This window comes from Mytilus galloprovincialis, chromosome 5 (genome assembly GCF_965363235.1).
Source record: "Mytilus galloprovincialis chromosome 5, xbMytGall1.hap1.1, whole genome shotgun sequence".
Lineage (NCBI taxonomy): Eukaryota > Metazoa > Mollusca > Bivalvia > Mytilida > Mytilidae > Mytilus > Mytilus galloprovincialis.
Genome location: NC_134842.1, coordinates 33,820,233 through 33,876,563, shown reverse-complemented (window position 1 = coordinate 33,876,563; position 56,331 = coordinate 33,820,233). Strand labels below are relative to the sequence as shown.

At 32.7% G+C, this 56,331-nt stretch overlaps 1 protein-coding gene across 5 annotated transcripts; it reads right to left on the bottom strand.

The window, feature by feature from the left end:
- Positions 1 to 1,033: 1,033 nt before the first annotated feature.
- On the bottom strand, positions 1,034 to 55,832 carry LOC143075662 (uncharacterized). Of its 5 annotated transcripts, none has more exons than XM_076251177.1 (22): positions 55,759 to 55,832; positions 52,921 to 53,014; positions 51,882 to 52,187; positions 50,514 to 50,798; positions 47,412 to 47,720; positions 43,341 to 43,631; positions 34,464 to 34,754; positions 30,978 to 31,268; positions 30,198 to 30,488; positions 29,279 to 29,569; positions 28,353 to 28,643; positions 23,543 to 23,833; positions 20,466 to 20,771; positions 19,626 to 20,186; positions 18,429 to 18,491; positions 11,532 to 11,756; positions 9,755 to 9,934; positions 7,037 to 7,210; positions 6,136 to 6,524; positions 5,061 to 5,166; positions 3,066 to 3,160; positions 1,034 to 2,202 (listed from the first exon to the last, which is right to left on the bottom strand). In XM_076251177.1, the coding sequence occupies exons 2-22, from the start codon at positions 52,982 to 52,984 to the stop codon at positions 2,146 to 2,148; spliced, it is 5,157 nt and encodes a 1,718-aa protein (XP_076107292.1). In that variant the 5' UTR covers positions 52,985 to 53,014; positions 55,759 to 55,832; the 3' UTR covers positions 1,034 to 2,145. The 5 variants fall into 5 exon arrangements, with proteins under 5 accessions (XP_076107292.1, XP_076107291.1, XP_076107293.1 ...); XM_076251176.1 differs by having other exon boundaries at positions 52,921 to 53,003; XM_076251178.1 differs by lacking the exon at positions 55,759 to 55,832 and adding an exon at positions 54,297 to 54,369 and having other exon boundaries at positions 52,921 to 53,003.
- Between the last annotated feature and the right edge of the window lie 499 nt (positions 55,833 to 56,331).

The following is a 56,331-nucleotide window of genomic DNA, read 5'->3' as shown; positions in this document are numbered from 1 at the left end:
GAATGTTGGTCATTGAGGGACAGAACATCATACATATACTTGAAAGTGAAATAAGACTTTGTAAATGTCTTTTTTTCGAGAAGGTTGAAAACCTGATTTTTATTTTTTTTTCTATCGATTTATGAGTTTTGAACATCGGTATACTACTGTTGCATTTATTTATGTATGAAAAACGCTTCATTATAGTATAAAACAAGAATGTGTCCATAGTACTCGGATTCCCCAATCGCACTATCATTTTCTGTGTTCAGTGGACCGTGAAATTAGGGTTCCAAATTTAATATTGACAAAAGTAGACAATTCATATTATAAGGAACATGTATACTAAGTTTCAAGTTGATTGGACTTCAACTTCATCAAAAACTACCTCGACCAAAATCTTTATCCTGAAGCAGGACAGACGAACGAACGAACGAACAGACGAACAGACACACAGACCAGAAAACATAATGCCCATTAATGGGACATAAAAATCGGCTTGGTTAACAATAATACAGTTTACAAGATCATACATACTGTTGACCAAAACTTGAAAACGGAATAAAACAAGTTACCTTAATTTAACATAGTAATCATCATTGTTTTAAGCGGTGCTATAGAGAATATTGCAAATTTAAATCCATTGTTTTGTAAAATGTTGTGTCAAGACATACTAATGTAGAAACTATGTTTTTAAATCGATTTATAATATATCGCCATTATTTCTATCTTTCTGTATTACGATTATGCAACTCATTTGAAATTGTGGTTGCTTGTCGTTTTTTCCAGCCTGTTATATTTCTCGTATTTCTAAAATCTTTATATTGATTAAGGGGTCTAACAGCTTATTTATGTTGTTTTGTTTTGCATGATTCAGTTTTTCTGTACAACAAAAATGCTTTTCCAACGTTCATTGTATGTGCATTAATATCAACCCTCTATCAAACACACTCTCATTTTCTAATGGCAGTCTAAATTTTCATCCCTGCAGCCTATATTTGATAAAAAAAGTTGGAGATCTGATCATATAAATCATAAATAAAACAAAAAAACGTTCTAGAATCAGAGTTTGCTTTTATTTCGAAATAAAACCAAGTACAATTAATAAATATGTGTGCAATGTAGAGACATAATTTAGCAATCGTGTAAAATGAAAAGACTGAACAGATATTTCAAATGCCAAGTGGAGGTTATCAAATAATGATAAACCACCCCCTACCTTGAACCTAATAAAAAACCTGTTGTATTATCAGATTGCATATTTTGTATAATTTGAATATTAGACATACATTTTTAAAAAGAACTAAAAGCACTATTGCAAATAAAATCGTTTGAAAGCAATTAATACAAATGTCATTATATTGCATATAAAAGTTATTTTCAAAAAGACATTAAAACATAATCACAGAGTTGAAAAAACCCAACAGCAATATAACAAATCTTAACATGGTGATTAAGATAAAACATCAAGTCATAGAGTTTCCCCTGTAATTGTAGCACTTATAGTAAAAAAATTCAAAATTCAAAAGGAAAGTACACAGAAAGGGACATTGTTAATAATAAACAAGCAGTTTGATGTTAGGACTTTTTAAACACAAAACTACATTAACGTTGACATTATTACAAAATGAGTTGAAAATTGATCAATAACTGCATATATACATATTTAGTTTGGTCACACTAAATAGAACCAAGTTTTGTCTTTTTTGGCTTTTACAACTGAACAGACCTTTTCAGCGATTTTTATATTGATATTATAACCAACAGATCATTTTGACAATTTAACTTATATTTGTGTTTCTTGAGTGGATAACATTAATCAGATATAGGAACTGTCTTCATCGTTGCTTACTTACCTGTACATACATATTTCGTAGTCTATTGAAGTTTTATACAAATTCATTTTCATAATGTTAAAACTATTTCAGCATTATGTGCTGATATTTCTATAATAATATTTACATTCAGACATGTTGGGTTTATTTACAGGAAGTTTTGTTTTCATATTACAATAGACATCAAATAGTATTACACAATGCATTAAAAAGACTAATGCATCAATTTGCCTTGTACATACAAATGTTAGAAGATTGAGGTAATCACATGATATACAATATCGTAGTTTTCTTTAAAACATTCCAACTTGTTTGATTTGAATTGCCTCCGTTACATTGCATTCAGCTTGTCCTTGATCTCCTGAGCTATACAATCGTATATCTTTAGCTGCAAAAGAAACAAACATCGTGTTATTTTTCGTATTTTTACAGAATACAGTAATTAACTACTACTACTTCAATATGTCTTCAACAAATATGAATATCAAGTTTCCATTACACTGTTTGCCTTGACAATACTAAGATAATGAATTAAAATGCGAGGAACAACGAACACTTGAAAAGGGTTACGATAAAGAGTGGCAAGTAATAATATATACTAATAAATCAAATGAACATAACTTACAATCTATATGGTTAAGCCTAATATTTGAAGTTCATGCTTATTTTGAAGGGCCGACTAAAAACGGACGTTTTAGAAAACAAATATAAATTTAAACTTCCAAACACATATTTAAAGCCTTAAATATATCACCGAATAATACGTGCAAATAATTGTCAAAAAGTGTGTATGATTACATTTTTACATTTTGTATGTAATAAACACACATGTTCGGTATTGAATTTAATACTATGTAGAACTATTGTAAGAATAAAAGCTGAAAATGAGATAATATCGACAGGATTACATTAACATCACACAATGGATTACAAAGAATTGTTAGCTTTATGTTGTGCAACGTATTTGACATTCAATATCGAACCGATATTACTTCGTCTTCTTTGTATTAATGTATTTTCAGAGTATCGATAAAAAAAAATACGATCAGTGTAATGATTTCTTGTTTGGGTAGAAATATGATTTTTTTGCAGTCTAAATATATATGAATATATGCCAAAAATATGATTTTATTTTATGTAAGCATGCCTTTGGAATGATTTTTAGTAGGTATGCTCGTGTTTGTTTTATAGTTATCTATAAAAAAGACACAAGCCCTCACGCTTGTTTCATACTTAACACTGTATTCTTACATTTTTTATACTACCATCTAGGTATTGAATGCCATTAACTGTAGGTTGAGTGAGTGGTCTGCCAAGCGCAAAAGTGGGACCTTTTAATATCGATCCTGCAAATAAAAATAAAACCCTATATTGTATATAAAATATGAGGCTTAAGGTAGCACAATACAAATATTTTTCATCCCCAATCAGACATCTTTAAACTGATGTAATTCCACTCATCTTTCTTTAAGTTTTATTAATGAGGTACCAAAAGAAAGAAGAAGGATTAATCTTTCAAATTGTGATAATTTCATTATGACATAATTATTACATAATTAATTGTTATGTAATTAGTTGCCATATTTTGATGTCCATACTTGAATGAATTTTACTTCTTTGTTATTCATAGCATCCCAAAATATTTTATAGATTCTTGCACAACACAGTTTGACCTCCAAAACCGTGTCTCAGATTTTTCCTATTGTATTTCATTCTCTCATAAATCTTCAATGAAGTTTGCAACATCAATTCATAAGAGACCACTAAATTCAATTGGGTATAAAATTTGTTCTATTTTTATGTTTTCGGAAATCTGAGACACGGTTTTGGAGGTCAAGCTGTGTTGTACAAGAATCTATAAAATAATTTGGGATGCTATGAAGAACAAAGATGCTAAATTCATTCAAGTGTGGACATCACAATATAGCAACTAATTACGTAATAATTAATTATGTAATAATTATGTCATAATGAAATTTTCACAATTTGAAAGATTAATCTTTCTTCTTTCTTTTGGTACTTCATTTATAAAATAAAAAGAAGGATGGAATGAATTACATCAGTTTAAAGTTGTCTGATTGGGAATGAAAAAATCTTTGTATTGTGCTACCTTAGTTTAGTGCAGGTACACAAGGATACGCTGTCAATGAAATCTTATATGCCATTTAATAATTTGCTATTTGAAAACAAATACGTCGATATATCATTTCCGTAATACGGTATCAGGTGTAGAATATGTTTATATTTTATTGATGATCAACAGTTCGACAGACCATATTAATTCTTATATCATAGCAAACATCACACATAAGACCCGAGCGTAAGACATTCGCTCTGAAAATTTCTGGTTTGATTGATAAAAATGCATATTAATGAATTTATAATTTGATATCAATGTCATATGTTGTAGTGTGAATGTAACATTTTTTGTTGTTGTCATCACTGCAATACAGCATACATGTATGTGTGCCAACGAAGGGATAAACTACAACCAACCATATGTCAATCTTCAATACGTTAAGGTGTATAAGACAAACATGTTAATAATATCTTGTGAATCAATCGTATACTTTTCAATTAACATGTTTGGAATCGTGTAACATTTTTACGAAAACAAATTAAACAGAAAATTTCGAAACAATAATACATTTAATTTTCACGTCAGCTTTGACCGATAGGTTTGCCTTGCAATATGGGTGAACCATTTTGATAAATATACGCCAAGCCTTAAACGCGACTCTTAAGGATTGAATACAGAACAGGTATTCAGAGAAGAACAAAAAAGATCTTAAAGAACATAAGCAAGATGCGATATAACATTTCACAGGTAAATCAATCTTGAATTTACAACATGGCAAACTTGTAAGCATTTAGAATAATTGAAAATATAGTAAAGAGTCAACATCGCTTGCATAAAACACATATGTGGCAATACCATCAAATCCAAAAGCTTTTAAAAGTATTTTGAAGAATTATCAATTAAAAAGGTGTTTTCTTTATTGAAAGTCTGTACTATTGTAACAGTTGCTGTTTTAAAATCTATGGTGAAACTTTTCTGTAGTAGTTCTTAATTGATAGTATCATATTTATAAATGTCTGTACCAAGTTAGGAATATGACAGTTGTTATTCATTCGTTTGTTGTGTTTGAGCTTTTGATTTTGCTATTTGATTAGGCACATTCCGTTAATTTTCCTCGAATTTCAGTATATTTGTGATTGATCTTTTTATTAACGATAAATACTGACCTGTCAAAGGAATGGAACTTTCTTGACCATCAACATTTAAAACAAAGACGTTGCCATCATAAGCCATTGTTACGTCAACATTAGTGGAAGTTGAGCCTGTTATCGACTACAAAAATTTAAAGAATCATATAATTAGGAGATAACTGTATTGTATTTTAAGCTCCGACGGCATCAATTGGGGATTTGATGGTCGCAAATTAAGTTTACTGACGAAGCGTTAGAGAGTGAAGTTATCCAATCAAAATGACCGTTACAAACGTTGTTGCATTAGAATTACTATTCTATCCAATGTGTTTTATTCTTTTGATATAGGGTGAAGCATATGTGATATAGATTCAAATTATACATAGTTGTTATAAACATTTCTCTGAAGCTCGTTATGTAAGTATGCCTTTAGTTTGTTTCTTAGTTTCGAAGATTTCCTTTTACCAATATTTGTTTACTGTTCCAAATAAGACTGTTGTTTTTAATTTTAATGATATACACTGTTGAATAATGCCAGTTGAGCGAATACTTGCTATTCTTCTCAAACTTGCTGTATATTGCTGTCAAAAGCAGTAATAGAATATCGACATATAAGTTAATTCAGATGTCATCTGTGATTTTATCGTAAAAATGAAAAATTCCAATACATTTTATTATTACATGTAACGGAAACTGTTAACTCTTGTGTAGCTATTTCTTTCATTTCGATAAAGTAAGGAAGATGAATCTCTCGACATTCAGTTATCGGTATAATGTTTTATGAACAGTAGTATGACTGTTACCGCAAATGCTTTTCAGTTTTAATCACGTGTTTTCACGGTTGTCTTGTAAAAGTCGTACACAAAGTATTGTGTTTCTAAATGTTTAATTTTTGTAGCTAATTTTTCGTGGAGTTGTTTTTTCTATATTCTTTAAATGTTTTTCCGATTATTCTCTTTTCTTTATATTTAAGTACCCCATTTATTATCCACTTTTCTTTCCTTTTGAGTAATTTTTTGTCTGTTTTTTTTATATTTTCACTCATTAATTTCTAATTTGTAAACCCCAATCTTGACCCTCACTGATGTTAGAGAGCCAAATTCAAACTTACAACGTTTATGATTTGCATTGCGTCTTCTGTCTGCAACTGACTAAAAAACGTATAGTCGCCAGTTGGTGATTTGCCCACTTGTATAGAAATTGATGGCGTATCAATCAAGGAGGTTGCAGTTTCAGGATATATACAGTTTATAAGAATTTGTTGCAAGCCACTTGGGCTGCTTGCTGACAGCTGCAATTTGAAGGACACTGCAAAGGCCTGTTGAAAATCATAATTAGCCAACCGATACATTATGATATGTCCGTTAGGTGTAAGTTTCATTGCATCTGGATCCGTTTGAAAATCAACAAGAGCATTTGAATTGATGCCGTATATCAATTCACTTGTCTGTTTAAAGGTGAAAACGCCATTTTGACCTTGTTCCACTAATGCCTGACAACCTGGAACAGAAACCATACGTCAGATCGTGATACTTGTATTAAATACAAGTAAATGATTAACAACTAAAATGTGTCCATAGTACACGGATGCTCCACTCGCACTATCATTTTCGGAGCCGGGCTTAAAACTGAATTCTCTGCGTTAAAAAATAAGAAACACGCTTTTCATCGATTGGTGGTATTTCAGATTGTTTGTTTGGTTTAATGACACTGTGTTATGATACAAAAGCCTCCTTTGTCGCAGTGTTTTCATCTATTAAAATTTTGTTACAACTAATGTCTTTTTATTCTGTAAATACAACTGTTTCTCTTTTACACTCAACATCTTTTATTTCTATCAAACAAACAACTACATTACAAACACGACGGCTGGGCAAACCCGAACCAAACCAAATAAAACAGGATATTTCAGGTGCTCCGAATGTAATCAGTATCGATATAATATGTGTCTGCTAAGACATATGTCGGAAAATTGTTTATTAACCTAATTTTGTGAAAAGATAGTAACTTACCTGTAGGTAAAATAACAATGTTTGTGTCATGTGTTGAACATGAACATTTTGATTGGTCGTAAAGGGTTCCTGGTGCGCAAGTCTGGTGAATCATAATAACTGAACCATCTTGAGCTTGTTGCTTCACGAAATATTTAGACGCGTCGGCTGGGTCCTCCTCAAAATTACAAGTTTCTAAAATATAAAACAAATATAAAAACAATATCTTTATGATATGTATTATTACTCGAACTCGTGTACAATATCAACTAGTGTTACATTGAAACATGAACAGAGAACGTTATGATAATGTTGCTAATAGAACTTAACATTTGATAATTCTGCACCGCATTTACAACATTTTATGATGAACAAACTATAGTAAATGATAACATTAATGAATTAAAATAACAAAACAAGTTTTTCATTAAGTACATGAGTTTTAAATTATGAAATATGAAGTTCGAATTTAAACCATTAAGGACGTAAGCATGTTTAAAAAAGACAATAAGGCGATAAGTTTATAGCCATAGATACCGGGATTGAAATTTTGTTTATGCACCAGACGCGCGTTTAGTCTACAAATAACTCATCAGTGACGCTCGAATCAAAAAGTAAAAAAAAAAAAGGCAAATACAGTAAGAAATTGAAGAGCATTGAGGACAAAAAATTCCTTAACAATTTCATTGATGAGTACAAGAAAAAAAATCATAGATGATACAACCCCTCCTTCTCTCCCCCCACCCCCCATTTTGTGGTGACAGAATAGACATAAATCATTCTGGCATATGAAATATCACAAGTGGTAGTTTTGCTTTTAAATACTTTGCAAAAGATTTGCCAGAGAAAAAAAACGCGAAAACTTACATTCGGTTTGAAATTTTGACCCCTTAGTCAACAATTAGACTGTTAATTATGTAATTCATATTAAAATCTTGTTTGAAAAAAAAGATTGCTTAATGTTTTTGAAACCATCACAAAATGACAAAAGTTAAGATATCAAAAGCAAACAACTGACTTGATAGCGTTGTGATAAAAAGTTACCTTCTTAGTGATGTATATCCTAATAAGTTGTAATTCATAACGACGATGATCTTACTTAACAGAAGTAACTACTTATTACAACCATAAAAAATTACATAAAGATTGAGTTACTCATTTTGTGAGTGAAGCTAAGAAACAAAACAATAAGCCAAAAATAAACATATGATAAATATGAAAACAACATGAAACATACTTTTTTGGGCAATTTCTTTTAAAAAGTCGTGTCAAAAAGAAACTAGAGGCTTTCAAGAGCCTGTGTCGCTCACCTGGGATTTTGAAGTAATATTAAAAAATGTAAAAAATTGTAACAGATACTTATAATGATGTTTTAGGCAAAAATTGGTTTAATATTGTTATGTTTGGTTTGATTTCATTCAGTAGTTCTCTTAAAGAAGACATTTGTATGTATTTCCCGTAGGGTTCCATGTTAAAAGTCCCCGGATGGCAGCCATCTTGGATATTGGATCGACTACAAAGTAACAACACTTGGTCAGCACCTCATAAGGAACATTCATGATACATTTGGTTTCATTCGATTCAGTGGTTCTTCAAAAGAAGACATTTGTATGTATTTCCCTTAGGATCCTATGTTAAACTAAATCCCTCGCTGGTGGCCATCTTGGATAATGGAAGGCATAAAAAGTAACAACACTTTGTCAGCACCTCATAAGGAATATTCATGCCATGTTTGATTTCATTCCATTCAGTGCTTCTCTAAAAGAAGACATTTGTATGTATTTTCCATAGGTCTTATGTTAAACTAAGTTCCCCCACTGGCGGCCATCTTGGATGATTGATCGGCTACAAAGTAACAACACTTGGTCAGCACCTCATAGGGAACATTCATGCCATGTTTGAATGCATTCCATTCAGTGCTTCTCTAAAAGAAGACATTTGTATGTATTTCCAATAGGGTCCTATGTTAAACTAAGTCCCCGCTGGCGGCCATCTTAGATAATGCATCGGCTACAAAGTAACAACACTTGGTCAGCAACTTATAAGGAACATTCATGCCATGTTTGGTTTCATTCCATTCAGTGGTTCTCTTAAAGAAGACATTTGTATGTATTTCCCATAGATTCCTATGTTAAACTACGTCCTCGGCTGGCGGCCATCTTGGATGATGGATAAGCTACAAAGTAACAACACTTGGTCAGCATCTCATAATGAACATTCATACCATGTTTGGTTTCATTCCATTCAGTGGTTCTCTAAAAGAAGAAATTTGTATGTATTTCCCATAGGGTCCTATGTTAAACTAAGCCCCCCCCCCCCCCCCCCCCCATGGCGGCCATCTTTGATGATGGATCGGCTACAAAGTAACAACACTTGGTCAGCACCTCATAAAGAACATTCATACCATGTTTGGTTTCATTCCATTCAGTGGTTCTCTAGGAGAAGGTCAAAATGTAAAAAGTTTACGCCGACGTCGGACGATGACGACGGACGCCAAGTGATGGGAAAAGCTCACGTGGCCCTTCGGACCAGGTGAGATAAAAAAGATAAAAGAAAAATATTACCCACATGTTTATGTGTCCTTACAAAAACAAACATTTAATTTAAGAAATGAAAAGTAATCAATAATAAAAGAATCTTAAAATTTATGGCTATGCAAAAATTTGAGAATCAGGTTATATACTTCCCGAATATATCTAATATTTGATGTGTTCCCCATGTTATGACCCCAATACTTACGGAGAGTGGGACCAAAACAATTAGTTGTTCCTGGATCTGTTATGCATTGAAGGGTGTTTGGATCAAATATCCTATTATTTGAGCAAGCCATTGGCAGTGGTATTTCACCTTGGCACATCCAGTATGTTTCGCAACCTAGATACGGCATAAGGGTCCCGTCACCTTGACCAAAACATTTATCTAAATAACAAAATATTAATCAATTGAATAACTAAAGATAAATTTTACTACACATATTATGTTATGAACTAGTCTGCATATATATTTTTTCCATCAAGCTTTTATTTACGAATTTTCTGTCTTTAAATCGTTTTTCATTTTTTGTCATGTGTTTTGAGTTTGTTTATGACTTAAAATCTCCGGAACAATGAGCTTTTTCTAATTATCTATGTTAAATAAATCATCTTTGGTATGTAATTATAAAGGCGTTTTACGGTATATTTTTTACAAGATTTCGAAAATAACAGTGTGCTCTGAAAGCCACATAAAAATACTTTGTGTAAAAAAGAAATAGATACCCCTATACTAGTATATCGATCTTTTTTTTCTAGTGACACGCAAAGCAAGTATTTGATTTCAATCACACTAAGTGGCGTTTTAAATAATAAAATTGGATAGTGTAAAGTGAAACAAACATATGAACAAACAAACGTTTGAATAGTTTTACACTAGTTTTTTTGGGGCCCTTTATACATGTAGTTTGCCGTTTGGTGTGAGCTAAAGCTCCGTGTTGAAGGCCGTACCTTGACCTATAATGGTTTACTTTAATAAATTGTTACTTGGATGGAGTGTTGTCTCATTGACACTCATACCACACCTTCCTATATATGGATTATTTTAACAATTGTGGGAAAAAGACAATAACAAACTGGCGAAACAAATGAACATAATTTGTTAAGATTACATTCAGAAGACAAACAAAGACAACACAAAACAAAAACACACTTCATACCAAATAGATAAGACAAGAGCAATTGCGAACTCATTAAATAGTTAAAAAGGGTGACCAATTCCGTCTCTGCCTGTTACACATGTACTGTCTCCGATGATAAAGTCTAAAGACAGTTTCATCAAAAGAAAACTGTACTTTCTTTATTTTCAACATATTTTGTACAATGTTTAAGCAATACATGAATTCAATCCGTGGCATTTTTTGTATGTTAAATGTTTGCTTTTAAGCTAATTGAATACTAGAAATGGATGTAGAACAACATGATTGCTATGCATTAGTGTATAAAGCAAAGCTTACATGTTAATCAATTGAACCTGGTTGATACGTTTATCTCATGCATGTACATTCTATACGAAAGTATTATCAAATATAATCTCCTTACGCAAAGATTTCCAAAAAGGAGTAATTATGAAAACTGACTATAATCAACACTTCATACGTTTTACGGTAACCATCAGAAATTGGATGACCAATTTCACATATCTGAGTGTTAAATCATTCGCCTCATTTTTTTCGCAGTTTTGTTTATGTACCAGATTAGTCTGTAATCTCTTTATATACCAGATTAGTCTGTAATCTTACCGAACTGAAGACAGATCACATAGAATTTATAAGAACTCAGTAATAAAAACACATATATACCATGGCATATAGTGCAGACATTTAAAACATAACCATCTATCTTTTTAGAACCTTCAGCAATATTAGGTTTTGTAATATCTTTAATTTTTGGTTTGATATTTTTCAAATATAACTGCTTCTTATTCAGAACACAGACATCATAATATACATATTGCAAATTTAACATTTGCATAATGTACTTACTCAGTGGGTTTGGGCAAACCATATTTTCCCATGTAACACAGGTCTTGTGTTCCTGGGACCAAAATGTTTTAGCGGCACAATTTTCCTCCTTTGCCACCATAATTTCATCACCATTGGTGTCATGTGTTAAATAGCAGTGGTAGAACTTAGAACAGTCACTATCGTGTGCGACATAGGCATGTCCATCAACAATTACACAACCTTCACATAATGGATCAGTTACAACTACAAATCAAATATGTACACTTAAAATATTATAAGATAAATAATTCAAATGGAAAGTCCAGATTTGACTTAATTTAAGGACCTATATGATTTGACCCGGTCCTCAACATAAAACATTCAATTATCAAATAGTGTGGCCGCGAGATTCACTAAAAGGACATTAATTATCGAAATGCGCATCTGCTGCATTCAAAATTTGTAGAGTTTTGTTTTCTTACAACAATATAATTTGATAGTTAATTGGTGTAACTAATGACTGGGACACGTATCAACTTAAGACTATAAGTTAAAGTGAATGAATGACGAATAAACTAAAAAAAACTTATTTGTTTCGCATATAATCTTCAGAAACATTTTCTTGGTCGGCGGTATATAACATATATATTACAATTTTTCAAATTACGCATCCTTTTCAAAATTCCTGAATCAACCCCTTAGAATGTACTTATAAATTGTCAATCTAGTTGTAAGTTGGTGTGAACAAGTATTATCTCTGTTCAAATCATGGTGTTTGATATGGAACGCCATGTCCGTCTTCTGATGTTGATTTTTAATATGTTCGGTGCTTCATGCAATATGTTCAGTAGTATTTATATTATGTTCAGTAGTTTTCATATTATGTTTGGTGCTTTGGTTATTATGTTCAGTAGTTTCATTATTATATGCAGTGGTAGTTAAATTATGTTCGGTACTTCTGACGTTATATTCAGTGCATTTTTCATTATGTTCAGTGCTTTCGACATTATGTTCAGTAGATTCAATATTATTTGCAGGACATTATGTATTATCTTCAGTGGGACCCGGTTTCTTTATATTCGGTGGATTATACATTATGTTCAGTAGTTTTGACATTATGTTCAGTAGTTTTGACATTATGCTCGGTGCTTTGGTTATTATGTTCAGTAGTTTCATTATTATATGCAGTGGTAGTTAAATTATGTTCGGTACTTCTGACGTTATATTCAGTGCATTTTTCATTATGTTCAGTACTTTCGACATTATGTTCAGTAGATTCAATATTATTTGCAGTACATCATGTATTATCTTCAGTGGGACCCGGTTTCTTTATATTCGGTGGATTATTCATTATGTTCAGTAAAAGCTACAGTATTATTCTCTGTTCAATGTCCTATATGTTCAGTGGTTGTATTATTATGATGATGCAGTTAAAGTCGTAAAATCAATAACGGAAATTGTCGAAGAAAAAAAAGAGCGCAGATATTTTCGACAGACTTTTTCTTTATGGAAACCTTTACTGGATGGAATAAAAATAGAAGAAATGGAAGCAGTATTAAATCGGTTTGGTTTACGTTCACATGTTGTCAATTTTCACAAGGAAAACAATACTCCTGACTTAATTTGTAAGATGTCATGATTGATTGATTGTTGTTTTCTGAACTACAGTGGCAAATATTTCACGCATAGTTATGACGAAGAGAAGAATTTCTAAACAAGAAATAAGAGGTTGCGTGCGTTGTCGTTGATACACCATGACCATAGTCGACAACATGACAAACAGCAAAAACAAATAATAAAAAATATATTCTATAGCTTTTGTATTCCTAGTAGGTAACCCTTTTGTTGGTTTGTTGTGGCATATTAATCTCAGGCACCGACTTTTAACAGACCAGCAACATCCTCCTTGTAGATATTCTTAAAGTATTATGCATCCCACCCCGCTACAAGGCGCTTAATATCAGATATCTATTTGAAATAACCAAGATATACGAGGTTGTGGATGAGGTTTACAGAATAGAGAAAGTTGATTCATAAATATGACCATATCAATGATAATTTATTTTAACACGTATTAGACAGCCTTGAACCTGTATTTGGATACTGTCTATCTATTCCTCTTCATTCGGCTGTAAGCTATCTTTGGTGGATCTATAGAGACTTAATCCAGAAATACTTTGTATTTTGATATGCATTACCTGCATGTCTAATAGACAGTCTATTGTAATCATATTTACACTTATACCTAGTTAGTTTTTGTGTATATAGTTTGAATTTGGAAGATTAAAAATCTTCATAAATGATTATAAAATGGCAAACATACTGATACTCAAATGTTCATTGTTTGTAGCACTTTGTACAATATTTCATTCTATACCCTTGCATACCAGCATAACTTTTTTCTGTTAATCTTTGACTGTATGAAATTTATGACTATATAAAAAAGAAGATGTGGTATGATTGCCAATGAGACAACTATCCACAAAAGACCAAAATGACACAGACATTAACAACTATAGGTCACCGTACGGCCTTCAACAATGAGCAAAGCCCATACCGCATAGTCAGCTATAAAAGGCCCCGATAAGACAATGTAAAACAATTCAAACGAGAAAACTAACGGCCTCATTTATGTAAAACAAAATGAACGAAAATCAAATATGTAACCCATAAACAAACGACAACCACTGAATTACAGGCTCCTGACTTGGGACAGGCACATACATAAATAATGTGGCGGGGTTAAACATGTTAGCGGGATCCCAACCCTCCCCTAACCTGGGACAGTGGTATAACAGTACAACATAAGAACGAACTATAAAAATCAGTTGAAAAAGGCTTAACTCATCAGATGGACAAAAATACAAGTGGACGTGGGCCGGTACTTATACATCCTGACACAAAAAATCAGATCTGAGAGTACTCGCAGTTATCTGACAGCTAGTTCAAAGCCATTAACAACTAATAAAAAAATCATGCATCTAAGAGTAAACTATCAATCCGTACACATCCAACATCCAATGGATTTAGTGTAAAGACGTCATAAACAGCCAGAGAAAAACATGACCTTGTGCAATGCCAAGTTACAGGCATCGACAGATTGTAGATCCATGAATATGTATATGCATATAACATACTAGTAATATTTAGTTAGCTTTTAATTTACTGATAACAAAATCAATATTTATACCAATAAAAACAATATTCAATGATCTTATTACAGTGTTGAATAGGTAACCTTTTAGAATAAGTTTATTTAAAGGAGCGACAAGTTTACATGGATCATTTTTAAATTTCCGGGCACGGTTAACAACATTTCCGTAAAAATGAGGATGTGCTATCCCGTTTGAAATAAGTTTTCTACAGGTACAACCAAACTTCAAAACCAAATCTTTATATCTATGGACAAATTTAGTAAAGGTTTTAAGAAATTTATGGTAACGATATCCCTGGTTTAATAATTTACCAGTAATACATAGGTTGCGTTCGTTAAAATCAAAAACGTCACAACAGACACGGGCATAGCGAACAAGTTGTGAAATATAAACACCGTAAGATGGTGCCAAAGGAACATCACCATCTAAAAATGGAAAATTAACAATAGGGAACGAAAAATCGTCTCTTTTGTCGTAAATTTTAGTGTGGAGTTTCCCGTTTAAAACTGAAATATCTAAATCCAGGAAAGGACAGTTATTACCGAATAAATTTGATTTATTTAAAGTAAGTTCCTTGGGGTAAATTTCAGCAGTATATTGAGAAAATTCTTGATTATTTAACGAAAAAATATCATCAAGATAACGGTAAGTGTTGTTGAATTTATCAATTTAATGCAATTTCGACGGGTCTTTACTGAGTTTAGTCATGAACTGTGATTCGTAACAGTACAAAAACAAGTTTGCTATTAAAGGGGCACAATTAGTGCCCATGGGGATACATACAACCTGTCGATAAACTTTGTTGCCGAAACGTACATAAATATTATCAAGGAGAAAAATAACAGATTCAATCATCTCATCACACCTCCAGTAAGTATATCTAGCATATTTACCTTTCTCATTAGAGAAGAAGGCTTTAAATGAGTTGCAGCAAATATATCTACATTCAGCTTTACCAAACGACCATTTAATTAAATAGGAAAACTTTTGTTTAATAAGATAGTGTGGAAGTGTAGTGTAAAGAGTAGAAAAATCAAAACTATTAACAGAATCAAAAGGACCATCAAAAGCACGTAATTTATCTAAAACATCCAAAGAATTTTTTACACTCCAAAAATGGTTTATACCACTATGTTCATATATTTTATTACAATAGTTTATGATAAGCTCTTTAATAGTAGTTAATGAACTAGTGAAGAGCACTGAAAGATTAGTTGTAGAACACTTACTAGAGGCCGCGATGAAACGATATTTAAATGTTTTTTTGTGTAGTTTAGGTAGCCAATACATAGTAGGGACCTTCAAATGTTCAGAAGAAGCCTTAAGCTTTGATGTGGTTGTGATATGCTTGTTTACTATATGACTCTCTGAGGAGCGGATGGACTTGAATGTAGATGAATTTAAAATTTCATTCTTAAGAACGTCCGTGTAGTATTTACGACATACCACCACCACATTGTTGGATGCTAGTTGTTTTCTGGTTTTTCTGTTATTGCAGAGCTTTTTGTTGTTAGTGGTCATTTTTGGCGGTCTGAACTCTATTACAAACTGTTTTATCATTGTTGTAATAATTTCTGACACAATGCAGGAGAAGAATGTAAGGCTAACTTTGTCTACAATAGTTGTCGAAATGGTATGTCAAGATTTGTTAACTCGTGCAGTAAACTCATCCTATATATATACCATGATATAAAAAAAAATATTTACGCCAGACGAGCATTCCGTCTACAAAAGACTCATCAGTAACGCTCGAATAAAAAATAAATAAAAAGGCAGAATAAAGTACGAAGTTCAAGAGCCTTGAGATTCCTAAAAATTTTGCCAAATACAACAAAGGTATTCTTTTCTGAGGTAGAAAATCTTTTTTTCAAAAATTCAAAGTTTGTAAAAAGTTAACTTATAAAAATGGCCACATCAATGATAAAGCATGTCAACACAGAAGTGCGGACTGCTGGGCTGGTGATACCCTCGGGAATAAAACCAGCAGTGGCATCGACCCATTGGTTGATTTTCGAGGAAAATATCTAATGTACATAATCTGCATGGTAACATCAATGAACAAATTCTGATAATGACCAGTTCAACATTTCATTCCATATCAATAATTAAGCAACCCTTTATTCTCTATTCTACATTTTTTTGTCCACCTTCTTTTTTGGGGGCGGGCATTATTTTCTATTCTGTAAACTTCATCCACAACCTCATATTTGTTGAGTTATTTCAAATAAATATCTGATATTAAGCACCTATTAGAGAGGTAGGATGCATAATACTATAAGAATATCTACAAGGAGATTGTTGGTGGTCTGTTTAAAGTCGGTACCTAAGATTAATATGCTACAACAAACCAACAAAAAGGGTTACCTACAAGAAAATCAAAAGCTATAAAATATGTTTTTATATTCTGTTTGTCTTTTTGTCGTCTCTCTAATGTCATGGTGTATCAACGACAACGCATGCAACTTCTTATTTCTTGTTTAGAAATTCTTCTCTCCGTCTTAAATATGCGTGAAATATTTGCCACTGTACATTCAGAAAATATCAATCAGTCAATCAGGACATCTTACAAATTAAGTCAGGAGTATTTTTGTTCCTTGTGAAAATTGTCAACGTGTGAAAGGTAACCAAACCGATTTAATACTGCTTCCATTTCTTCTACTTTCATTCCATCCCGTAAAGGTTTCCATAAAAAAAACGTCCGTCGAAAATATCTGCGTTCGTTTTTTTTTTCTTCGACAATCGATTGATTTCCCGAATTTAACTGCATTATCATAATAATACAACCACTGAACATATAGTTCATTGAACAGAGAATAATACTGAATCTTTTACTGAACATAATGAATAATCCACCGAATATAAATAAACCGGGTCCCACTGAAGGCAATACATAATGTACTACAAATAATATTGAATCTACTGAACATAATGTCGAAAGTACTGAACATAATGAAAAATGCACTGAATATAACGTCAGAAGTACCGAACATAATTTAACTATCACTGCATATAATAATGAAACTACTGAACATAATAACCAAAGCACCGAACATAATGTCAAAACTACTGAACATAATGTCAAAACTACTGAACATAATATGAAAACTACTGAACATAATATAAATACTACTGAATATAATGCATAAAGCACCGAACATATTAAAAATCAACATCAAAAGACAGTCATGGCGTTCCATAGTTTGATGTGTTACAATTCAGTATGTCTATATTTATAGTTAACACAACAAAAAGATACTCTATCCTGAAGATTACTATCTGTTTGGATTACATTTACATGTAGTTGAATTGTGTTTCTTAACGTATACTGCAATTCAATATATTTGATATCACAAAAGACGTCGAAAAAACTCAATAACTGGATTTATACTTTGCATAGGTGAAATACATTTACCGTATATTCACTTGTGATATACAGTTACTGATGGTATATGATCATATTTATGTTATTAGAAATGAATGTCAGAGTTTTAGTTTAGACCATCAATTTGAAGTTCAGGTTAGCAGATATTTGATGTAGTCCGCTCTGCATTCGACATTAACTTTTTTTCTTGAAACAGTTGTAATATATAATATAATGACGTATAAATAGAAAAACACTAAATTGTCTAGAACGATTATTACAAAAAAAACTAACAGTACACGGCGAGAAACAACCACCTCTTATTGTACCTGTTTCTTAGCTAAAATATTTGAACAAATAAATGATATATTTCCGAGACAAAATATAGTTATTTATAAATACTTGGATAATAAAACATACTTGGGTCGGTTTTTAGCGTTGTCGTAAGCGGTGCAGGTGTTGTTGTAGTAGATGGTGTAATAACTGAAACGAAAAGAAAAACATGCTATAGGTGAAACTATGTCAATGACGAAAATAATTTAAAAAATGTATCACTAAGGTAATTGAGAACTATTGAAAAGACTGATAAAAATAACAATGGTTTAATATTTGTTATTTCATTAGACATCACGAATCCTCATTCCATGATGACATAAATAGAAGTGGTCTGTTTTATATCTTTCGATTTATATTTGGTTAAAGGTCTTCGTCTTAAAGTGTCATAATCAAAACTATACTTATAAGTGATATTTGATTGATAAGTTGATTTAGAAGTATTGCTAGTTAGTTAGTCCGACGATCAATATTTTATTTGTTTAAAAAAGCTAACAGATAACACATATCAATTCTCAAATCGTAAAAATTGGGTAGCCATATAAACATTTATGAAGAGTATCTTTCCCCTAATTGAGGATTTTTTTTATTACTTTAATAGAAACTTGATGTTGTCTTATTATTCTTAATATAAAAATATGAAGAAAATGTATACCAAAATGAACATATTTGAGTATTAGCTACATTTATAACTGTCACTTAGTGCTCAAATATTGTCTAAGAATAAGAAGATGTGTTATGATTGCCATTAAGACAATTCTGTTCCACAGAACAATGCCACAAAAGGTAAGTTACAATAGGTTACTGTACGACCTTCAACAATGAACAAAACATATACCAGATACCATTATATAAAAGGTCATGAAACTGTAAATCAATTGAAGAGAGAAAACGAACCGCCTTATTTATGTACAAAACCTTAAACAGAAAAATCTTGATATACAGCGACAGACTGGAACCTCTGAATAACAAGCTCCTAATTTTGGTCAGGCACATGAATACTAGTAGTCGAGCCGGATTAACATGTTTGTAGGAGCACACAACCTCCCCGAAACAAGGGCATGGTGTAAAAGCATAATGTGAGAAAAAACGTTTAAATATGTTGCAATTTGCTCAACCTTTTGGATCAAAATAAAGCACTAAAAAAGAAAAGGAAAAAAAAACACAAAAAAGACACAAAGTACAGTTGAGATAGTTTTCACAGTTACTAAAAGCTAGCTCAATGCCAATTACAAGTAATAAAATATCATCTATCTAAGACTGTGTTACATTTATTACACATACCTTGACATAGTATATCTTTTATCATTGTAATATTGGTTATAAGTGAATTGAAGCTATCAAACAAAAACACAAGGTCAGGTGAGCTGGCGATTGTGTTCAGTTCATTATATCCACCAGTACCAGGTTTCATATCAATCCCAAATGCAGCAATTAGTACTCCTTGCTGTTTTGCTAAATTGGCTTGTATTTCTGTTTGGACTTTGTCATATGACTCGCCATCCGTAATAAAGATAGCTACCCGTGAACGAGTGCTTGGCAGATTGACCATTTGTAAACGAATGGTTTCCAGAGCTTTGTGTGTCTGAGTGCCATCTCTTGGTTGTATAAGTTTGCTTTGAATTTCCTGAATTAGGTTTGCCTTGTTACCCATTGGATTGATAGCCGTGACATCACTTCCATAAACCAAAGCCCCTACCATAATATAGTTCTGACCAAGGTTGAATGAATTGATATTGTTTATTGTAAAGTCAATCATGGTCTGGTAATTGTCATTAGATATACTATCTGATCCGTCCAAGGCAAACGTAACAGTAGCTGGTCCTTGACAAAGTGAGTCTGTACCTATGATGATGTATGTTCAATTAAAATATGTTTTATCAAAATGATACTTTCTTTGACAACGTGAGGTTTGTAAATTTGCAATTATGATCTAAAAAAAATTCGCGAAATATTTTTATCAATTTTGTTTCAGTAATTGATATGATAAAATGCTTAATTTGGAACACAAATTCATAACGAAATTTGTGTTACAAAGTCTATGGAATTTGATTTTTTTTTAGTAAAATACGTTTTACCAAGAATCTGCTTTGTTATTATTCTAAATAAAAGAGAAATATGTACCTTGTACAGCAATTGTCCGACAAGTTGACTGGGTCGTTGTTAATGCAGGATGATATACCTCACAGCATATGCTTTGTCCATTATTTAAGGCTGTTGGGGTCATAGTGACAGTTTGACTTACAGTCCATGTCATCAGGCCTGTATCCTGTGTTTCATAAGGATAAGTACCGCTTGTTATGGTTACACCATTCAGTTTTATTATCATGGTAGGCTTTGGATAACCACCTGATGATGTGCATGTCCATTGTGATTGCTGGCCAGTAATAACTGTTGGAGGACCCACCATTATTGGAGGTTGTGGTGCAACTGAAATTTTAAAACAGGACTAATTCAGCAATATATAACTTGTGTACATTTAGGACATGTTATAGGTTGCATTTCTGTAAATATTGACAATGCAATTTCCCATAGGAACTCCTTTTACGGCTAAAACTGTACCACTTTTACTATGAAGTTTTGAAAAAAATCTTATCCTAGAATTGAAAGTTCATTTGCACCACAATTTTTTTCAAAGGTCAAAATATAGGGCTGTGCGGCATATTTTCAACGTTTATATGCCCCGAACTTCTCAGAGTTGAAACTTACACTTATTTTCTTAACTACCCCTACCTCGAATGAAAGGTTACCACAGATTTCAATGTAAACAATATGCACGTGTTTATTTACTGGTAACATTCCCCAGTTCTGTCTCTGCGATATGGAACACAGAGAGCATAACTGGGAACCAGTATGTAAACAAAATTAATTTTCTATGAATATTCTATTTCTCCCCAAAAGAGGCGTGTTGTCAGAAATAGCTGTATTTACAAAGTGCAACCTATACAGACATTTATTCAAATAGAAAACTCTCTAAAATCAGTTTTTCTCACATTATGACTCATTTATCAGAATTATAGTCTTAAAGAAATCACTGTGTATACTCTAAGTTTTTCTTTACTATACATTTTATACCCCCTCTCCTGTTGCAATTTTTTAAAGAATTTGAAAACAAGACTTTAATTATTGCCAGCTTACCCTATTTACATATTTTCTGATAAAAAAATGCCTAGAACCTGTTAAAAACTGTTTTGATAACATATTGAAAGCATATCAGAATATTATAAATGTAATGTTTAGCAGTCAATCATCACAACATTCAAGATTATATAAAGTATCCAATCCAGCCTCTGTCTCCAGTCCACATCTTACTGTATGCCTATTTGTCAATTAAAGAACACATTTTCTGCTTCAAATGGTCAATTTAGAATTCTTGTCACAACAGTATCATCTGTAACCATATATCTGACACAATTTAGCTACTATATATATTAGAAGTGTTCAAACAAAGCCATATTTGCAATAGTTGTATGTATGCAGATACCAGTCTGAGATATAAATTCACTTAAAATGTTGTAGAGATGACTGCTAACATCTGATTTTTGCATAACTTCCAAACATAGTTATTGTTTCTATATCAAGAACTTTAAAATCAGAAAATCATAGCATTTACAAGTTAAATTATTTGTTTTATGACCCAGGGGGTAGGCAATTTTCTATGTTTTTTGCCCCTGGGGCCTCAAATTTCCTAAATCATTCTGCTGTTTCTAGCAATTTGAAATATTTAGTACATATTCAGGATAGAACACACTATTGTAAGTTTTCTTGAGATATTTTTGTTTTTCTAGCTTGTATTTGTTATGCCGTGGTGACAAAAAAGAAGAATTAGGTGTTGCGGCTTAATTTTGGGTTATCGAAAGGACACAAATACTCCATAAATAATATTCAGGAAGGATCTATGAGTTTCAATGACTGCGAAGAGTAAATATAAGCACTTTTTAACAATTTAACTTACAAATATGCAAATGTTATGAATTAATTTTGTATCCAGGACTTTAAGTAAACTATGCATACTGTAATCTGTGAATTTATGCTGAGTCATCATATCTAAGGCCCAGGATTCTATCAATCTTCATTAAATATTTATAAAACTTCATATTTGAGTTAATTTCTTTAAAATCTGTGAAATAAAGCAAATTTGGTTAAATTCTGAATGTTCCCCTTTTTCACCCTATATAGGTTGCATTTCTGTAAATATTGACAATGCAATTTCCCATAGGAACTCCTTTTACGGCTAAAACTGTACCACTTTTACTATGAAGTTTTGAAAAAAATCTTATCCTAGAATTGAAAGTTCATTTGCACCACAATTTTTTTCAAAGGTCAAAATATAGGGCTGTGCGGCATATTTTCAACGTTTATATGCCCCGAACTTCTCAGAGTTGAAACTTACACTTATTTTCTTAACTACCCCTACCTCGAATGAAAGGTTACCACAGATTTCAATGTAAACAATATGCACGTGTTTATTTACTGGTAACATTCCCCAGTTCTGTCTCTGCGATATGGAACACAGAGAGCATAACTGGGAACCAGTATGTAAACAAAATTAATTTTCTATGAATATTCTATTTCTCCCCAAAAGAGGCGTGTTGTCAGAAACAGCTGTATTTACAAAGTGCAACCTATAAGCTTTTAAATAAATCTGGTTTAGGAGTGTCGTAGGATTACAAATTATTTTTATGCATTTGATGGCATGCATGTTTTCAAATTTAATTTGCAATTCATAACTAATCTCCAAATATCTCAGAATGTCCCCATCACCAGTATAACGTTTGTTGAACATGATAACATACATGCACTCTATACAGGTTCTTTATACCAAATTCGTTTTGATTCATTTAAAAGAATAAAGATTTGATGCATATCGATGTTAGTATATTAAGCAAATCACCGCATATATGCCACACGGTCGTTTCATAAATTTGTGTGTGTATGTGTGTGTACGAAAGACACGCGGATGTTCTGCATAAGAATTACGAGTGGATCTTGCATTTGAAGGCATTATCAAATACGAAATTGTACAACTTCAAAAACCGAATTCTCGAAAATTTGTGTACGATAAAGATAACGTAATCTATACTTGGGTTGGAAAATCTAAATTTTTGCGAATTATTGTACATATATGATCCCCAATGGCAAAAAAATGCACACAAGGGCCGAGTGTTCATTGAAATTAAAAAAACAACGTTTGCATATACCTTGTACTCTCAGCGTAAGACAAACTGGCTGTTGCGTTGTAATTTCACAACATATTTTTTTACCATCATTTAGTGTAGTTGGAGTCATGATGACATTTTGAGTCACGTCCCACGTTAGCGTTGTTGGATTTTGATTTTCCTGGCTATAAAAACCGTTTGTGATTCTAACACCACCAATTGTCATATACATGTCAGGCTTTGGATATCCATCTAATGACGTACATGTCCATTGTGCTTGTTGACCAGGAATAACGTCTGTTGGACCCGAAATTGATGATGTTTGTAGTGAAACTGAAATTGCAAAAGCTATTAAATTTATTATAGATATAAACATATAAATTTGCGGTTTTTATCTAACGCAATCATAAGTTTGAATGCTGTTTTGAATTTAGACTTGTTTATATGATCCGTTCATTCTTTTTTGACTTTTTTAAATTCAAGATTCAAGGGTCTATCCTAAATTGAAGTAAATTATATGGCCTTCCAAACACTCTCTTAACATTACTGACCAGACAGTATTTTCGTAATCCGGACATGGTGCACTAATTTTACCTTTTGTTTGCAGTTCACCATCTTATGCGCAAGTTCATTGTTTTCTGTGTGGTGTTAAATTAATGATAAAGATTTATTTGTTACATCTGGTGATCCGCTTATTTGGCAATCACCAATGCCAGTCAGCAAGATAAAAAAAATGCTTGTCAAATACGTTTCGTTAAAACACTGATGATTCATTATTATTCGTTGGATACCAATTTGCGTGGATTTGGTGGTTTCCTGGGAAACACGAATTTCAATGGCCAACGAATTCTAACTTTTATATAGGAAAGCATGCAGAACTTTGGCAAAGCCACGAAATCCAATACCCACGAAAATGAATATAAAATACCCACGAAAATAAATGAGTCCACTTAATTTTTTCACTTTGCATTGTCTTTTGGAAAATATTGTTTGTACTGTATTTAGGCCCCTTTACCAAGCACTTTGTTCTGCATGCATACCTATAAAAATTGCGGTTTTTATCTAACGCAATCGTAGGTGTGAACGTTGTTTCCAATTTAGACTTGTTGTAGTAAGCTAGTATTTGTCAAATGTCTATCTTTAGATTTACCTTCCGTGACAAGGTGACACTATGACTAATGAAGTTATATGTTTTATATAACGGATGTGGTCGAGTGGTCAAGAGCGCTGGATTTGAGGCTAAAGGATAGGCTCTTGAATTCTAAAGAGTCAAATATATAGTTCGTCTAAACATCAACCCAACAATGTTAGATCTGTAGTTTTTGTTCTTTCCTGGCAGGGATTTGAACTCATGCAACTGAGATATCGTAATACCAAATCGACTTGCACTATACCCGATTCGCTAGACCGCTCGACCACCCAGGCTCTTCAAATAATAAAGCTTTCGGTGACCGGGTGTTATCTTTCCTTGTCAATTTAAATCTAGCAACGTAATACAGTACATGATATATAAGACACTAAGATTGAATATTTACAAATCAGCTGAACTATCTATTGTAAAGAATCTTACAAATTAATGCAAGATTCGGTCACAGAAATAATTATATTATGCGTACGTCTGAACCAGTGACGACACTACAACAGATTTTATCCATCAGATTTACAGCCGTGATGATGATACAATGCTGACATTTCATTCTGTACGTCTTAATTCGTCTTAACATCAGCCCAATATGTAAGATCTGTAACTTTGTTTTGGCAAATTTTAGAACCTCTCGTAAATTACAGGTTCTTTAAGATTTTCTGTTTAGTACGTTCTGCAAAAACATGACAAAGCGCCGTATTGAAGGCTGTAATTTGCCCTTTTATTATTTACTTTTTAAACATTGAGATTTGGAGGGATCACTTTCTCATTGACACTCATACCCCATCTTCTAATTCATAATTAAAATTGATTGAAGGCGAATTAAGATTGACTCCTAAACGTGATTTTATAACAGCCGTAAGTGTCATTTTTAATGAATAAAGCACATAACTCTCGAACATCAAAACAAACAATCGAGAAAAGTAAACTCGACTTTAACTTTGTAAAATGCAGTTATCGGTATCAACATGTTACACCCAGAAACATAATTATTGAACAGTTCTCATGTTATTGAACGGACAAGAGATAAAGTGCAATGAAGAACGATTACTGACGATCCAGATTAGCAGAAATAAATTATTAACCCTATTTTATCACCTTCAACACCATATCGAAATTTGGGAAGAATGTATTGAACAGTTCGTAAGTTATGGCATGCAAAATAAAGCTCACAAAGACGAGATTTGTCTCATTTAAAACTCTCTTTGATGTTGGTTTAATAATAAAACAAGAATGTGTCCCAGGTACACGGATGGCCCACTCGCACTATCATGTTCTATGTTCATTGGACCGTGAAATTGGTGTAAAACTCTGATTTGGCATTAAAATTAGAAAGATCATATCATAAGGAACATGTGTACTAAATATAAAGTTGATTGGACTTCAACTTCATCAAAAACTACCTTGACCAAAAACTTAAACCTGAACTGGGACGAACGGACGAACGGACCCACAGACCAGAAAACATAATGCCCCTCTACTATCGTAGGTGGGGCATAAAAAAGCAGCACTAAATCCTATAAAGTCTAGGTGTAATGTTGCTGAATTTAAGGAAATAAATATAAAATGGTTGAGAATGGCATTGTCGTTACTGTGATAAAAGGGTTATTTAAAATACTAAGTTTATAATTGTGAACGCCAGACACTTGGACCGTCTACGTAAAGACATATTAGAAGTGGTAATAGAATACTAGTATAACAGTTACATGGCTACATTAAACACCAAACTAAAGATAAAAACAATTCCGAAGAGTTGTGTCAAATACGACGATGACAAGAAGATTTGGGGTTAAAACCCCTTGGTGTTTTGAATAGAATTAATAAGTACATGAGACTACAAAAAATATACCTTGTACTACTAGCGTACAACATACTGGCTGTATTGTTGATATTTGACAGCATATCTCTTGCCCATCATTGAGTTCTTTGGGGGTTATGAAGACGCTATAATCTTCTGTCCACATATTCGATATAGGATTTTGTTTGTAGACGGTAGTATAACCGTCTGTTATGACTGAAAAGTTACTGTCCACGTATTCGTGTTAGGATTTAGATATTCTTGGCTAGTAAAACCGTTTGTTATGGTAGAACCCCCAAGTGTCATAATCATGTTAGGCTTTGGGTATCCATCTGATGATGTACATGTCCATTGCGTTGACTGACCAATAATAACTAAGGAAGGATGGTGTATATGTTACATAGAATTTGTGAAATCATGTATTTTGTAAAATCACTGAAATTTCAGGGAATTTGTAAAATCACTGAACTGATTAGTGATTTTATAAAATCCCTGATTTTGACTAGTGATTTTACAAAATCCCAGAAATAATTAAGACATTTGTTTACAGATTCACTGTTTAAATTCAGGGAATTTGTAAAATAAATTCATTTCTTTTTATTAAAACTTTCTGTGAAAAAAGCCTACTACAGTAACACTCAATAAGTTTGAGGTTAATCTAGGCTAAGCCTTTATTTTAATATTAAATGAGCAGGTTTCATGCACTATACAACTTACATACTTTAGAACAATGGCTCAGACACAGATGTCTTTAAATCAAGAGCAAACGTACACACAAAAGTTACTGCAAATAATTGAGGGAAAATTAAAGTACAACAAATGGAACCGGGGAAAATATGATTTTGGAACATGTTGTAAATGAGCCACAGAAAGAAGACAAAACAAGCTCTTATCACTACCTTGTTTAAAAGAAAGTTACTGTTTATAATAGTTTTTCTGTAACTACTGTAAAAAATAAACCAATTATGTTTTTTTTTTAAATCAATTATAAAAACGGAACATTAAGTTAATTAGAGAAGAAAAACACATATATAAGGCATAAAAAGTTGAGTGGGTTAGGGTATGTTATCCAGTGGCAAATATTACTGCATATCAGAGCATAGTATATGGTATTTAAAGTACGCAAATAGAAAGTGTACAAATGTTTCATACAAAGCTTGAGAACTTTACAATGAACTTTGAGAGGAATGCCAACTAAACAAACGTAGAGCTGCTACAGTAAAGGCATAATCGTTAAGTCTATAATAAGCAAAGAGTTCAATTTTCCGAGGACAGGTAGATTTCATACAGACATGCTTTGAAAAGCAGGGCAATTATGTAACAGTAGATGTCACACAAACTTGCCATGCAAAAATAAGTAAATTCACAGTGGTCTAAATATCCGTATACATTTCTTTTAGTCATTATCATTATACACTAGTTCTAGCTCATAGTGTTTAATAAACAAATATATTTCAATATCATTTGTGATCATTCGTCTATTTTTATAAGAAAAACACATTTCTAATAGTAAGTTATACTTAATTGTAGTCAGGTATTCTACAAAATCCCTAGCTCTATTTTCAGTGATTTTGTAAAATCCCTAACAATTTCAGAGATTTTACAAAACCACTGAAACTGTTAGTGATTTTTACAAAATCACTGATTACTCCAGTGATTTTACAAAATCACTGATTTTACAAATTCCCTGTAACATATACATATCTTAATTGATACGTTAAGTTTATGCATGTTCACACTATACACCAAAATATACAACAAAACTATTCCGAAGAGTTGTGTCAAATACGACGATTGCAATGGATATTTGGGTTTGAAAACCCTTGGTGTTTCGAATAAAATTATCATAAGAAAGAGGCACATCATATCCGTTTGTTCATTGAAAAAAGTACATGACTACAAAAATATACCTTGTACTGCTAGCGTACGACATACTGGCTGTAGCGTTGGTACTTGACAACATAGATTTTGTCCATCATTGAGTGCGGTTGGGGTCATAGTGACGCTTTGGGTTACTGTCCACATGTTCGTATTAGGATTTAGATAATCTTGGCTAGTTAAACCATTTGTTATGGTAGAACCCCCAAGTGTTATAATCATGTTAGGCTTTGGATATCCATCTGTTGATGTACATGTCCATTGCGTTGACCGGCCAATGATGACGTTAGAAGGACCAACTAATGTTGGTGTTTGTAGTGAAGCTGAAATTAAAAACGGTACATCTACATGTAATATATACAAAGACTGTTTAAAATTAAAGCAGAAGCTCCACGGTTTTTCATGCAGTCGGCTCCACACAGAATGCTCAAACAGGTTTGAGACTTTATAAAATTAATAGATGCAGATCTTTTGCAAAAAAGTGACACGTGTTCTTCATTCTTGAGCCATTTTATAATTTATATTGTTTTTGTAATCGATTGTGGTTTTTGATATTAAAATTGAATTGAACATTTTGTTAGTCATTTGCTGCATACATAATTAATAGATAAACCATCTGAATAATTTCATCCTTTACGGACTTAAAAAGACTTTGAGATACAAAACTTAATACAATAATTAACATGATATATAACAAACCAAGTTTTACAGTAACATACCGTTTGATCATTCGTATATGGTTTACATATTTCAATTGAAACGTTATGTTTGTGCATGCTATACTATATATCAAATATGGAACAAAACAATTCCGAAAAGTTGTGACAAATACGACGATTGCAATGAATATTTGGGGCTGAAAACCCTCGGTGTTTCGAAAAAAAATAACATACTAGGAAAAAGGCACATTACATCTTCTGTTCATTGAAATAAGTAAAAGAGACTAAACAAACAATACCTTGTACTAATAGTGTACGACATACTGGCTGTAGCGTTGGTACTTGACAACATATCTTTTGTCCAGCATTGAGTGCAGTTGGGGTCATAACGACGCTTTGAGTTACTGTCCATAAATTCGTGCTAGAATCTAGTGTTTCTTGGCTAGTGAAACCGTTTGTTATGGTAGAACCCTCAAGTGTCATAATCATGTTAGGCTTTGGATATCCATCTGCTGATGTACATGTCCATTGCGTTGACTGGCCAATAATAACTTGAGAAGGACCCACTATTGTTGGCGTTTGTAGTGAAGCTGAAATTTCAAAACGGAACAGCTACATGTAATATATACAAAGACTATTTAAATTTAAAAATTAAAGATTTTTCATGCAGTATGCTCCGCAAGGAATGCTCAAAAAAGTTTGAGACTTTACAAAATTAATGGATGCAGATCCCTTAAAAAAGAAAAAGAGATGTGTTTGTCATTCTAGAGCCAATGTTTATTATTTATATTGTATTTGTAATCGACTGTTTTTTTTCACATTAAAATTGATATGAACATTTTGTTAGTCATTTGCTGCAAATATAAGTAATAGATAAAACATCTGTACATTTACATCCTTTACAGACCTGAAGACATTTGGATACAATACTTAATACAATAATTAATTTTATATATTGTATATATACTTATTTTTACAGTAACATACTGTCTTATCTTTCGTATCGTGTTTACATATTGCAATTGAAACGTTATAATTGTGCATGTTCATATAATATACAAACCTATAGAACAAAACAAATCCGAAGATTTACATTAGGAGGACAATGAATATTTGGGGTTGAAAACCCTCGGTGTTTCGAATAAAATTAACATAGGAAAAAGGCACATTGTATCCGTTTGTTCATTGAAATAAGTACACGAGACTAAAAAAATATACCTTGTACTGCTAGCGTACGACATACTGGCTGTAGAGTTGGGACTTGACAACATATTTTTTGTCCATCATTGAGTGCGGTTGGGGTCATGGTGACGCTTTGAGATACTGTCCACAAATTCGTGTTAGGATTTAGATATTCTTGGCTAGTAAAACCGTTTGTTATGGTAGAACCCCCAAGTGTCATAATCATGTTAGGCTTTGGGTATCCATCTGATGATGTACATGTCCATTGTGTTGATTGACCAATAATAACTTGAGAAGGACCCACTATTGTTGGTGTTTGTATTGAAGCTGAAATTAAAAAACGATATAGCTATATTTTTTGTATACAAAGACTGTTTAAAATTAGATGAAGAAGCTCCAAGATTTTTTATGCAGTATGCTCCACACCTAAGAAAGGTTTGAGATTTTTAAAATTAAAGGATACAGATTTTTTTGTGAAAAAGTGACACGTGTTCTTCATTCTAGAGCCATTTAAAAAAAATATATTGATTTTGTAATCGACTGTTTTTTTATATTGAAATTGAATTGAACATTGTGTTAGTCATTTGCTGCAAACATATTAAAGTGATAGATAAAATATGTATATAGTTGCATCCTTTACGGACTTGAAGACTTATTATAAAACAAAACAATTCCGAAAAAGTGTGTCAAATACGACGATGGCAATGAATATTTGGGGTTAAACCTTTGGTGTTTCGAATAAAATTAAAATAGGAAAAAGGCACATTACATCCGTTTGTTCATTGAAATAAGTAAAAGAGACTAAACAAAACATACATTGTACTGCTAGCGTACGACATACTGGCTGCAGCGTTGGTACTTGACAACATATCTTTTTTCCATCGTTGAGTGCGTTTGGGGTCATTGTGGCGGTTTGAATTACTGTCCACGTATTCGTGTTAGGATTTAGATATTCTTGGCTAGAAAAACCGTTTGTTATGGTAGAACCCCCAAGTATCATAATCATGTTAGGCTTTGGATATCCATCTGATGATGTACATGTCCATTGCGTTGACTGGCCAATGATGACGTTAGAAGGACCCACTATTGTTGGTGTTTGTAGTGAAACTGAAATTTAAAAGCGGTATAGCTACATGTAATATATACAAAGACTGTTTAATTATTTTTTTTAAGTTTTTCCATGCAGTATGCTCCTCATGGAATGCTAAGTAGGGTTTGAGACTTCTTAAAATTGAATGGATGCAGATCTTTTGCAAAAAAGTGACACGTGTTGTTCATTCTTGAGCCATTTTTTAAAAGTTATATTGTTTTTGTTATCGACTGTATTTTTTCGTATTAAAATTGAATTGAGCATTTTGTTAGACATTTACTGCAAATATAATTCATATATAAAACATGTGTGTAATTTAATCATTTACGGACGTGAAGACTTTTGGATATTTACTTAATACAACAATACGAATTTGTTGATCGATACGATGTGTCTGTGTCTAAACTAACTTTCGACATTTTACCACGTCTTATATTATGGTTTACAAACTACGTCGTCCGTTTGCTCAGTACCGAAAGTGGTCTATTCCCGAATTTGACTGTTTTGCCGTGTTTTAATTAGAATTGCAATACGATGTGTTTAGGTATTTATACACCAACATTCATGTACATTGATGTACTATTAGTTAGTTTTTTCACATACTTTGTTTTTGATTTTGGATAAAAGTGTCATCTTATCCATAGTTTTAGCCCTGCGTCTAACGAAGTACATTCTTATGTCAAATTGTACCTTAATTAAAAACAATAAAAAGGGGCTCTTGGTTGCACAAAAGTGGAAGAGTACAATTTTGTCCTGTCAATTTCTGATATTATTTAGAAAGTGATATGTGGCTCCTTTTCTGTTGGATTGTAATTATATAAAGGCGGTTTAAACTACTTGATTTGATTCATTAAAGTCTGCATGTTTCATTATGTTAAATTCCTTTAAAAAAAATTCCTTCAGATACACTGTATCTTTTCAGAGAATAACGTAATGAATCAAGCAAATTGACTTTATACATTTCTTCATCAGGCTTACGGGCGTCAAGATAAAAAATGTTTCAGAATATCATTTAGCCAACCACGACTATACTGTTCAAATTGTGTGTCTCTTCATTTGTCACGGAGATATATTCTCGTAGTGTGTTTTTTTTTTTTGCTTTTTCTGTTGCTGACGCAATGTTTTTAGATCTTTTGTCAATAATTTTATTCTCCGTGTGGTAAGCAAAACGCTTTGTCATTTTCAATATGGATTCCGTCATCGTATAAACGCGCGTGTCGTCCCTCACATATAGGATAACAACCGTCCGGGTATGTGGGTTAGCAACATCCAGGGTATATGGGCGTCTGGCGTATTAAATTATAATCCTGGTACCTTTGATAACTATTTACACAGCTGGGTCGATGCCACTGCTTGTGGACGTTTCGTCCCCGAGGGTATCACCAGCCCAGTAGTCAGACATGAATATCAATTATATGGTCATTTTAATGAATTTCCTGTTACAAAACTTTGAATTTTTCGAAAAACTAAGGATTTTCTTATCCCAGGAAAAGATTACCTTAGCCGTGTTTGGCACAATTGTTTTTGGAATATTTGGTCATCAATGCTCTTCAAAGCGTCTGGCGTGTTTTATTATAATCCTGGCACCTGATAAGTATTTTGTAACGACGTGCGTTAACCAATCAAAATCCTGATATATAATAAGCCAAGGATAAAGTTTACTGTCTCATTGTTTGCGGTTAAAATTCTGTATTTTCAGTGAATTTTATTTACATTTGTATGTCTTATTTGTCAGTAAAGTCGATTTAATTTTTATTTGCATGGATAAAGTATCCAAATAATTATGACGTCATCAACGCATTACTGTGGATTCATTTATTTTCGTGGGTATCAATTTTCGTGGATAGAGAAAAAAAGACGTTTCGTGGTATACGTAAATTCGTGGATCGCTGATTACAACAACAAAAAATTAGATACGTAATTCGTGGATTTCTTTTTGATTTAGGAGATCATATAACCTCCTTGGTTTGATCAATAATAAAACAAAACAAAAAAGAAGGAATTCATTGAAAAAGCTCGCTTGGTCATTCTAGGTTAAAGTGTTCATTGATAACTTCGATTACAATAATGGACAGAGACAACTAATTATTTGTTTGTTTTACAATTTATAAATTCTTGTCTGAATTCTATAAGGCATTCAAAACTTAATGATTGAAAGCTCATTTCCCTAATCACGATATAATACACAGTGATATAAGTATAAGGTGTGAAAATAAATGTTCCTGTCATAAACAATATTACCTACGGGCAACATCCCCGTACTTAATCCTATTGATGTTTAATCACTGGTAAACCAAACTATGACACGGTAATTAACAACTTGCAGTTATTTTCCATTCACAGTTTTAATCAATTTTAAAAAGTAAATTATCACTGATATTAGATATATTTATTATAGATTTAATCAAAATACTTGTATCTTCTTTCAATAAAAAACACGTGTTATGTTACAATGTTTATCGCTAGTCAACACTATACTAGAACTGCATAACATAACCGGAAATAAACATCCGACTCAATACACATTTCTCGGAATTATTCTTCGTTGAATTCTTAAATTCGTGGTTTGCTGTTATTTTATCATTTATTTATGAATTTCTCTGCGCTGAATGTTCTCGAGTTTGTTTGTACTGTATTCCTATCACGTATTGTTGTGATTCTAGCAGTATATTTTAACATCGCCTTATAAGCGTGAGGTTTGGCTAGCCTTAAAACCAGGTTCAACCCTAGCATTAGTTTAAATGTCTTGTACCATTTCAGGAATAGGGTAGTTGTAATCATATAGTCCGTTTCTATGTATGTTGGCGTTTGTTTTTGTTACATTTTCAGTGTTTCTCTTGTTTCGATGGTTTGCTCTCATAGTTAATGTGGTTCCCTCGGTTTTAGTTTTTAACAGGGATGAGTTTGCTACTAATCGATTTATGACTTTTGAACAGCAGTAAACTGCGATTGCCTTTATTTACAAAGAACATTGGTTATATTGAGGTTTCATTTGTCGTGTACTGTGGAATCATTGTTACTGCTAATATTCATGGATGTGGTGGGTATAGATTAAACAAGATTTTAAAAGTTGCCAATATATACCTAAGGTAGGAAACCTTCGATGTTTCGGATTAAATCAAATATTTCTAAGATCATTTGAGGCGAACACGGCATACGAAGGACCGCTTGTACATTGAAATAAAAAAAACTGTTTTAGAAATTAAATTTACCTTGTACTGCTAGAGTGCGACAAACAGGCTGTAGTGTTTCCACTACACAACATATCTTCTGTCCATCATTGATTGGGGTTGGGTTCATGATAGCGTTTTGAGTAACTGTCCACGTTTGCGTGTTAGAATCTTGTGTTTCCTGGCTATAAAAACCGTTTGTTATTTGAACACCTCCCATTGTCATCATCATGTTAGGCTTTGGATATCCATTTGTTGTTGTACATGTCCATTGTGTTTGCTGACCAGAAATAACGGATGTAGGACCAGAAATTGTTGCTTGTTGTAACGAAGCTGAAATTTTAAAACAGTATTGCTACAATCATTTTTATATAAAAATTGTATATCAGTTAGAAAGAGCTCTTAGATTTTCCATACGTCCAGTTTCGTATGGAGAGGACGTCGGAGTATTCATAGAAGAGGGTGAAAGATACCAGAAGGACACTCAAACTCATTGATCCAAAATAAACTAACAACGCCCTGGCTAAAAAAGAAAAAGACACACAAACAAATAATAGTACACAAGACACAACATAGAAAACTAAACACAAACCGACACGAACCCCACCAAAAATGGAGGTAATGTTAGTTGCTCTTGGAGAGTATTTTAGTAATTCAAAATATTTATAACGAAAAACATTTATACTTAACCTTATTTATTCATACTTTCATTTAAATTTCTTTTCTTACATTATGTTTTTGTACATGTATGATAGATCATAAACTACTATAAATTTCATCGATTTCATTTAATTAACTTGTATTTTTTAATTTTTTGTTGATTGTTAGCCTACAGCGATATCGGTAACTAATGTGTGTAGATATATATTGGTTTATCTAGTTGTATTTGGCGAGAAAGTTATAATATTCTAAAATGAAATAATATTGAAATCTTTCACAAATTGACACCATTGATATATCCACAGTGGATTACGCATTGACTTCAAAATGAAAAAACAAAAAATCGAAATCGATCAGTTTTTTCCATTATTTGTACTTATTTGTATGAATACATTCTCCTGTATCATTACTTCCATATTGAGCGTACGTTTAGGGAGATACATGTATATCGGATGTTCATTTTGAGGTCCCTTGTCTGCCTGTCCACATTTTTTAAGTTGGCCGATTGTTTGAAAATTTTAAGACCATTACCTTTATAGAAATACCTAAAAAATAAATTAATGGGTTAAGATTGCGGAATAAAACAATGTGTACTCGCTACGAAACAGCAAAAAGTCTCGTCGAAAACAACACGTTATCAATTTAATTTGTAATTATGTCTCAGAAAAAGTTTACACTTAGTTAAATGTTAGTCTTATATTTATATCTCCTATTTTTCTTAAATAATAAATTTAACTAAATGTGCCTAAAATTATATTTGCAAGACTCAGAAGCACATCTTTTATTCAATTTCCAATAATCATAAGTTCCAATAATTATAAGTTCAAATAATCATAATGCAAAAGCCTAAGCATTTTATTTATACTTGGCTATTCTGTACAAAAGATTTGAACAGATACCATACTTTTAGATTTATTAAGCTTTCATTTGAAATATTTTGCAATTTTAGAAAACAAACCTTTAAGTTACCATGTATAACAGTATAAGACCATTGTGTAATAGAGAACTTTAGTATGATCAGTATAATCATTGGTTTACATGATAAAGTTCTGTCTAAAGTCTTCATAACTTCTTTTTTTTCATTCGTTTAAACGACAATTTTTTGCTCTCATCAATAGTTGCAAAGCCGAATACTAGTACTGAGCTTTTGTGTTGATTCTTATCGAGTCTATCAAAAACTTGTTTAATCGTGTGAGAATGGCCTGGTATAAAACGTTATTATATCAACATTAACGTCGTATGGCCTTTTTCACATGACTAGTGGTCTTTTGTAATTGACAAAGACCGTACGCAGTCTGATAATTGTTAATTTATGTGTCACTTGGTCTCCTTTAAATAGCTGTCTTATTGGCAGTTATACAAAATCGTCTCTTTCTTTTATATGATGAGAGTCGTTTGATTATCAAAATGAGTAAAAAAGGTTTCATATATAGAATGTACCTTGTACTTTTAACGTAAGACACACTGGCTGTTGCAATAACATTTCACAACATATCTTTTGTCCATCATTGAGTGTGGTTGGAGTCATGACTACTTTTTGAGTTAACTCCCACATTTGAGTATTAGAATTTCGTATTTCCTTGCTACTAAAACCGTTCATTATTTGAAAACCTCCCATTGTCATAATCATATTAGGCTTTGGATATCCATCTAATGATGTACATGTCCATTGCGTTTGCTGACCAGGAATAATTATCGCAGAACCCGAAATAGTTGGAGGTTGTTGTGAAACTGTAATCGGAAGAGTGATATAAATACATATACAACGATTGTTTCGTTAATTAAAAAATCCATATCGAAGCTTTGAAAACGATTGAAAGTAGTTTAGAAACCAGGCGAATCAGATAAAAATTTGCCAACATTTGCGAAAATATACCGAACAAACGATTAGAGTCCACGTATGAAAGTTCCTTTCCGTTAATATCACTACCGTAATTGCTGATAAAAAGAAAACTTAATCATACGTAAATCGCATTAACCTTAATCAAGGAATAAAACATCTTTCCAATTTTATACTTAATGATCATTTATCTATATTTAAAAAATATATCATTTGTAATGCAAACCGGGTCAAATACCAATTGACAAATAGTTTGTCCTCGAGCATCACTCAATAGACATTGATTGTAAAAATGTCATTGGTAATTTCTTGATTTAAGTAAATATATGAGGCAGACTTAGCTGTATCTGTAGTATCTTTTATCGCCAGTTCAATGGGATAGATTTGTTGAACATAGTCACCAAATTTTGTATTATTTAGTGAGAGAACATCATCTATATAGCGGAACGTAAAGTTAAAGGATGCTAACTTCTTATCTTTCTTTCTGAGAAGTTCCTGTATGAAGTCAGCCTCATAATAATAAAGAAACAAGTCGGCAAGAAGAGGGGCACATTTGGTTCCCATTGGAATTCCGACAGTCTGTTGAAAAACACGTCCTCCAAACGTAACAAATATGTTGTCAATCGAGAAATCAAGCATCTTGTTAGTTTCAGAGAATTTTTGGTTTGAATCAGAGTGTTTCTTCACAAAGTAGGATTTGTCCCTCCCCAAGACAAGATACCTGTATATACGTGTATTAAAGGGAAACTTCGCAAAAAAATCAAAAATTGATATTATGTCCATTCTGTATAAAAATTCTCAAATTTATAGATATTAAAGTTTTATTCCGCTAGATAAGAGATCACCATCGATTTTAAATTTTGAGTATCAATTCTCTGCGTTCCGCCATTTTGTCATCTTCTACGATCAAAAATCACGATATGTCTATAAACCACAAAGGACCAAAACTACAGTAACCGATGTAGTCGTAATTGCGTGTCGATATCTTGTCAATCGTACGGTTGTTTTATCTGACTAACTAACTTGATACGGAAAATGTTCTTATTTTTTTTTTAAATAACCATAGTCTGTTATTTTTAAACTGTTAATATTGGACTTAATTAAAAAGTCAAAGTTCAAATCATAAATAAGTGTTCCGTGAAAATTGTTTTCGAAAATGTAATTCGTTCATAATTCTTTAAAGTAATAAACTTTATTCAAATAAATTCGGATCTTCCCTCATCTGATCACCAGCATGGCTTAAGGTATTACTCCCAAAGGTATTGTGAGGGGTGTGAGGTGACACGTCCAGGTATTCAAGCGATTTCCTGTCGGGCTTGCAAGTTCATGCATCGTTTCACTTCTGTAGGTATTGATCGGTGTACACGGCCGATAACTTATAACTTTCCATTTTGAACTATGAGGTTTATAATATACATCTACATCTCTGTCTTGCGTGTCCGAAAGTGATATAATATACTAGTCATTACTTAACTCATACGCTTGTTTATAAATAACATTTCTGGTGTAAAGAATATTATTTATAAAAATATAAATAATACATAAAAAAAAGATTTGAAGAAATAAAAATCTATTTACATATTTTTTCTAAGGGTTAATTTAGGAAAATGTAATATAAACTCGTTGTCAATAGTAAAGGACAGATTGGAACATACCAGAAATATTGATTTAAAAAATGTACGCATTTGACGACGATTCGTTTATACGCCTGGATAGAAAGTTACGGAACTATAGCTCAATTTAAATTATCTACATGTATACATTGAACATAAGAAAGAAACATACATTTTGTGTAAATTGGGGTAAAAGTTTTGTAAATAGACTAGTCCACGTATGCCAACAGTATGTAATCAACGAATTCGATAGACTATTGTATACCAAAAAAAGAAGAAGAAGAACGAACTATACAAATCAGTTGAAAAAGGCTTAACTCATCAGATGGATAAAAATACAAATACTATAAATACAATTGGAAGTTTTCGTTTTTGCAATTTGAGAGTAAATGATGTATCAAACGTTCAAGAATACGCATGTAATATGTGTCACTGGATAAAAAAAAATATCGTCAACACCTACTTCCGTATGGGACTTCCCCTTTCAGTGACCTGCAAATTTAACAGATGATACACTTTCTAAGATTTATATGTCCAACAACGACCCACTGCTCTACATGTGTTACTAACAGCCTAAGATAGCAATTCTTTTGTTAGGTCAATTCTCTTTCGTACAATACCAGAAAACATGGAAAATAAGTTCTTTAAATTTTGACTCTGGAATTAATACCATTTTTTCGTGCGACAAACTTTATTTCTGGCGATGAGCAGACATGGGCGGAAAACAATAAAAAGATAGGTTTAATATTTGTTCATTCATTTAACATGTATAATATGAATATCATTTAGTACACTTCGGTCTATACAAATGCAGAATATACCATGATGGTTTGATTTCGTCAAAAGATATAAGAGATCTGACAAATAGATTATCACTTCGATATTGCAAGACACCCATTTATAACTTTGCACTTTTGCATACCAAACTTTCGCAAAAAGATAAGTCATTTGATTAAATAAGAAGTTGTGGTTTGTTTACTTGGGAGACACTTACCCAAAATGAAGTGGACTTAAGCAGCTATATAAGTCACGGTATGGCCTTCAACAGTGAACAAAAGTAAAAGTATATTGTATAATTCAACTAAATGTGAACATGGCTGTGAGTTAGTACGTCTGGAGCTCTCCCTCTATGGCGCTTGTACCTCGGAAAACTTATATAGCTTGTTTCAAGAACAACCGGGTTCAGACAAACTGTTCTGAAATCGATATTGTCACTAATGCATTCACCCAATTCAATATTACCATCAAAGAGAGTAAATTCGGGGCAACAAAGACATTCCGTCAATAACGGTATAACTATGCATTTAGTACACGAACACCAATCCGGCTGTGTTAAACTGGTGTAAGGCAAAATAGTGTCCTGGGAAATTGTGTCCACATGGACACTTTTTCCTAGAATTTAGGTATTCAATAATGTCCATTCATTGCCATTGCTTATTGTCCCCTATAAATGGACATATTGTAATAGCAATATCTATGAAATAGTGTCCACGTGACTACAGAATGTTATGAAATAGAGGACATTATTTCATGGTGGACATTATTAAATCCTACTATTATTAACAAATTGTGTCCTCCAAGGGAAGTAGTACAATGGTCATTATAATGTTTTATTATGCTTGAATTTTAATAAAATAAGAAAGTTTAATTAGAAATTGATTAATATAAACAAAATAAAAAATGGATGGAAAGGAATACAGAAAAATTTACAACTATATAAGTTATAAGAAATATCCTTATAATACAAATCTAAATGAAAGAAGAACATAACTATAAGAAGAAAATGTGAAAAGTTTAAAATTAAATTTGAAGAACTGTACTATATGTACCATGACAAGAAGGCAAAAGAAAATGTGGAAAAACTAGTGGTACACTGTGACAAGCTAGATGCTGTTTTATTCATATGTCATGATGAAAGTGGATATATATATATATATATATATATATTATAAGAACATCAGCATGGTATGAATGCCAATGAGATAACTGAAGTAATTCCTGTCAAAGTAACAAAATTAGTGTATTAAAAATAAGCAAGTATAGATTAGAATACAGTCAGTAATATAACTTAACAATGAATGTTATTTAATCATATATATATAAAAAAAAGTCCAGGAGGACAAAAATGTCATGTGAAAAAATGTCCAAGTGGACATCTTATCACTGAAGTATAGTATTTAATTATGTCCACTTTCAGGGACACTTTCTCATACCTGAGGACAGTTTTTCATAGAAAAATGTGTCCAGGACACATATAAATAAGTAAATATTGTCCCGAGACCGTATTTACTAGGAAATAATGTCCGGTGGACACTTTTTCATTGGGGACATTATTAAATCCTACAAAGGCGAGGGTTGCTAAGGATATCTTGATTTCGGGAACTTTCTGCAGCTTCCATTTTATGGAGCTCTTCTTCGGTATACTCTGGCTCTAGTGCGTACCCAAATTGACCATACTCGTCAAAATCTGCCTCTCTTGACCGGACTGGAACCACTGTTAGTACTATCAACCTCTTTTTTTTTTTTACTATCAACCTCCGAACAAGACATTTTTAGTTACGATTTTATGATTAATTTTGGGACAATATATACACTGTCCTATAGAAACAAGCACGCACAAATCATGAGAGAAATATATGTGAGTGAAAGTTAATTGAATTAGCAAAGTTAATATCCTTTGGTCTCGAATGTATGTTAACTAATTAATGTGTTTTTATAGGCTAGCTCAAATCCTCATCCAAATAATATAATCTATATGTAATAATCCCATCCTACCACACCAAGATTTAATGCCGAGCGGTAGACATATTTAAGGTACTAATTAAGTATAATTAAATGAACAATAGATAAAAATAATTAATTATAAATGTGCAAAGATTTAAAAACATTTTTTTTTCTTTATTCGTACAATTATATTCCGCTTCGGTAGAGTTATCTTCAGATAGTTTCAGATATTAATTAATACATGGGTTTCAAAAGTCTAAATGTAAGTGTTCTCGTACATTTTTTTTGCCTAATAAAGACAATCAAAATGATTTGGTAAAGCTATTTCTAATTTCTAAGTTCCCCTTTTTTTATGAGACTTAAATCAAGGACAAGAGGTGTATATCATTTTATTCTGACACATGAATTAAGTTTCCCGTCTTTAACCGAAAACTGTTTATTTCTTATTAAATTAATTTATTTGAATTCAAATAAATAATAGCACCAAATATAATTAAATAATTCCACGGCGATCTATTTTTATTTGTCACCTGTATTTTTAATGTGTGTATTAAAAATGCTCCCTTGTTTTATAATCCACTGATCCGAATAGACAGTCACACCTGGCAAGGTGTGCCCTAGAGGCGTGGTTAAATACCGAAGTGCAAATAACAATTTACCTTTAAACAAGCCATCTACGAGTATTGCCACAGAACCGTGAATACACACATCGTATAAACCTAGTCATAGCAGAGATAGTAAAAGGTCAATAAGAGTACACCAACATATTGTCTTTACAGATTATTGTACTTTAATTTGTTCACCTTATCAGTCCGAAAATGCATTAATTAAAAATAATTTTATAACTTTTTGTGTTGTCTAAAAAAAATAATTCGAATATTTACGTTTAACATAGAAAATTTATCTCATGAATGTGTACAATTGCACGTCTGTGCGTTTTATCTTCTTATTATCGGCTGGTTATTAGATAAAGCATAAGTCATCGGCGCGCTTACGATTACGTTAAAATATGATTAAAAACCAAGACTTTTAATGATTGTATTTTAAATCCCGGCATGCAAAAACCAGGAGAAAACGTCACAACCTACAGGAAGTAGTTAATATTTTTTCATTAATTATTGAATTTCTCCTTTATTACTGCACATTTAGCGATAAAACTTTGTGAATATATATATTATGTCATTATGAACATATTTAAACCATAAGAAAAAAATCGCGAATTTTCCCTTTAACTAAGATGTAGTCGATTTAAAAAAAAATCTTACTGGCCAGTCTGTCAAATTTCTCCTTTTTTGTCTGCCAATGCAGACAATTTTATATAATCCTCTATTCGTATAGATTTGAGTGCATACCTGGAATACATGGTAACATTTTTTTGTTATCTATTATAGCAAAAGCGCATTAGAAATATATGAAATGAACTTGTTTGAATGGTTTTTCACACAAGTCATTTTTGGGGGCCTTTATAGCTTGATGTTTAGGTGTGATCTAAGGCTCTGTGTTAAACACCGTACTTTGACTTATAATGGTGTTTCTTTTACAAATTTGACTTGGTTTGAGAGTTGTCTCCTTGGGACTCATACGACATCTGCATATATCTATTAACTTGATTGTTTTAGAATTGCTTTGATATAATGATGTATTGTCGGCAGGGAAAAGTGATAGATTAATCCATTGAAACATTGAAACTAAGAAATAATACCTTCAGCAATACTAGTCCTGTATTATCTAAAACTCAACACCAAATCCTGGTTTACATTGACGTTGGTTTGATTGTTGACGTAATTCGCCGTTTCAGAATCTAATGCATCCTGGGTAATATTTTCAAAAGTGTACACAAAAACGTCCTGATTGGTTAAAAATGTCAAAAACAAAAGAAATGTAACCAATGACGTGACGTTATTTTCATTTTCTGCTACGAACAATGAAATTATCCATAATTCTTTAGATTCTGAAACCGCCAATTACGGAAGAGGGTTTAATGATTTTGAGAATAGCCTTGTATCTGTGATAAGATCAACATAAGCGAGAAAGCTACGCCTGATCCGTTTAATCATGGATGAAAGAAAAAAATCGTTTTACCTTGTACTGCTAACGTAAGACATGCTGGCTGTAGCATTGGAACTTCACAGCATATTTTTTGTCCATCATTGAATGCGGTTGCTGTCATTACAACAGTTTGGGTTATTCTCCACCTTTGAGTGTTAGAATCTTGTGTTTCCTGGTTGGATATACCGCTTGTTATATCATTACCGCCGATTGTCATAACCATGTTAGGCTTTTGATATCCACCCAAGGTTGTACATGAGAACTGCGATGACTGTCCAATATAAACTAATGGAGAGCCCGAAATTGTCGGTGGCTGTGTGGCAACTGAAATTATAAAACGGTATTTTTGCAATAGTTTAGATTAACAAAATGTTTTATAAGACTAAAATGGTCCGTATAGAATTGAAAAAAAAAAATACAACATACAATTTTATGTAATGTGGATTCATTATTATTCAATGAACCACGATTTTAATGTTCCACGAAATTCAAATTTCTACAAAGTCATATTTTGACTCTGGCAGAACCAAGAAATCACATATCCTCGAAAATGCAAGGTTTCCGCAATCCACGAAAATTTGTTCCCACAAAAAAACATAAATCCAAGTATTGCCTTTTTATATCAAAATAATCAGCTTGAATAAACTGCATTTCTGTTATTGAAAGTAAATATATGAAAATGTATTTCAATTTCATGACACTTTATAGCAATTGCCGTTTCATAAGTCTCTTTTTGTCTTATGTTGATGGTTTTTAAGCTGTTAGATATATTATAATGCCACCACAATAAAAAGAAATCAAACATATTTCGGAATGAAAAGACATTGTTCAACAATGGACAGTATTCGATCTATAAGAAACCACTTATGCCTTCTCCCTTGAGTGGTCTCTTAATACAAGTTTGACTGTAGTCATAAATAAAAAAAGATGGCATTATTGTAAACACTTACCCTGATCAAGTTGAAGGATTACACATGACGATTGTGTATACGTAAACACAACAGTGAACACTTACCCTGAGCAAGTTGAAGGATTACACATGACGACTGTGTATACGTAAACACAACAGTAAACACTTACCTTGAGCAAGATCAAGGATTACACATGACGATTGTGTATACGTAAACACATCAGTAAACACTTACCCTGAGCAAGTTGAAGGATTACACATGACGATTGTGTATACGTAAACACAACAGTAAAGACTTATTCTGAGCAAGTTGAAGGATTACACATGACGATTGTGTATACGTAAACACAACAGTAAACACTTACCCTGAGCAAGTTGAAGGATTACACATGACGATTGTGTATACGTAAACACAACAGTAAACACTTACCCTGAGCAAGTTGAAGGATTACACATGACGATTGTGTATACGTAAACACAACAGTAAACACTAACCCTGAGCAAGTTAAAGGATTACACATGACGATTTTGTAAACGTAAACACAACAGTAAACACTTACCCTGAGCAAGTTGAAGGATTGCACATGACAATTGTGTATACATAAGCACAACAGTAAACACTTACCCTGGGCAAGTTGAAGGATTATACATGACGATTGTGCATACGTAAACACAACAATAAACACTTACCCTGAGCAAGTTGAAGGATCACACATGACGATTATGTAAACGTAAACACAACAGTAAACACTTACCCTGGGCAAGTTGAAGGATTATATATGACGATTGTGCATACGTAAACACAACAATAAACACTTACCCTGAGCAAGTTGAAGGATTACACATGACGATTATGTAAACGTAAACACAACAGTAAACACTTACCCTGAGCAAGTTAAAGGATTACACATGACGATTGTGTATACGTAAACACAACAGTAAACACTTACCCTGGGCAAGTTGAATGATTACACATGACGATTGTGTATACGTAAACACAACAGTAAACACTTACTCTGAGCAAGTTAAAGGATTACACATGACGATTGTGTATACGTAAACACAACAGTAAACACTTATCCTGGGCAAGTTGAAGGATTACACATGACGATTGTGTATACGTAAACACAACAGTAAACACTTACCCTGAGCAAGTTGAAAATTACACATGACGATTGTGTATACGTAAACACAACAGTAAACACTTACTCTGAGCAAGTTAAACGATTACACATGACGATTGTGTATACGTAAACATAACAGTAAACACTTACTCTGAGCAAGTTAAAGGATTACACATGACGATTGTGTATAGGTAAACACAACAGAAAACACTTACCCTGAGCAAGTTGAAGGATTACACATGACGATTGTGTATAGTAAACACTTACCCTGAGCAAGTTGAAGGATAACACATGACGATTGTGTATACGTAAACACAATAGTAAACACTTACACTGAGCAAGTTGAAGGATTACACTGACGATTGTGTATACGTAAACACAACAGTAAACACTTACCCTGGGCAAGTTGAAGGATTACACATTACGATTGTGTATACGTAAACACAACAGTAAACACTTACTCTGAACAAGTTGAAGGATTACACATGACGATTGTGTATACGTTAACACAACAGTAAACACTTACCCTGAGCAAGTTGAAGGATTACACATGACGATTGTGTATAAGTAAACACAACAGTAAACACTTACCCTGAGCAAGTTGAAGGATTACAAATGACGATTGTGTATACGTAAACATAACAGTAAACACTTACCTTGAGCAAGATCAAGGATTACACATGACGATTGTGTATACGTAAACACAACAGTAAACACTTACCCTGGGCAAGTTGAAGGATTACACATGACGATTGTGTATACGTAAACATAACAGTAAAGACTTATTCTGAACAAGTTGAAGGATTACACATGATGATTGAGTAAACGTAAACACAACAGTAAACACTTACCCTGAGCAAGTTGAAGGATTACACATGACGATTGTGTATACGTAAACACAACAGTAAACACTTACCCTGAGCAAGTTGAAGGATTACACATGACGATTGTGTATACGTAAACACAACAGTAAACACTTACCCTGAGCAAGTTGAAGGATTACACATGACGATTGTGTATACGTAAACACAACAGTAAACACTTACCCTGAGCAAGTTGAAGGATTACACATGACGATTGTGTATACGTAAACACAACAGTAAACACTAACCCTGAGCAAGTTAAAGGATTACACATGACGATTTTGTAACGTAAACACAACAGTAAACACTTACCCTGAGAAAGTTGAAGGATTTCACATGACAATTGTGTATACATAAACACAACAGTAAACACTTACCCTGGGCAAGTTGAAGGATTATACATGACGATTGTGCATACGTAAACACAACAGTAAACACTTACCCTAAGCAAGTTAAAGATTACACATGACGATTTTGTAACGTAAACACAACAGTAAACACTTACCCTGAGAAAGTTGAAGGATTTCACATGACAATTGTGTATACATAAACACAACAGTAAACACTTACCCTGGGCAAGTTGAAGGATTATACATGACGATTGTGCATACGTAAACACAACAGTAAACACTTACCCTAAGCAAGTTAAAGGATTACACATGACGATTGTGTATACGTAAACACAACAGTAAACACTTACCCTGGGCAAGTTGAAGGATTATACATGACGATTGTGTATACGTAAACACAACAGTAAACACTTACCCTGAGCAAGTTGAAGAATTACACATGACGATTGTGTATACGTAAACACAACAGTAAATTCTTACTCTGAGCAAGTTAAAGGATTACACATGACGATTGTGTATACGTAAACACAACAGTAAACACTTACCCTGAGCAAGTTGAAGGATTACACATGACGATTGTGTATAGTAAACACTTACCCTGAGCAAGTTGAAGGATTACACATGACGATTGTGTATACGTAAACACAACAGTAAACACTTACTCTGAGCAAGTTGAAGGACTACACATGACGATTGTGTATACGTAAACACAATAGTAAACACTTACTCTGAGCAAGTTGAAGGATTACACATGACGATTGTGTATACGTAAACACAACAGTAAACACTTATCCTGGGCAAGTTGAAGGATTACACATGACGATTGTGTATACGTAAACACAACAGTAAACACTTACCCTGGGCAAGTTGAAGGATTAAACATGACGATTGTGTATACGAAAGTGTCACGTGGGTAACTTTACAGCAGAGACTGTCCCCATCATTTGCTATTGATGGAGCCCAATTAAGTGTTGTCGTCATTTCTGTGGTTTTTGTAATGGTATCTTTTACTTCGTATGATGTAATTCCACTATATATTTGATTATTATTTATTGTGATAGTCATATCAGGTGCCGGATTGCCTCCCTTTGATTCACACGTCCATTGTTGTTGTTGACCAGGAGTGAATACTGTTTGGCCGGTAAATATCGGATGGTCTGGTGTTGCTAATGAAATAAAAAATAACATATATATATAAGCGTGTTCATTCAAAATATATCTAGTAGCCACAATACAAATGTTGCTGTTTTTCATAGATAAACGCAAAAGTAGCAAGCATACTGGTATTCAAAAGTCATAAATCGATTGAGAGAAAACAAATCCCGGTTACAAACTAAAATCGAAGGAAACACATCAATTATAACAGGAAACAACAAAACAACAGAACAACAGGACACTGAAGAGCAACAAAAAATAAACAACAATGCAACATACATAGAAACGATCTATTATTTGGCAACAACTGCCATATTACTGACTTGGTACTGCACATTTTAAGAAAGAAATGTTTGGTTGAACTTGGTGTTGTGGCTAGCCCAACCTCTGCGCTTTATAGCAATGTTTAATATACAGCTAAAATAACAACATTACATGACGGGTATAGAACATGTTTGCAAAAAAGGCTATCTGCAGAAAAAATAACGGAATAGTATCAACACACAGCCCATATTAATCATCACAGCTCTTAAATATGTAAAGAACTGTCAGGAAAACTTTCTTTCCGAATAAAAAAAGCCTGTATAGATTACTTCTGGATAGTTTTTTGTTTTGTAAACTTTGAAGACTATTTAACATGTATTGTGTTTTTAGTTTAATATCTGTCTTGTTTATCCTACTTTTAGAAAAAATGAAACCAATACTTTCCTTTTTAAAGTTTTTTTGTTATTCGGCCATGTACTACAGTAAGCGAATTTACAGGAGTTATCATAGTAATTGTTTAAGTTTCAAAAATTATCGTTAAACGTCCAGCTGGTATTCACATAATCAACAGATAGTTTTCATTAGCGCCATCTAACAGGGATAATTTGAAAGGTGCCACTCCTTGAACAAGACATTGTACCGTCCCCGGGGCGCCTCAGTTCGCCTTGATGTTTTGATTTGGTTCGTTTTGCTCAATAGTTAGTTGGTTCTGCGTTTTTTAATTTGTTGTTTGTCCTTTTGTCTTTTTTTAGTCTGTTTCGACTTATTATTTCGTAATTAATGTCCTTAATAGTTATCCCACAAGGACGCGGTGTGTCAGTGTAAGATCACCCCGATGGCCGGAGGCCAGAGGGTGATCTAACACTGACACACCAAGGCCGAATGGGATAACTATTTTACATCCCAGCTGTTTTTGATTAGACGGAAAACCATTAACAATTCATAAAATCAAGTTTAGAATGCCACACAACCATTATAATATACTGTATATATTACTATATGATGTATACCCTTAATGACCCTCAAACACGATGAGTAGATATCAAATAATGTCAACTCGCCCCACTTGCCAATCGGCCCACACTATATCGCCACTTTATAAAAAAATCGCCCCACTCTTGTTTACCGACTCACCCCACTTTTGAAAAAAGTGTAAAATCAAATTGAACAATCAGTCTGAAAGCTCACTTATTCACGTTATTAACGAAAAAGGTTTAAACCCCACTGAATAAAGGTTTGACAACTCGCCCCACTTATAAAAAGATCTTGCTGGCTTTAAGTATGTCAAATTACCATTACTTCGTATCCAGTCGTCCTGGTGTAGTGGTATGTGTCGTGGCTTGATATGCTAAAGGTCTTGAGTTCGAATCCCAGCATATACACTGGATTTTTTCTACGTGAATGTTGATAGATAGTCCTTTCCGTATAATTGATTATAAGTTTTATAGTGGATTTAACATTCCCGCCAAAATGTTACAGAACAAAGGAAAGCATGCACAACAAAGAAACTCAAACTGGGGTGATCTGGTAGGGGTGATCCGGCTCAGATCACCCCTGTTAGAACAAAGGAGCTGGGATGTAACTTCTGATGCATACACAGAACAGAAGAGTAAACAGGTCTTACACAAGAGTATTAAAATCGATGACAATGAATCAAGCTTTGTTTATATAACTTTCTATACACTAACCGACACATAGTTGATTCTTTGTAAGCAGATATTACAGGTACAAAATGTAACTGTTCACGACAAGAAAAAAAATATCATACCAGGAATTCATTACCAGTTCTGTATACTGAATATTACTCCTGGATTACTGAGTTCTATTATTGAAACAACAGGGAAAAAAATGATTTACACGGAATAATCACATGACTAACTTATGTCTATGAGCTGATAAAAAAAAGAAACCACTTTTAGCCAATCTGAAGACGTTTTACACAAAAACAATTCACTCAACGAAAAGTAAATTAGATGATAGTTTACAGCTATACTCCTAGTCAACCCTTCCCATAATCTATACCATAGCGCTGTTTGGGAAGCAGCGACACTTGATGTGAAAAATTTTGATACTTGAATTATGCAAGGTAACAAAAAATCATTTGCCTATTGTGACGTCAAAATTTAACGGAAACCTTTGTGATGTCCAGTACTAAAGGACAATGATGCCTCGTTCACACGGACATTTAATTCGAATTGAATTCGAATCGAATGCGAATCGAATTCGCTAATCGCGTTCACACACTATTCTTTTTTAATTCGCATTGATTCAAATTGGCTAATTCGAATTACCCAATTCGAATTAGAAATACGTTTTTGTTAATACGTATTAAAAGTTAACGTCGTTTGGACAGTAAAGCGAATTTGACGCGCATTGTAATTCGAATTAAAACTGACGTTAGGACTAAAACGTTTCGAATGCGAATTAAACTAATTCGAATTAGTTAATGCGAATCGAATTCGAATTACGTGTGAACTCAGCATTAGTGTTAATGTTTATCGATGATATTCATTTTTTCTGTGAACTTGAGAATAACCTACCTTGTACAGCTACTATAACGCTTGTTGACTTAGCATCAAATAAGTCATGTTCGATCTTACAGGTTAATTGATCTCCGTCGTTCATAGATTGTGCGGTCCAAATAAGAGTGCCAATCACTCCGCCAGCAGATTTGTCTACCGTAAAACCACTTTGAATGGGTACATTATTAAGGTACATAGTCATCTTTGGTTCCAGAAATCCTGCCGTAGACGAACAAAACCATGTTTCTGCATCACCAGCTAATACAGTGGTTTTTCCTGTTAGAGCAGGAGCAGGAGGTGCAACTGTCAATGTAAAACACGAATTGGTGTTGTAATATATCATATAAGTCAAACAAGATTCAATACAATAAGTTTCGACCAATCACGTCTGCCTATAATCATAAGAACTCAGAGATATTTAACTTAAATGTGTCATACAAACTATTGAAATAAGCTCTAATTATGCCGACGAAATTCCTCCGAAAGAACTTACTTTTTATAACAGCAATCATTCACAAAGTACATGTATGCAATGATATCGTCATTCTCGTTGTTTGATTGGTGTGTGATTGTTATGCTGAGTATAATACATTAATGTCGCTTATCCAGCCTTCCCTTAAAAATCAAATTCGAAATTCATTGCGAATTACGGAAGAAATTGTAATTTTCATGAAAGAATAATGGTATACATGTACAGACGTGCTGCTGGTATCGGCCTATTTTTGAATGTAAAAGATATAAATTGGGTGCAATGTCAAGCAGTTGATATACATTCATATGTCAATGCGTCCTCCAATATACTCTACTGTTAAAATGTCTAAAATTTTAATATTTACAAAATGGGAAGAATGAAATCATCATGTTTTAAAAGAATCTTGCCAAAAAACTTAAGATAGAATTTAGCCGAGGTGAATGTTTTTATCTGGAAATTAAACCTGCGAGATGTTTCCCAATAAAGGAACAAATCATGAGCAATCTTTTCTTGCATCTTTATTTCTATTTTGATTCTAGCTTTTTTACGATTATATATTCATTACTATATATAGCATGTAAACTACGGTTACGCTTCCGATTTTTAAATTAAAAAGCCAAAAGAAAACCATGTTCATTTGTACATGAACAAAAAGCAAAAAACAACCCACCAACATGCTTACAATTGTTGATTCGACTAAGGAATTGGCTTTTTTTAAAATTTATTTTAGAGGCATTTATAATCCGATTATACGAGGCTGTCGTCATGATAAGGCAATATAAAAATTAGCAAAGTAACCTATATTTTGCCATATGTAAATGAGGGCAACTGTTTGAACTTGGAATGACAAAAGAACGTGTCAAAACACTATGTGTTACGATTTTTGAGAAACGGAACATAAAGAAATCACTCACCTATATAAAATGTAGCGACAAGATCACTTTGCAGGACACCATTGTCAACTTTGCACTTAAAAACTTGTAAGTGTTCACCAATAGTCACATGACTGATTGTCAAAGTTGAAGATGTCACGTCTCCAGTCGTGGTAACTGGGGAAACGGTGATGTTTATGGAATTTGTAAGACGTCTTTCATCCACATACCATGTGATATTAGGGGTTGGCATGCCGCCTGCTGATGAACATTCTAGTTGTACTGTATGACCTGTTATTGGTGAATTAGTATGTCCTTGATATGTTATTGCTGGGTATCCTGGTGGCCCTGAAATAAAACAAGAATGGAAAAATAAGGAGGTTTTTTTTATAATCTTTAAGTTGCTGCTTTCATATATAATTCGATGTAAATTATAAACCTTTTGGTTTATAGCTTTTCATCTTTTAAATAAGCTTTCGATTTTCGAATGTTTTAGGCATCACTGAAGAGACATTGATACTGAGCATTGATAGTCAAAATGAGCATCTGGGGCAGAATATCGGTTCTGTTTTGTTATTAAAAATCATTATGTTTTACAGCGAACGGGTGTTCTAGCTTATCGTTTCGGAATCTAAAGGGTCCTAGAAATGACTCAGCGATATCTAAATATTTTTAGAAAAAAATTATTGTAAACTTAAATTACAAAGATCAGGGGAATTCTAACCCAAGGTAACAGGGGATTGTTCCAACCATATGTCCCCATTCCAAATCATTTATCGTAAAAAAAACGCGAGGTTCCTAACCCGCGTCCTCTTGAATCCGCCACTGAAGATGAAATATTGATAGCAAAATATATATGGTTGTGTTCGGCAAACAGTATGTAGTCGTATATTTTTGTCAATTCTATCACACAAAGTTATTTCCTTTGACGAATTATATTCTAAAACATGGTATTTAAGTATTTTTCCTTGGACGAGCTGTTTGTTAAGATTTTTCATTGGATGAGCTATTGTTTTAGTTTTGGCATTCACTATTGCTGGCTATTGATGCCAACTGCAATGTTATATATACATGTACTTACGTAATTCCCAGGTTTTGACATAGCTCAAAAGTCCGAAAAGAAAGAATGCTGTCTTTACTATCATCTTTTTATAAATATAAAATCTACAATGAAACTAAGAAGGTTAAAACATAAATGCATGTGCAAAAAATTGGGTTGGGGAGCTACAATTTGATTTTTAGGGGGGAGGGGGGACGGGGGGGGGGGGGGGGTGGCTAGGATGAAATTTGAAAAAAATAGACAGGACAGGAGTTTTGAGTAAAAAAAAAGGCAGGATTGAGACACTTGCAAAAAAAAAAAAAAAGTCAGGATAAACTAAAAAAAGAAAAAAGGCAGGACCAAACAGAGTGAAAAATAAAAAGGCAGGACAGAGATTCCTAGCCCCCCACCCCCATAAATGAAGAACAACAATAAAAGCACGATTCATTTACTTTTTGTGTGTTTTTTTATGCGTGTACTGATTTTGTGTGATGGATGAATACCCAATATTCTTTATGTTTCTAGTGTATATCAAAATGTGATGATATTTGTATTCTCTGATTCTCTGATTTTGTAGCCCTGAAGATAAAATTGAAATGATTAAGTTAATGAAATGTTATATATAAGATACCGAATATAATAAATTAACAAGGTGGTATGAATATAAACTTTACTATTACGAAATTATTTTTTTCTTTCATTTTAAACATAATTTCACAGCAGCATATACTATAACAAGTTAAAATTCATTTTGATTTGAAAATTGGTAAAAGATGTCTCGTGAGGCTAGATGAATTGGTCAGTGTTTGTTTTTGTTTTAGTGCTATGTGTGCAATCTTTTGTGCTCTTCAAAAGTGTGACAACATGTCTGCTTGTGTAAACTGCAGTGGAGATCACTTCTAACCTCTCATCAAATCTGTCAGAATCTGTCAGGTGAACTGTTCTAGAACAGTATGTAAACGTTCATCCTGACACCTTTTAGACAGTTCTAGCTAGAACAGTTCTAAACTAGAACTGATTTGGTCAGTTCTACCTTGAACTGATTTAGACAGTTCTACCTAGAACTTATCCTCAAAAATCTATCCTAGAACAGTTTTAGATCGTTCTACCTAGAACTGACCAAATTTTTGGTCGGTTCTCCGACTAGAACAGTTCTACGACTAGAACAGTTCTGCGACTAGAACAGTTCTTCGATAAGACGGGTAGAACTGTTCTAGGTAGAACTGTTATAAATAGAACTGACAGTTCTAATGACAGTTAAAAGTGATCTCCACTGGATGTTCGGAAAACGTATTTTGGGCGGTGATTTAACATCATTCCGTCCTTTTGCGCGAATCACGCAGAACATTAAGTTAGCACGTTAAAATGGTAGTTTTGTATAAAAATGATATTTATCATGATTATTAAATGATCCGTACTTGCAAATCAATTTGAATAAAAATCCAAACGAATTTTACTATTCTTGATGATTCCCTGGCATTAAAGATTTCAATAATCTGCAAAGTATAAAATAAACATCAGAAATGTTTCGGTAAAGTGAGTTTTAAGAGAGGATAGGGTTGTGTGTTATTGTAGTAAAGGGATATAGTATCCTCACGTGCATAACGGTTCACCAGAATATACATGTAGGCACATGGAGAGATCTGTGGTTTAACCTTGATGAGTCTTTTTAAACAAAAATATCCCAATCACAGTTGTGTTCCTCCTAATAGTTCTTTCACAGTTTTGATATTGCATTAGTTCCAAGAAATGTAAGATATATAAGCTGACTATGCGGTATGGGTTTTGTTCAATGTTAAATGCCGTATGTTAACCTATAGTTGTACAGTTCTATGTCACTTGCTCTCTGATGAAGAGTTGTTTCAATGACGAGCATATCGCAATATATATTCTTATTCTTTTTTCATAAATATTCTAACAAGTGTATACACGGCATACAATGGTAGACGGATTACATCTTACGGACGAAGTAACTACTCACACGAAAAATGAGTGTTTGAATATGTACTGAAACTGTATCAACTACGAAGTATGACTACAAAATCAAATAATAACACTCCTAATTGTATCAATGAAAGAGTTTGACCAGTATAATCACATGGGATATTTGTAAAATATTCATATTCAAAAAGTTTACTGATACACATCATCTATAGTGAAAGCGATTTCACCTAAACTTGAAAATTACGAAACGTAACATGCTAGCAGGATAAATACGTCAGACTATTCGTACAAAAAATAATGATAATATATACCAGCGGGTCGGGATGGGGGAAACAGTTAAAAAAAACTATGAAAGAAGAATCATTTGGTATTATAGATATGAAAAAGTTACTTTAGCATGTCAAAAATAAAAAAGATAGCATGGTTAAATTCGCCTGTATTTAATTCGCTTCTGTATTCAAACAGTTTATGAAACGTTTTAGAATTTAAAAATGTCGAAAAAAAGTATTATACGTGCTTCTAAGAAATTTTGATATGTTTAAAATTAATAATCTACTTGTAAAATTTAAGGATATTCCATCAGACCTAAATGATACAGACGAGTTTAAGCAAACTATTTTCAATTTGGTTAAATTTTGCATAGAAGGCACTTAGAAAATATTAGTATTTCATTTGAAGAAAGTTTGCAGCTTATATTCTGATATAATTTTTGTTTTGTTTTATTTTTTGTTTTAATTTTTCATATCTAAATATATAATTTAACCAAAACTATTCTTACACAAATGTTCATTGTTCGAAAATAATCGTATTTAGAATATTTCAATATTTCACCAATGAAAGAAATATTTAAAACGATTTACTAATATTAAATATTTTACATTTCTAATTAAAACAGTTTTGAAACAAAAATGAATTAATCATAAATTCAGTATTTACCCAAAATCCTAATTCTAGTAATATATTAATCCAGATGTACGTCTTATTATAATAAACCACTGTTTAAAGTTAAATTTGTGTATGCGAATGATTATATATTCAGGGCAGGGGACAGTAATGGCGACAATCCTTAACCTTATCAGGATAATACACTGCAGGGTATATCTGATAACCAGAGATAGATATCGACCGAATGTGTATTGCCTAACCGTGAACACGCAAATCCATTAAACACTTCAACGAATAATTGAAAGATAAAAAAATTTATCAATTCTTAAAATATTAGAAATATTATATAAAAAAAAAAAAAAAAAATGCACTATATGTCAATCTTATTTTTTGATTTATTTTCACTTGAAATAAAGTCTTACTTTACTTATAAATTACCAAGTAATATTTTTTTTTTCTTATAATAATACAAACTAATAGCCCCTTCTTTTCTTTTTGAATTATGATTTGGACAATGGTCCAAAGCATTAATATCATATTTTGTTTATGATATATATATATGTTCAACTATAAGTAGGATCTTGAACTACAAAAATTACGGTATCCAATTGACAAGTTTTCAAT

What these genes read in the sequence shown, in the direction of transcription:
- LOC143075662 (XM_076251177.1), bottom strand. Translation starts at nt 52,984, where the DNA reads ATGATAGTAAAGACAGCATTCTTTCTTTTCGGACTTTTGAGCTATGTC. An exon ending in TCGTACGCTAGCAGTACAAG is followed by an intron (nt 29,570 to 30,197) that starts GTATATTTTTTT and finishes TTGAAATTTCAG; the next exon opens with CTTCACTACAAACGCCAACA. An exon ending in AAAAGATATACTATGTCAAG is followed by an intron (nt 18,492 to 19,625) that starts GTATGTGTAATA and finishes TTTTCGTTTCAG; the next exon opens with TTATTACACCATCTACTACA.